The sequence below is a fragment of the Furipterus horrens genome, unplaced genomic scaffold (assembly GCF_987537825.1).
Source record: "Furipterus horrens unplaced genomic scaffold, mFurHor1.1.pri manual_scaffold_3, whole genome shotgun sequence".
Classification (NCBI taxonomy): Eukaryota; Metazoa; Chordata; class Mammalia; order Chiroptera; family Furipteridae; genus Furipterus; species Furipterus horrens.
This window is the reverse complement of record NW_028327173.1, coordinates 67,795,953-67,868,041: the sequence shown is the minus strand read 5'-3', so window position 1 is coordinate 67,868,041 and position 72,089 is coordinate 67,795,953. Positions and strand designations below refer to the sequence as shown.

The 72,089-nt window shown below is 38.1% G+C and overlaps 1 protein-coding gene across 1 annotated transcript; it reads left to right on the top strand.

The window, feature by feature from the left end:
- The first annotated feature begins 26,827 nt into the window (after positions 1 to 26,827).
- Positions 26,828 to 58,523, top strand: LOC150015238 (guanylate-binding protein 6-like). Its single transcript, XM_090269705.1, has 11 exons — positions 26,828 to 27,070; positions 35,548 to 35,751; positions 36,513 to 36,640; positions 38,359 to 38,468; positions 38,662 to 38,858; positions 41,937 to 42,182; positions 44,034 to 44,314; positions 45,012 to 45,224; positions 54,050 to 54,152; positions 54,434 to 54,627; positions 57,578 to 58,523. Exons 6-11 carry the CDS (start codon positions 42,167 to 42,169, stop codon positions 57,803 to 57,805), a joined length of 1,035 nt encoding a protein of 344 aa, XP_090125831.1. The 5' UTR covers positions 26,828 to 27,070; positions 35,548 to 35,751; positions 36,513 to 36,640; positions 38,359 to 38,468; positions 38,662 to 38,858; positions 41,937 to 42,166; the 3' UTR covers positions 57,806 to 58,523.
- Positions 58,524 to 72,089: the final 13,566 nt, after the last annotated feature.

The following is a 72,089-nucleotide window of genomic DNA, read 5'->3' as shown; positions in this document are numbered from 1 at the left end:
CCTTCAAATGATTCCCATACCTATGATTCTGTTCCTATTCTGGTTTGCTTAGTTGGATTTTGTTTTTACATTTTAGATTCAGTTGTTGATAGTTGTGAGTTTGTTGTCATTTTAGTGTTTATAGTTTTGATCTTCTTTTTTTTAAGTAAGTCCCTTTAACATTTCTTATAATAATGACTTGATGACAATGAACTCCTTTAGCTTTACCGTGTCTGTGAAGCACTTTATATGCCCTTCCATTCTAAATGATAACTTTGCTGAATAGAGTAATCTTGGTTGTAGGTCCTTGCTTTTCATCACTTTGAATACTTCTTGCAAGCCCCTTACTGCCTGCAAAGTTTCTTTGAGAAATCAGTGGGCAGTCTTATGGGAACTCCTTTGTAGGTAATTCTGTTCTTTTCTCTTGCTGCTTTTAAGATTCTGTCTTTATCTTGAACCTTTGGCATTTTAGTTATGATGCGTCTTGGTGAGGTCCTCTTTGGGTCTAACTTGTTTGGGACTCTGTGCTTCCTGGACTTGTATGTCTATTTTATTCACCAAATTTGGGAAGTTTGCCTTCTTTATTTTTTGACATAAGTGTTCAATTTCTTGCTCTTCCTCTTCTCCTTCTGGCACCCTTATGAATTGGACATTGACACATTTAAAGTTGTCCCAGAGGTCCCTAAGCCTTTCCTCATTTTTAAAAATTCTTGTTTCCTCCTTTTGTATTGGTTGACAGTTTTTTAATTTCTTATGTTGAAATCATTGATTTGAACTCAGGTTTCCTTCTCTTCACCTTTGGTTTTGTGTGGATTTTCCTTTATTTCACTTAGCATAGCCTTCAATCCTTCCCTTATGCATCTGCCATACTTAAGCATATCTGTCAAGTCTGTGAGAATCTTTATCACCAGTGTTTTGAACTCTATGTCTGTGAGGTTGGCTATCTCCTTGTCTGTTAAGTTGGCTATCTCCTCTTCACTTAGTTCTTCCACTGGAACCTTGATCCGTTCCCTCTTTTCGCCATGCTACTCTGTTTCCTCATCTTGACAGGCTCCTGTGTTTGTTTGCCAATGTATCTTAGGTAGAGTCATCCCACCTATTACATCGTAAGGGGCAGAGCCTTAGGAATTCATCAGTATAGGTGCCCCGTTTCACCACGTTGTGGCGCTGTGTGTAGGGGAGGGGTCTGAGAGGGAACTATCCCACTTGCTCAGCACTTGCTCATTTTCCAGGCACTTCTCCCACTTCTGTATGGAACTGGTGCCTCTCTAGCTGTTGCTCTGGCCATTGTCCCCAGTTGAGTGGGTCTGTGGACATTCTCAGACCATGCAGGCCATTTAAACAAGCAGACTACTGAGAGACCAGTAGTTTCTTCATTTGTTCCAACCCCCACTGGTTTGCACAGTCATAAGCAATGAGGCTTTATTTTCTCTGTCACTGGAACCATGAGCTGTGTGGTCTAGTCTGGTGTTGGGATCATTCCCCAGGTGTCCCTCCCAACTTTTTAACACATGGGACTGTTCTTTCTGCCAGCCTGCTGCTGCTGCCACCACACTGCATCCTCTCCACCCCAGCTCTATTCCTCTTACCTTTCTGGATGAGTATTTCTTCTTTATATCTTTGTTTGTTGGACTTCCATGCTGCTCAATTTTCTGGAACTTCTGGTTGTCTCTAGTTTTGAGGTAGTTGTATTCCTTTTTAGTTGTGGAGGGAGACACAGCATGTCTGTCTAGGCCTCCATCTTGGCCGGAAGTTCCATGGAATTATTTAATACACCAGAAATACTTACATTTGTCTTGTCTAAAACCTGAAAAGACTCATGAAGAAATTTAATTACATTATGATCAGATTTAATAGAATTGGAAAGTGACTTTTCAAAGTTGGACAGGAATTTTTAAAAGCCTCCTCAGCTACTTCTTAGGCCCTCCTTGTGGATAATCAGAAATGTACATGCAGCCCACAATTGCCTGAGACTGAGAAAACCTAAGAAAAAAATAGTACAGGAAAGTTTTCAGAAACACAAACATCTGAAAAGTCTCCCTTGCCTAATAGTGGCCCCCACTATCCTCTTTAAAATGGTTTGTGAAAGACAAGTGAAAAATTTTAAGGGACTTCTTCACAAATATTAGTAGCTCTGTGTTTATACTCTCTAGTTGTGATCTTTATTATTATTATTTTTTGTATTTTAATGTATGATACAGTAGTTCCTCTCTATATCGCGGTTCACTTATCATGGCCTCACTGTATAGCAGGATTTTTAAAAATATTATATTTAATTATTTATCATGGGTTTTTCACTCTATTGTGGGATTTCGCGGTACTGTATATGTATGTTGTTAAAGTTACGTAGATTTAAGAGTGTAGAATATGTTTAAGAACATAAGTAGTGTTTATAAAAGTGTGGAAAAGATTAATAAGGGAGTGGGCAAAGTTAATAAGGGACTGGGAACAGTTTATAAGTGTGTGGGAAGGGTTTATAAAGCCTTAAAATATATACAAATACTAAAATAAATGTAAGGTTCCTACTTCACGGATTTTCACCTATCACAGTGGGGTCTAGAATATAATACCCGTGATAAGTGAGGGAATACTGTATCACATTTTCTACCTCTGAGTTGTACTACTAAAAAAAAAATTAGTTTTTGAAAAAGGTCTTGTTTAATTGGCTTAAAGGAATTAAGCACTTGTATAAATTAAAAATATATAACAGAACCTAATGCATATGTTGTTTAGGTTCCAAAAGAATTGATATTATGCTTATTTAAATCTGTTGGTTCAATTAAAACAGACACTTCTTAGAGTGATCAACATTAAATATAGTCCTTTTAGTCTATCCAGATGTACTAAAATTCAAGTAAGTTTATTTGTCAGTAGGAAAAAATAGTTTGAAATGATAATTTGCCTAATGGCTCATAAAGTTTTCATGGATAATATAAACAATTGTTAAAAGCAATACATTAAACAGATATAAATAAAAGAAAAGGTTTTAAGTAAAACATTTTAGCAACAATTATGAGGTCTGATATATGTACTTTTAAAAAGTTTACCAAATCTTTCTGGCAACTTGTAATCTTAGAAATTTACTAAGTTAAATAAATCATTAAATATCTAGAGCATTGACAGATAAGGTAAAATGATAAAATATTAGTTACAAAACAGGTTTACTTACTTGTTTTCTTTTTTTTTTTATCCTCACTCAAGGACATGCTTATTGATTTTAGACAGAGGGGAAAAGACAGGGAAAGGGGAAGAAGGAGTCAGAGAAGGGAAGAGAAACATCGATGTGAGAGAAAAATATCAATCAGTTGCCACTTGCACACTCCCCTACAGGGGACTGAACGCACAATTCAGGCATTTTCCCTGCCTCAGAATCAAACCACAATCTCTCTGTTTACAGAACGATGTTCCAGCCAACTTAGCCACACCAGCCAGGCACTTACTTTATTTTCTTATTGCAGAGAAACTAAAAGAAAAGTTTAGACCTATTCATAAAAATGTTATATGTTATTTTTTTGGAAGCATATGTTTCTAAAAAGTATGAAATATATTTTCCAGGAAAAGAGGCTATGTTTTTAGAGATTATAAAATGGTTTATAAATTTGTGCTTAAAAGAAAGTTCATAATCATTTACTCTTAGTTTCATTAGAAATTAGTTTCTAAGGGTTAAGAATTCTCATTAATATGGAAGTAATTAATATGTTTTTGATAATAGTGGTTTTAAGATATAGTCATTCATTTTAAAAGAATTTAAAAGAAAGTGCTTTGTCTTCAAATAAGTTGGTTATTTCTGAATGGTTGAGATAACAAGAAAGAAACTGAATTGGACAAGGTAAGTTGTAGAAGGCTTATGTAAAGAAATTTTGAGAAAATAAATTTTAAGTGTGGTCAAGATAAATAAGATTGAAATAAATTTAAGTAAAGTTTTAATATTAAAAGTAAGCTGGTGCATAATTAGAGTTTGATTCTCTCTATTAAGTTTTCCTGTACTGCTGATCTGTTCCTGGCACTATGTATTAAAATTTTTTTCTGCTAGAAATCAAAGATTCTGTTTTATTAAAATAACTGTGTTTTATGTAGTCTTAATCAAGTCCTTGATTTCTTAAGAAAACCGAATGTCCTCAGTAGTAAGAACTAGGTTTTGCTAACAATTATGGAAACTTTTGTGTTTCTCTTTCTTTTTTTTCTTTTCAAAGTTTGTTTATTTTTAGAGAGGAGGAAGGGAAGGAGAAAGAAAGGGAGAGAAACACTGATATGAAGGAGAAACATCGATTGGTTGCCTCTTGCTATCACCATGATTGGGTATTGAAGCCACAACCCAGGCATGTGTCCTGACAGGGAATTGAATGGCAATCTTCTGCTTTGCTGGATGACACCCAACCAAATGAGCCTCACCATTCAAAGATTTTGTGTTTACCTGTAAAATCCTGTTACTGTTACTTTCTCTGAATATATATTATGTATGGTTTCATAATGATCTGTGATCAGTTTTCGTTAAATTTTGACAAATTTCCCCAAATTCAAATTTTAAAGTTTTTTTCTTGACCTAAAAAAACAGAAGTTTTCCAGAGTGTATCTGAACTATCTCAAAAATTTTTTGCTTCTTCTTATAAAGAGATATTCAATTAACTAAGCTTATTTGATACATTAAACTATATGTGAAACTTGGCCCTGGCTGCTGCGACTCAGTGGATTGAACTCGGCCTGCGAGCCAAGCGTCACTGGTTCGATTCCCAGTCAGGGCACATTACTAGGTTGCACGTCAGGCCCCCAGTTGGGGGCGCGAGTGAGAGGCAACCACACAGTGATGTTTCTCTCCCTCTCTTTCTCCTTTCCCCTTTCTTTAAAAACAAACAAACAAACAAATAAATAAATTTAAAAAACTATATGTGAAACTTGTTAAGTAAGATATAATTTTCTTTACACCAGATTTCCTTGTCAGTTGCCTTGCAATCAGATCTTTAATTATGACATTTTAAGTCTGTTGTGATTTACAAATTACTGTTTTGTTCTGATGCTTTTCATAAAAGTGTTTCATCTTCCATAAAACTCATGAAAAGACTCTGAATACAGTTTCTGATAACTTTAAGATCATAAAACTGAACTGGATAAGAAAAAACTGGATTCATAAAATTGCTACTGTCTATACAGGTTCTAAATATGCTTTTGGAGTCTGTCATGCTGTTGGAACAATTTGGAAATCCCTTGGATTCCTAACTTCTGCAGGTACTTTTATTGTCAATGGGCATATAAATGCTACAGTATTACAAGCTTTTCATCTTTCTTCTAAAATTACTGCTGTTTACTCTTTTGCTCATACTAAGGAGAATGATTCTATATCTTTAGGAAAAAACAGGGCTCACAAAACTGCTAAGTATGCAGCTCAAAAGGGACCACCTTGTCATTTCTCTACCTCATTTAAAAATCTGCCTTTATTCCTAACTAATATTATTAACTAAGAGGCAAATGCTCCACAATCTGAAAGAGAAAAATAGCTACTAATAGGTGCCAAACAGTAATCAGATGAATGATATATTGGGCCAAATAGATTTCCTGTGGCTCCTTTCCTTTTGACTTTATGGCTTGTTATTCCCTCAAATGGGACCTATATGTAGACAGGGGATGATTAAGAAACGAAAAGAGAATTGGTTTCCTCTGGCATTCACAGAATTTCTGGTCAAATTATTTCCTAGTGAACAACTTATAAATCTCACCAAACTTTTGCAAAAACATCAAGAAGTATTCCTAGGTTCACACTGCCCTTCGTGGCACTTCAAATAAAACTTAAATGCCCCAGCTGTGAGCTAGTCTCACTGTTTGGTCATTATCTACATGTTCAGTGTGTGGAGTAAATGCTGTAGGACTAGATGTGCTAATACCACAACAGTGGTAAAAATTAATAACTGTGGTAATCCATATTTTGCATTTTCTTTTATGGATTGAAACTGAACAGGAAATTTATTTTACAGAGAGATAAACCACCTGCTTGCACAAACTCTGGGTTTTGAAGATGTCATATCTCATATCGTCCTCAATCATCAGGGCAAATAAAACATAAAAATATGAAGAAAAAGAAAGGACTTCAGAAAAATCTACCAAGAAATCAAACTTACCTGCTCAAAAGCTTTGACCTTGGCCTTTATGAAGATCAGGAATACTCAAAATAAGAGAAATGGATTGAACCCTTTAAAAATAATATTTGAACACCCAATGCCTTCTGGCTCTCTAACTCTTCTGTTTTTGGGTGAAGTCAATATTATGGGAATTTAAGTGAACAAATTGATGCTATGACTAGTTATAAATTAGTATATTCAAGCATGTAGCCAGCATGTAGAGGAGGCATAGTCTTAGGCACTTGACAAATCTTACCATCCTATTTGACTAGGAGACTGAATGTACATCAATTTCTTTAGAAGAAAACACACACTATCACTTCCATAGAAAGGACCACCTACACTGCCATCAAAATAAAAGTCCTTCTAAATCCATGCAAGCCACACCAAAATAGACTCATCATTCTCAAGACAATTGGGAGACAGTCCCTACAATTGACCTTCCACAGAAGATTTCCAAGGCCAGTCCCCAGGCTCAGAAGCAAATGGTACTATGACATAGACAGCTTTTCCCAAGATCACGATCAAGAAACTTTGCTTTCACCTATTACCCTCCCTTTAACACCCACTTCCATACTCACACAATTATTAAACACATTTTTGTACATTTATTAACCATTTATTAGAAGGCTGACTAAAGAATGCTTATTTCTCACCTGTTTTCTCTCTCTGCAGCTGCAATCCCAGCCTTTAATATGTGAAACTTTCAGGGCCATTGTAGAGGAGGGAACTGGCAGGGTCCAGGATGGGCTGCCCCAAAATATTCCACAATGTTATATTGATAACTGTGAGTGAAAATTAACTTGACAAGCAGCTGGTGCCAGAAGGATATCTTGACTCTTCCTTGTCTCCTTAGATGTAGGAAATAAATCTCCCACTTAAAATGTGTCCTCCCTACACCTAGAAGACACCTCTTATTGCTAATGTAAATAAATCAGAGCTGAAAAATTTATATAATCAAATCTTAGTGTCTCTTTTCATTTATTACTTGTTAAGATTTCTCACTAATAAATACCCAAACCTTGCTTAGATTCCTTTCTCATGAGCACTTTCATTGTCCTGTCAACTTATCACAAATTTATTGTCTCTTTGTTTGAAAAAGTATAAAAGGTGCCAGATTCAATTATTTGTTGAGCTTCATTTTATGATGTGAGCATTATAATTTTTCTGTTTACCTGCATTACATTGGTTTTTCTCCTGTTAATCTAGTCTTGTGTCAATTATATTGTTTTGTTATTAGTCCAGCCATAGGAACTAAAGAAGGGGGTGGGGGGTTCTGCCCCTCCCCCACAGCATCGACAGACAAATGCAGTACCTGGCATTTAATAGATGCCCTTTTGGATTCATTTATAGCATCTATGTCCCTAAGGTAACCCAGGACTCATAAAAATTTGCCAAAGAAATACTTGTCCATTTACTGTGCACCTACTATGTTCTAAGTATTCATTAAATATTTTACACACATTGACAGCATCATTCACCTTTTAAATTCCCATCCCCCACCTTCTCCTCTTTGCCAACCATCAGCTTCTCTCTATGCAAGAGTTTGTTTTTGTTTTTCTTTATTTATTTATTTGTTGTTATTTTTACATTCCACAAATAAGTGAAATTGTATGACATTTCTCTTTTCCTGTTTTACTCAGCATAATAAATCTAGGTCCAACCATGTTGTTGCAAATTGCAAGATTTCACTTGATTTTATTGCTGAATAAAAATCATTTACTTCTTTTAGTAGTTAAAGTTATGGAGGCCCTGAGAAGGGTTAATGTAATACCAAAGCTGAGGATTGAACATAAGATTGTCTTCAAAACTTATGTTTTTGCCCTACTATTTTACTATGTATTTTACAGTTGAAATAGTGAATGAATAAATGAATGAATGAAGAGTGAACTCCTAAATCCCTCTCTGCAATATGCTTTCTAGGTTGACTGTGAGAATGTGTCATGGATCTTTGTGCTGACTATACTTCTGAGCAGTGCTGGTGCCCACTATAGCAAGAGCAAAATCAGCCACTAGGCTCAAAAGTAGCTACCTTGTTGTTAGGGAAAGTCATCAGAAGACATGACTGCAGGGTTACCTGGGACCTGGACCCAGGCAATTGGAAGATCCCCACTTCATCCCCTGTGCTTGAAATATGCCCTCTGCTTGAGTTTGTCCAAGGTCACAGCCTTGACATAGTAATGTGGTGATGAGAGTGTTGGGACTGAGCATGTGACCAAACCCTGTTAAGGCCTCTTGTGTATGTGACTGAGCCCAATTAAAACCTTTATATAAACGTTAAAAATCTGATGGGTGGGCGCAGAAATCTACTTGTACTGCAGCTGCCAAGACAAGCCTATTAAATCAACCCCCTTGTTTGTTAAACTTGTCACCCAACAATATGGTGTGGGCTGCTTTTCTCTTTGGTTATTATTATGAACATTTCCAAGTCCATGTGCATGTAATAAATAATTTTAGCTTATCTGGAAAGGGGTTTAGAGCATTGGCAAGAATTTCAGTTCACAAAGTTCACAAAAACATTCAGCTGTACCTGGAACTCCTTTTACTTCCTTGACATAAACAAAGACCTCATTGGCCAGAAGAACAAGCAGCTGATTTCTTAACATTAGTCCCTTTTCAAAGTAGCCCTGCTCTACTTTCATTCTCACTTTTATTAATAGAAAGTATCAAATTTTGTCCTGAAATTGACACCAGAATTTTACATGCACAGGAAGTGAGGATGGACTTTAGATCTTATCCTCTGAAAAATATTAATCAGACAGAAAGGGAAGAGGAGAGACAGGCAGAATTGGTGAGTTGTTTTCCAATATCTCTCAGATGAGAGCTGTATATAGCCCTCTGAAGTATTGACATAGTGGTCATTTTTGCATCTGAGCCTGTATTACTAATAACTTGAGTAAGAATCTGAATTTTAAATCAGGTTTTAAATTTTCCAGATCTCTTGAAAAGCATCCAAAGTCTATTTTCTATTTGTGACATAATGGAAACAACAGTTTGTCTTTCTGTTTTTTGTTTGTTTGTTTGGTTGTTGGTGTGTGTGTGTGTGTGTGTGTGTGGTTTTGTTTTTTGTTTTTTTTTTTTTTTGCTGCTATTTTTTTTTAAGATTTTTTAATTCATTTTTATAGAGAGAGGAAGGGGAAAGAGAAAGAGAGAGAGAGAAACCTCAATGCGTGGTTGTCTCTTGTGTGCCCCCAACTGGGGACTTGGCCTGCAACACAGGCATGTGCCCTGACTGGGAATCAAACCGGCGACACTTTAGTTCGCAGGATGGTGCTCAATTCAGTGAGCCACACCAGCCAGGGCTCTTTTGTTGCTATTTTTGAGTTATAATAATGTTTGCCTTAGTTTTTAACTTATAAAAGTAAAATATAACATAAACTGAAAAGTGCTCAGTTCAAAAGTATACAGTACGTGAAACACACACAATGAATCCATTACAGTAATTATTATCTTGGTTTAAAAAAAAAAGAGCACTTCCATATTCCATAAATTTTCTGTACCTCTTCCACTCAATAACCCCTCATTCCAACTCAAAGATAGCCACTGTCATTACTTTTGTAGGTTTCCCTATTTGTGACTTTAAGTAGATGGAACTGATTAACATGTATTCTAGTGTGCAGCTTATTTTACCAATCATTATGTCTGTCAGATTAATACATGTTTTGAGCTATTATATGTATCTCTACCAAGATTGTTTCTGCATAGTTTTTATGCTCATATCTCCATGTTTATGCTAGACATATACTTAGGAGTGAAATGGCTAAGTCATAGAGAACTTAAGTTCAACTTAAGTATATGTTTCTAAATAGTTTTCCTGAGACTACTTTAAATCATCTTGACACTTATAATGGTTTCTAAAAGAGAAATAGCTTTTCTAGAGTCTTACTAGTTTGAAATAATTTGCTTATGTTATCTTTTGTGTACTTTTTGTGTTTTGCTTCTTTTGTTGAATAAAAAGTTGATTTGGGACGTCTGGCCAAGATGGAGGCCTAGACAGACATGCTGCATCTCCCTCCACAACTAAGAAGGACTACAACTACCTCAAAACTAGAAATAATCAGAAGTTCCAGAAAATCAAAGGGCATGCAAGTCCAGCAAACAAGGGTATAAAGAAGAAATACTCATCTAGACAGGTAGGAGGGGCGGAGCTGGGGCAGAGAGGACACGATGTGGTGGTGGCAGCAGTGGCAACAGCAGCAGGCTGGCAGAAAGTGCAGTTACATATTTTAAAAAGTCAGGAGGGACACCTGGGGAGCATTCCCAGCTCCTCAACAGACTGAGAAGCTCACTGTCCCAGCACCAGGGAAAATCAAGCCTCATTGCTTTTGACTGTGCAAACCAGTGGGGGTTGGGACTGAGGCAGAAACTGCTGGTCTCTCAGCAGAGTCTGCTTGTTTAAAGGGCCCCCAGGGAACTAGAACATCCACAGACCCACCCACTCTGGGAACAACGGCCAGAGCAGCAGCTAGAGGGGTGCCAGTCCGGTGTGGAAGTGGGAGCAGTGCCTGGAAAAGGGGACGTGCTGGGCAAGCGACATTGTTCCTTCTCAGACCCCTCCCCCGCATACAGCACCACAACCTGGTGAAACAGGTTGCCTATTACTGACGAATCCCTAAGGATCTGTCCCTTACAACGTAGGAGCGACAGCTCTCCCTGGGACACGGAAGCAAACAAACACAGGAGACATCTGGCCAAGATGGAGGTGTAGACTGACACTCTCTGTCTCCCTCCACAACTAAGAAGGAATATAACTACTGCAAAACCAGCAATAACCAGAAGTTCCAGAAAATAAATGGAAGTTCAATGTATGAAGTTATAAAGAAGTGGTGCTCGTCTGGACAGGTAGAAGGGGTGAAGCAAGGGAGGAGAGTTCAGGCTGTGCTGTCTGCAGCAGCAGCGATGAAGGCAGGAGGCAGGACAGCGGTGAGCACAGACACCTGTATTTAAGGGGAGGAAAGAAGCGCCTGGGGGGCACCCCCAGCTGCAGACCAGACCTGTCAACTTGCGATTCCAAAGCCGGGGAAGGCAGACTTTCATTGCCTTGGACTGTGAAACTCAGAGGGGGTGGGGACGGAGGAGGAGGCTCCTGGTCTCTCGGTGGAGAGCGAATGGCAGGAAACCATCTTGGATTCCCACTCCCCACAGGAAACGCCACAGCATGGTGAGACAGGTCGCCCAATTGTGATGAGTGCACGGGGCTCTGCCCCCTATAGCATAGGAGGTGTGATAGCCCTGTCCAGGAAGCAAAGGTAAACACAAAACAGTCAGGATGGCACAGATCATGATAGAAATCCCAGTGACGCAGCAGACCAGACAGGAAATATCTAATCTAACGAAGCAGCAGATAGGAAATTTTTCTGGGGCTCAGTTCAGAGCTTTGGTTATAAAAATGCTTACAGACCTATCAGCAGATCTTAAACAAGACAGGGAAGGCATGAAGGCTAGTCCTGCTGAAATGAACAAAAACACACACAAAACTAGTGGTGAGGGCAAGAAAACCAGGGATCGAATCAACAAATTGGAACATAGGGAAGGAATAAACAGTCAACCAGTGCAGAAAGAGAAAACGAGAGGTGAGGAAAATGAGGAGAGTCTCAGAAACCTGTGGGACAGCTATAAACGGGCCAATATCTGAATCATAGGGCCGCCAGAAGGTGAAGAAGAAGAACTAGAAATTGAAAATTTATATGAAAAAATATTGAAGCAGAACTTCCCTAACTTGGGGAAGGAAATAGACTTACAAGTCCAGGAAGCACAGAGAGTTCCCAAAAAACTGGACCCAGGGAGAACCACACCAAGACACATTATAATCAAAATCTTAAAAATTAAGGATAAAGAGAGAATCTTCAAAGCAGCAAGAGAGAAGAAGAGAATTACATACAAATGGGTCCCAATAAGACTATCAGCTGATTTCTCAAAAGAAACTCTGTAGGCAAGTGGGACTGGCAAGAAATATTCAAAGTAATGAAAAGCAAAAACCTACAACCATGATTACTCTATCCAGTGAAGCTGTCATTCAGAATAGAAGGTCAGAGAAAGTGCGTCCAGGACAAAGTAAAACTGAAGGAATTCATCAGATCCAAACCACTGTTTTATGAAATGTTAAAGGGACTTGTTTAGGAGAAGAAGGATCAAAACTATGGACATTAAAATGAAAACTGTATCACAAAAACCAACAACAGAAGCTAGGGAATTGAAACAAAGGCAGACTAAGTAGGAAAAGAATTATAGGTATGGGGAACATATTGAGGGGAGGTCAGCGGGGAAGGGGAAGGGGGAAAAGGAAGGAAGATGGTACAGGAATTAAGAAGCATAGTAGAAGGGAGTGGAGTAGATAGGAAGATGTTGGAAAGAACTATATGCACAACCAATGAGCATGGACTAACGTGGAGAACAACTGGAGGGAGGGGGGTCACTGGGTGGAGGGGAACAAAGGGAAAAGATATTGGGACATCTGTAATAGCATAAACAATAAAGCACATTTTAACAAAAAGTTGATTTGATTCATCCATTTTGTCTGCAGTTGTAAGATTATTTGTTCTTTTGTATGAAGATATCACACCATTCTACTATTGAGACATGTCTGGGTCTCAGTTTTACTGTTACAAAAAATATTTTCAAAAAAATTTTAACAAATATACTTGTACACATGTACATAAGATTCTTCTGTGGAGTGTTCCAAGAGTGGAATTCCTGAGTCATAGAATATGTACATCTTCAGTCTTTCTAGATAAGGTTAAACAGCATTTTAAAGTAGCTGTAATAGTTCATACATTAACCATATCTCAATTTTTAACTTTTTAAAGTCAGCTGGCTGTGTGGTGATAGTTCATTGGGACAATAAGTTGCACTTTCTTTAATACAAATGCAATTGAGCACCTTTTCATCTTTGTTTGCTATTTATTTTTCCTATGAAATTTCTGTATTATGTTTTTTGTATTGAGTTATCTCCTTTATACATCTTGAGTTCTAGTTTTCTTATATGTATTTTTTATTATTGTTTTTCAATTACAGTTGTCCCATTTTTCCCCCATTGCCCACCCCTTCTCTCACAGTCATATCCCACCCCGTTGTCCATATCCATGGGTCATTTATACATGTTCCTTGACTAGATCCTTCCCCTACTTATCCCCCTTCTTTCCCTCCTCCCTCCCCCCTGATAACTGTTATTCTGTTTCTTGTTCAATTTTTTCATTTGTTTGTGTTGTTTCTTAGTCTCCTGTATTAGGTGATACCATATGGTATTTTTTCTTCATTGCCTGGCTTATTTCACCAAGCATAATTCTCTCTAGTTCCATCCATGTTGTCGCAAATGGCAGGAGTTCCTTCTTTCTTTCTGCTGCATAGTATTCCATTGTGTAAATGTACCACAGTTTTTTAATCACCTCATCTACAGATGGGCACTTAGGCTGTTTCCAGCACTTGGCTATTGTAAACAGTGCTGCTATGAACATAGGGGTGCATAAGTTCTTTTGAATTGGGGTTTCAGGATTCTTCGGGTATAATCGTAGCAGTGGAGTCGCTGGTTCAAAAGGCAGTTCCATTTTTAGTTTTTTTGAGGTAATTCCATGCTGTTTTCCATAGTGGCTGCACCAGTCTGCATTCCCACCAACAGTGCACTAGGGTTCCCATTTCTCCACATCCTTGCCGGCACTTGTTTGTTGATTTGTTAATGATGCTCATTCTGACAGGTGTGAATTGGTATCTCATTGTGGTTTTTATTTGCATCTCTCTGATGGCTAGTGATGTTGAACATTCTTTCATGTGTCTATGGACCCTCTGTGTATACTCCTGGAAGAAGTGTTTGTTCAGGTCCTTTGTTCATTTTTTTTAAAGTATATTTTATTGATTATATTGCTACAATAGTTCCAATATTTTCTCCTTTCCTCCCCTCTTCCCAGCACCACCCCTCCTCCAACAATCCCTGCCACCCCAAGTCCATGCCCATGGGTCGTACATACAGTTCTCTGGGTTCACCCTTTCATATATTCTTCTTCTTTCTTTTTAATAATTAATTAATTAATTAATTATTTTAACAATAAAAAATAACAGTCTCTCCCTCTCAGACTTAAGACCTTTTATAATCTTATAAAGGACAATGGGCAAAGGTCTCGAGCTCCTCTAGCTGCTTCAAGCTGGACATGGTCATTGTCCTACCTATGCTTGGGTCCAGAAATCCCTAATAAGAGTGGGGTGTGGAGGGGAGGGTGGCCTTCCCACATGGGGAAGGATTGTGCAGACTCCAGGTCACTTGGCTGTCCCCGGACAACGGCGTGCTTGATTTAACAGGCTGGCATCCTTGTTGTATTCTGGGGGCAACAGATTTGGCAACAAGGATAAAAGACATCATTCAATTCATAACCACTAGATGACAAAAGGCAGGTATTAATTTTTCATTGTCCCACATTAGGGAAAAAAAGGGCTTCTTTGGAGGAAGGTGTGCCAGGCACATCTCACCTGTCCAAAACTCTTTTGCCCATTATACTTAGTTTGGGCTGAGGGAAATATTTTAGGTTTCTCCCCTCTCAGACCTCTGGGCCCTTTCTGTCCAAGCCATTAGGATAGAAAAGAGAAACCAGTTTTAAAGTGAAGCCCACAGACCACCCCATACTTCACCAACCCAGCCACTTCATTCAGCCAAACCGTTGAGTCTGAGGAGGCAGCGCTGCAGACAGGATTAAGTAAGGCCTATACGTATAGATAATCACTCAGGTAATGAGATCATAGGCTTATGCCCTTTGAAAACAGAACCTTTGTCCATTTTTTAATTGGGCTGTCTGTCTTCTTGGTGTTGAGATGTGTAAGTTCTTTATATATTTTGGAGATCAATCCCTTGTCTGAGGTATCATTGACAAATATGTTTTCCCATGTGGTTGGCTTCCTTTTCATCTTGCTAATGTTTTCTTTTGCTGAGCAGAAACTCTTTAGTTTGATGTAGTCTCATTTGTTTATTCTTTCCTTTATTTCCCTTGCCCTAAAAGATGTATCAGTGAAAATATTGCTATGTGGGATATCTGAAATTTTCCTGCCTATGTTTTCTTCTAGGACTTCTATGGTGTCATGACTTACATTTAAATCTTTGATCCAACTTGAGTTTACTCTGGTGTGTGGTGTAAGTGGGTGGTCTAGTTTCGTTGTTTTGTATGTCTCTGTCCAGTTCTCCCAGCACCATTTTTTTTCCTCCGAGCACCATTTGTTGAAGAGGCTCTTCTCATTTAATCTTATGTTCCTTCCCCCTTTGTAAAATATTAGTTGACCATAGAGAGCTGGGTTTATTTCTGGGCTCTCTATTCTGTTCCATTGATCTATATGTCTGTTCTTAAGCCAGAACCAGACAGTTTTGATCACAGTGGCTTTGTAGTATAGTTTGATGTCTGGTATTTTGATTTCTCCTGCTGTGTTCTTCTGTCTCAAGATTGCCTTGGCTGTTCAGGGTATTTTTTGTTCCATATAAATTTTTGAAGTATTTGTTCTAGGTCTGTGAAATATGTCATTGGTCTTTTAATAGGGATTGCATTGAATCTGTAAATTGCTTTGGATAGTATGGACATTTTAATGATGTTGATTCTTCCCATCCATGAACATGATATTTGCTTCCATTTATTTGTATCTTCCTTGATTTCTTTCTTCAGTGTTATGTAGTTTTATGAGTACAGGTCTTTCATCTCCTTGGTTAAGTTTATTTCTAGGTACTTTATTTTTCTTGTTGCTATAGTAAATGGGATTTTTTTTAGTTTGTATCTCTGATATTTTATTGTTGGTGTACAGAAATGCCTTCGGTTTCTGTATATTTACTTTGTACCCTGCTATTTTGCTAAATTTGCTTATTATGTCGAGTAGTTTTTTAGTGGAGTCTATAAAGTTTTCTATGTATACTATCATATCATCTGCAAATAATGACAGTTTTACTTTCTCTTTCTCAATTTGGATGCCTTTTTATTTCTTTTTCTTATTGATTGCTGTGGCTAGGACTTCCAAGACTATGTTGAATAGGAGTGGAAAGAGTAGACATCCTTGTCTTGCTCCTGCTCTCAGGGGCAATGCTTTCAGTTTTTGTCCATTGAGTATGATGTTGGTTTCAGGTTTCTTGTATATAGCCTTAATTATGTTGAGGTATGATTCCTGTATTCCTATTTTGCTGAGTGTTTTCATCATAAATGGGTGTTGTACTTTGTCAAATGCTTTTTCTGCATCTACTGATATGTTCACGTGATTTTTGTCTTTCATTTTGTTTAAATGGTGTATTATATTTATTGATTTGTGAATATTAGACCATCCTTGCATTCCTGGGATGAATCTCACTTGATCATGGTGTATGATCTTTTTAATGAGTTGCTGGATCCTGTTTTCCAATATTCTTTTGAGGATTTTAGCATCTATGTTCATCAGCCATATTGGCCTGTAGTTTTCTTTCTTTGTTGTGTTTTGACTTGGTTTTGCAATTAGGTAATACTGGCTTCATAGAAAGAGTTTGGGACTTTTCCCTCTTTTTGGATTTTTTGGAATAGTCTGTGGAGAGTAGAAGTTAGTTCTTCCCTAAATGTTTTATAAAACTTGCCTGTTAAGCCATCCAGTCCAGGGCTTTTGTGTGCCAGCAGTTTTTTTTATTACTGTTTCAATTTCACTCTTTGTTATAGGTCTGTTCAGACTTTATACTTCTTCTTGATTCAGTTTCAGAAGATTATATGTTCCTAGAAATTTGTCCATTTCATCTAGGTTGTCAGCTTTATTGCCATACAGTTGTTTGTAGTAATTTCTTACAATCTTTTGTATTTCTGTGAAATCAGTCGTTATTTCTCCTCTTTCATTTCTGATTTTGTTTTTTTGGGTGCTCTCTCTTTTTTTTCTTGATGAGCCTGGCTAAAGGCTTGTCGATTTTGTTTATTTTTTCAAAGAACCAGCTCCTACTTTTGTTGATCTTTGAATTGTTTGTTTAGTCTCTATGTCATTTAATTTTGCTCTGATCTTGATGATTTCCTTCCTTCTATTCGCTCTGGGGTTTGTTTGTTATTGTTGTTCTAGTTATTGTAGCTGTAGGGTTAGATTTTTTATTTAAGATTCTTCTGTCTTTTTCAAGTAGGCCTGTGTTGCTATGAACTTTCCTCTCAGGATAGCTTTTGCTGTGTCCCATAGGTTTTGGGCTGTTGTTGTTCATTATTATTAGTTTCCAGAAACTTCTTGATTTCTTTCTTGATGTCATTGTTAACCCACTCATTATTTTATATTATATTATTCATTCTCCATTAGTTTGGATGTCTTTGATTTTTTTTCCTTGAGGTTGATTTCTAGTTTCAAGACATTGTGGTCTGAGAAGCTGCTTGATATAATTTTAATTTTCTTGAATTTGTTGAGGCTTGTTTTGTGTCCTATTATGTGGTCTATCTTTGAAAATGTCATATGTGTATTTGAAAAGAATGTACATTTTGTTTCTTTGCGGTGAAAAGTTTTATATATGTCAGTTAAGTCCATTTGAGCTAGTGTGTTGTTCAATGCCTCAATATCCTTATTGTTTCTTTGCTTCAAAGATCTGTCTATTTTTGATAATGGGGTGTTAAAGCCCCCTACTATGAGTGTGTTGCTGTTGATACCCTTCTTGTATTCTTCCAGTATTTACTTATATATTTGAGTTCTCCTATGTTGGGTGCATATATGTTTACCAGGGTTATATCTTCTTGATGGATTTTTCCCTTCAGTATTATGAAATGTCCTTCTTTGTCTCTTTTTATGGCCTTTGCTGTGAAATCCGTTTTGCCTGATATAAGTATTGCGACCCCAGCTTTCTTTTTATGTCTGTTTGCTTGGAATACTTTTTTCCATCCCTTCACTTTCAGTCTGTGTAAATATTTTGTTTTGAGGTGTGTCTCTTGTAGACAGCATATATGTGGGTCATGTTTTCATATCCATTCTGCTACCCTATGTCTTTTGATTGGAGCATTTAATCCATTTACATTTAAGGTTATTATTGACAGGTATTTATTCATTTCCCTTTGTACCTGTGTTCCTCTCCCTCTTTTTTTTTCTTCAAGCATTCCCTTTAGCATCTCTTGCAATGCTGGTTTGGTGGAGAAGTATTCTTTTAGTCTTCCTTTGCCTGGGAAACTCCTTATTTCACTTTCCATTTTGAAAGAGAATCTTGCTGGGTAGAGTCTTCTTGGTTGTAGGCCTTTGTTTTTCACTGCTTGAAATATTTTTTGCCATTCCCTTCTGTCTTGTGGTGTTTCTGTGGAGAAATCAGTTGATAGCCTTATTAGAGCTCCCTTTTATGTCATTTTCTGTTTTTCTCCTGCTGCTTTTAGGATTCTCTTGTTGTCTTTGAATGTTGCCATTTTAATTATGATGTGCCTTGGAGTGGGCCTTTTTGGGTTCATCTTTATTGGGACCCTCTGTGCTTCCTGGACTTGCATGACTTTTTCTCTCATTAAGTTAGGAAATTTTTCTGTCATTACTGTTTCAATCAGGTTTTCTAGCCCATGCCCCTCTTCTTCACCTTCTGATATCCATATGATTCAAATATTTTTTTCATTTCATGGTGTCCAGCAGTTCTCTTACCTTTCTTCATTCTTTTTTAGTCTTTTTTCATTTTGTTGTATTGCCTGGGAATTTTTTTCTACATTGTTCTCTAACTCACTGATCCGATCCTCTGCTTCATTTAGCTTGCTTTTTGTTGATTCTACTGTGTTCTTCAGTTCAGAATTTGTATTCTTCATTTCTTCCTGGTTCTTATTGATAGTTTCTATGTCCCTTTTTATGCTGGTGTAGTTCTCTGTAAGTTCCTTGTAGCTTCCCTGGAGTTTTTTGAAGTTTCCCTGGAGTTCTTTGTAATTCCCCTGGAGTTTGTTGTAGTTTTCTTTGAGTTTGTCAAGTTCATTGAGTTTCCTCATAACTATTCTTTTGAATTCCATGTTTGATAGTTGGTTTATATTTGTTCCATCTGATTCCAAAAAACCTCCGCTGCCTTGCGGCATACCTCTTCAGGGGAAAGGCTAAGGGAGTAAACCCCGACAGAAAATCCGGAGCCGGAGTCCCTAAGGCGGTTTGACGTTGTAGTCAACACCGGCAACTCCTGCGGCGCACCTGAAGCCAAGCTGTATTGACTCCGTCTTTCCCTTGGATCCTTCAGCTGCGAAGAGAGGGGGGGTCTGCTGCATGGGCAACAGCAGACCCTCCATATCACCCTGCCCAGGCTCTGTAGCTTCAGCTTCACTGGAGAGGACACTCCAGCGTCATTGCAAGATGTCGATTCAACACGGGAGGAGACAGTTACCGTGTCACTCCCGAGTCGGACTGCACAGCCATTCTCGGCGGTGCAGATAGACTCTTAAGAAGCTACACCATCGTCTCTTGAGGCTCTGTAGCTTCAGCTTCACTGGAGAGGACACTCCAGCGTCATCGTAAGATGTCGATTCAACACGAGAGGAGACAGATACTGTGTCACTCCCGAGTCGGACTGCACAACCATTCTCGGCGGTGCAGATAGACACTTAAGAAGCTACACCATCGTCTCTCGAGACGGACGGCTGCCGATTTGTTCCATTTTTCTCTCTTTCTGAGGATTCCTCTTTTCCTTTCATTGGGAGGTTGTTTCTGTGTCTCCCCATGTTGGATGCTTCTTGTTTGTTTTTGTTTCTTAGGTTTGTGTTCTTTGATTTCCCGCCTTCGTTGCATGAGATTCTGTATAGGAGACCCAAGGGATTCAGTGGTGCAGTCTCTTTGATCTCCTGAGCCTGATGCTCTTGAGATGCCCTTTATGCCTTTTGTTTAAGCTGTCTGGTTGTATTTCTGTTACTCTTTGGTGGATCCTTCCCACTGGCTAGTTGATTGAGAGTCATCTGCCCACCTTGTCTTGAGTTCTTTTGTGGAGATGCTGTTAAATAAAACATAAACACACAACCCAGGCAAGAAACCCATACCCTCCAAAATATCCCCCACCCACAATCACACTATCAGCAGCAAATGAGCCAGTATTAATATAAATATAAAGAGGTTAAGACTATTATACTATAGGAGAAACAGATAAGAGTTGTTTTAAATGAAATAAAGATGATTTTTGAGAGGGAAGATGATAGAATAATAATAGTAGGAAGTAGGGTCAAGGCTATGTGAGACAGTAAGTTATATTTACATTGTATGTTGAAACAGGGAGGGAAGAATTCAGAATGAAGTGAGAAAGTGGAAGTCTATAGTATTAGGTTTATATAGCAGAGATATGCTATATGTTTTGTGTGAGAGGGAGGATAAACAAAACAGACAAAAAAACAAACAAAAAAAATTAAGAAGAATAGGAGGGAGAGAATATAGGAAACAGATTAAAGAAAGAGTTTTTACCCAGTACAACCTTTGGGTGTTGTCTTATTTTTCTGGATCTGCCCCTGGTCAAAATTCTATGGGTTTCAAATCTTTTCTGGCTGGCTGGCTGTTAGGAGATCTAGCTCGATTCCGGGGTTGTTATTCTCTCACTCATGGGCCTGCTGCCGCTCTGCTGTGAGCCGCACTTAGTTGGGTCCCTTCCCCTCTGGTTCTGTGGCACACTCAACCCTCCTCAGGCTTGCCTAGCAATGCTGTTCTGCTGGTGGGTTAGTGCGCGTATGCCAATAGTCTCTGCCCAGGCTCAGGTTCTGTCTCCATTCCTTCAAAGAAGTGCCTGTGTTGCCTCCAAGCTGCATCACCAGCCTACATCCCTGCCTGTATGCCTGCGTGTCCCACTTGCCTGCCTGGGGACCCTTCTGAGTCTGCAGTTCCACCGCAGCTTTCCCCTATGGGCCCCTCTCCCCAGCTCATTTCTGCTTTTTTGTTTGGTGGAGCCTTGGTGAGAGTGCCCAGGGTGCCGAGCCGTCAGTCCAGGGTTGCCAGCCAAGGGAGTCCCCACCTAGACTCAGTTCATACAGTTTCTCACAGTCTGGGCTGTTCACTGTCTTCCCATGCCTCCAGCTGTTTCAACCAAACCTTCTCACTGACTCCGTCTCTGACTTTGCTGGTCACTGCGCCTTTGACAGGGGGAAGCTTCCAAGCAGATCCCAGCTAATGAGCTTGTTAGCAGTTGCCCCTTTTGGGTGCAGTGCAGCAGAGGCGCTCGGCTGGGAGGCCTTGCGACTTCGCTTGGAGAGCGCGGGTTGAATTTTCTGCCCTCTCTCATGCTGCTTCCACACTCCCTTTCCTGTTCATGCTGTCTGAAATCCGCACTCACTCACTCCTCTCTCTGCTTGTACTCCAAGTCCTTCCGTAATGGGAGTGAGCAGACAACGCTGCTACCTACTCTGCCGCCATCTTTTCTCTCCCTGTATTGTATTTTAGACATGAGTTTTGTTGTTGGTTAGATAGTTTGAAATAATCTATTCTGTGACTGCTTTTTAGCACATTTAATGGTGTTTTTCATGAAAGACGTACTTAGATTTGATGTAGTCAAATATCAAGTTTTTACTTTATGGAGGTAGTGGGAGGTATTTGTGTGTGTCTTGTGTGTTCTGTATGAATTTTTTTGATCCATGTCATGATATTATTTATATATGTTAGGTTATTCCCACCCTTATTTTTATGATTAAGTTGTATTGAGAAAATTGGCATCCAATTCCAAAATATACTTCAGACTCATAATTCATATCACATAAAAATCTATTTTTAGTTATAGATTTAAAAGGAAAGAAAAAATGATAAATATTCTAGAAAGTAGCATAGGCAAATAAGGTCATGACCTTGGAGGAGAAAAAATTCTTGGAGAACATACACACACTGCCACCATCACCACAATGATTTACAAATGATGACAGTTTTATTTTATTATTTCCAATTTTTGCACCTTTCCTGCTTATTTTACTTTCACACTACAATGGACAGACTATCCCAGAATGTGAAGAATAGAATAATAATGGATGGTCTCCCTGTCTTCTTCCTAGTTACAAAAGTATAAATTAACCTCTAAATATATTTGTTATAATTTTTGTAGGTATCTTTTTTATTAGATTATCTAATAGATTAATTCTATTTTATCCTGTTTGATAAAATTTTATAACATTATATAAATTGGATGTTAAGGTTTACCTCACTTTGATTTTATATCTGTTAAGATGATCATATAATTTACTTACCTTAAATCATATCATTTAATGTGAGTGATTATTTTAAAGTTTAATCAAAGTAGCTGAGGATAAGCCAAATTATGACGTCTTACCTTTGTTTTCACAGCCAAATTCTGTTTAATACTTGATTTAGAATTTTTGTCTTTGTATTTATAAGTGATATAAGCTTTTTTTTATATGTCTTATGGTTATATATGATATAAAGGATCTCTAATTATCAAGTAATGGATTAGATAACGTACTCTACATTTTTAATCTGCAAGTATTTGTGTAAAACTGATGTTATTTTTTACTTAAATATTTCTAGGAACTGCAATAGAAAGGTCTTGAGATATCTTTTTTATTAAATTTATTGGGGTGACCTTGGTTAACAGGGTCATATAAGTTTCATGTGTACATTTTTATGATATATGATTTGTGTATTTCATTTTGTGTCCAGTACCCAAAGTCAAGTCATCTTCCATTATCATCTAACAGGCCCCATTTACCTTTGACTTCCTCTCCACCCCCTTCTCTCTGGTAACCACAATGCTGTTGTGTGTCTATGAGTTTCTGTTTTATGTCCCACATATAAATGAAATCATATGGTTCTTAGATTTTTCTGACTGACTTATTTTGCTTAGGATAATATTCTGAAGGCCCATCCATGTTACTGCAAATGGCAGTATTTTATCTTTTATTTTTAAAGTCCCAAGTTTAGTTTATCCCTTTTTTCATTTTTTATTGTTATTCTATTACTGCTGTCACAAAATTTTCCCCTTTGCCCATCCCACCCCTGTTCCCACTGCGACAGCATGGATAGAACTGAAGAGTATTATGCTAAGTGTGAAATAAGGCAGTAGGTGACAGACAAATACCATATGATCTCACCTATAAGAGGAATCTAATGAACAAAGCATTTCATCTTTTCTTATGGCTGAATAGTATTTTATAGTATATATATACCATATCTTCTTTATTCAGTCCTCTATTGAGGGACACTTTGGTTCTCTCCATGTCTTAGTGACCATGAATAATGTTGCAATGAACACAGGATGCATATATCTTTGTGAATAAATGTTTTCAAGTTTTTTTTGTAGATACCCTGAGGAGGTACTGGTAGGTCATGTGGTAACTATATTCTTAATTCTTTGAGGAATGGCCATACTGTTTTTCACAGTAGCTATACCAGTTTACATTCCCACCAGCAATGAATGAGTGTTCCTTTTTCTCCACAACTGTTCCAACAGTTCTTATTACTGTCTTGTTGATAATAGTTGAGATATCTTTATAGAAAAAGTTCACATTGATTTCATTTTGATAATATTTATTAGAAGTTTCCAGGTGTTTATTTGTCCATTGAGTCAGTTGTGGTCATTTACATTTCCCAAGATTCATTTATTTTTCTCAACTTTTGAATTATTTACATTAAATTGTCCATATGTTTTTATATTTTTCTATTTGCATTGTTTGAAATAAGAAAGAGTTTCCTTTTAATTCATAATATAGATTTACTTATGCATTTTATTTTACTTATATTTATTGACACTTACCACTTTAGGCATTTTCATTCCTTTGTGCAAACAACCTTCTTTATCAATCTTTAATAAAAAATATCTTTACAATAAATTCAATCAGCTTTATTTTGAAAAAAGTTTATTTTACATTCTTTTTGAAGGATTTTTACTGAGGAGAGAATTCTGGTTTGCCATTCTTTTTTAGTCAATACTTCAGACATGTTATTCCGTTTTGTTTTAACGTACATAACTTCTAGGAAAACTTCTGTATATAATTTATTTTTCCTCTTCAAAATTTTGTCTTAATATGTGGATTCATAATTAGCTATGGTATTCTTAGGCGTTCTTTTGTCTGTTATCTGTTCTACATGAAGCTCTGTAAACTTCTGAATATGTCGTTTCTTTTCTCTCATTAATTTTGGAAAAATATATCTCTTTTATTTCCCTCTTCTGCTTTTGTATATTTGCTCATTCTTTCTTTTTTGTTCAAAAGTAAGTCATTCTTTTCTTTTTTAAAGTGTTTTATTTGTTTCTTAGAGAAAGGGGAAGGGAGGAAGAGAGTGAAAGAATCATGAATGTGCACCCCCATACTGAGACCTGGCCCTCAACCCAGGCATGTACCCTGACCAGGAATCGAACCGGTCACCTTTTGGTTTTTGTGATGATGCCCAATGTATAAAGGGGTACAGAGGAAAAGTCCCCTGTAAATAGGAAAACAACCCCACAACCCTTGATTAGGGGGAAGGGGGAGTGGAAGGTATAAAGTTTAAGAAACATTGCATAACAATGGCAAATTAATAGCCGTGCCTTCCTGAAGGAAAGAGGGCTGCCACCCAGGGAGTATTGTGTAGATGACTGTGAGAGCATTCAGAGACAGGAGACTCCTGCACCTGCACAAGAGACAAAGGGTGGATGCCCACCCCAGATGTCCATGTGTCACTGGGAATTTTTGCCCTGACTAAAGATGGCAGCCAAAAGAAGGTAAAAGATGTTGAGGAGCTGGCAAACATGGCGGACACTAATACACCATAGGAAGGGCTGGATATGAGATCATGCAGGAAGTTCCAGGCCAAGCATTTAAATGACAGCAATCTCAGAGGAGGCCCACCACGAGGTCTGGAGTGAGAGGAAGTCTGACTGGAGAAAATGGCAGCAGAGCTGATGGAGCGGGGACCTGCCTAACTGCCGGATTTGTGAGGGATGCTTGGAGTTGAACTCTGACAAAGGATGCTGAGCTGCAGGCTTCTGCTTTTCTGAAAGACAGTACCTCTGAGTGGTGTATTCAGAAACTGGCCTGGTTTTGGCAAAGGAAGGTAGCATTATGCATTTTTGAGTTTTTTAAAGGGAGTAGGACTTAATAGTAGAAATCTGTCATTATTCTAAATCTGTATAACCTTTAAATAAACAACCCCTATCCTTTTCCACCACACTCTTGCATTGGGAGTCACACTTCTTGGTGATGGCAGTCGAACTCCATAACTGTTCCAGAACAGCACTGGCAGGGTTCTGCAACAAACCCACTGACACACACCAGTCAGGGCAAAAAGTGAGTCATTCTTTAAGATCCAATAGAGAAGAGACCTTTTCTATGAAGCCATCTTTAACCCTTCCTAATACTTAACTGTTGCTTTTGTAGAGACAAGCACTTTTTTTGAAACATCATTTTTAACACTTATCATTTCTTGCTTTATCTTATATTTGCTTCCTTCAAGGTACAGATTATCCAAAGGTGAGAACCTTATTTTGTTCATCTTTAAATGAGCAAAGGCAATGGTTCTTACAATTATATTACATATACCAGTGAAACATACCTCTATGTTTTGCAGGACAACAATACCATTCATTGCCCAAATTAAAAATATCAAATAAAGACAAGTTATAAAGACTGACCAACTAATATCACACAATAAGAATATGTTACAACTCTGAAAATAAGAAGTTCAGGATGTAAACTCATATTAAAAGACAAACATTTCTGCCCTGGCTGCTGTGGCTCAGTGGATTGAGCGTCGGCCTGTGAGCCAAGTGTCGCTGATTCAATTCCCTGTCAGGGCACATGACTAGGTTGCGTGTCAGGTCCCCAGTTGGGGGTGCAAGTGAGAGACAACCATGCAGTGATGTTTCTCTCCCTTTCTCTTTTCCCCTCTCTCTAAAAGTAAAATAAATAAACAAATAAATAATTTCAAAAAAAAGACAAACGCTTCCATAAAAATATTAGTAGTATTACATTACATGTTAAAGAAAATAAATAGACTTCAGTTTTTCAATTTTTAATGTATTTAATAGCTTTCTTAGAACAAGTTTTTCATTTTAGTAATTAATTTTGATAATGCTATAAAAATGAATCTAACATCTAGCTGTTGCTTCTTTATTGTCAAAGAGCCAATTTCAACCAAACATTTTGTTGAAAGTGGAAATAACACTTTAACATCTTTGAAACCAACTCAGAATATTCTAGGCAGAGAAGAGTAAGCCGGCAATGAAAGGAACCCCAAATTGTTCCAATACATATCTACCACCTATATCCATTCAGAAGGCAACAGGTGTAACAAAAGACTAATTTGATTATATAATTTTGTTCAGTAGTTTAATACAGTGGAATCCCTTAGAATGACATATATTTTGTTTCTGAGTTATTATTCATACTAAAATTCAAATATGTGGGAGTGAAACTTACTAGAAGACAAAACCAGTTATTCTTTGCTTCTATTGAATATTCGCTTGTGAGTTTGCATTTTTATATTATTTTACTTAAAGCAAATACTCAAAATACAAACTCAGGATCCTTATAACCAACCCCCACCCCCACAGAGCCACCACAAAAAAAAATTAAGTGGAAGAATATACTGCAAAATAATAGTGATAATCTCTTGACTGGAAATAAAGGAGTTTTACACACACAAATATCGTTACTAACATGAGTTAAAAAAAGCCAGAAATGAAAAGGGAGTCTAAGCATAAAATTAAAAAACAACAACGACAAAAACCTTACTGCCTTACAAAAAGTACCCATGAGAGAGAGGCTCTTGACCTCTGTCAGCCTGCTGTTACAGGCTCACTTTCAGCCTTGCTGTTCTGTGTTCATCGTAGGGTTAAGGAACACAAGCCAGGTGAGGAGGAGGGACCAGCCTGGGATTCCGAAACTAGGTGTGGAAGAAACAGGACTTCATGCCTTCGGGTGGAGGGGGAGAGGGGATGAAAACCCAACCGTTAACTTCACGAAAAAGGATGTACCCTTTCGGTTTCTGTTCTTCTCATCCTGACTCATAATTGCTTGCCTGCAATATCTGGCTCGATATTCAGCTTCTAAAGAGAGCAGTCAGAACCCGGAAGAATCAGACGCGGGAGAAGCGCGCGAGGGGAGGGCGAGGACAGCTGAGACTTTGTCCCTTGTTTGAAGCGTCGCAGACACGTAAGTTGGCTCCTAGTCTCGGTCTTCCGTGCCCTTGTTCGGTAACTAACATCATCATCATTAACAACAACAATAACAGCCACAACAATGCGCGCTCCTGACAGGTGGTGGGGGCCGGAGGAGGTGTGGCCCGCGGACTCTGCTCTGGGTAGCTCAGGGTCTCTGTTCCGATTCCAGGCTGCTGCAAGGCTACAGCGGCACACTTTGTCCCTTGGACGTGCTACTCGTTATTCGGTATCTACCCAGGGCTGCACAAAGAGCCGTGCTTGGGAGAAGGAGGGGTGCATGCCAGAGGCGGATTAAGGTCTGTTGAAGCCCCAGGCGCAGAAGAAAATATTGGGCCCCTTAAAAAAAGAGAGAGACAGGGAAAATAAAAATACACGTTAACTATATTTTATGAAACCAAACTTGTCATTAGAAAAAAGTGTGAAGTCAGGGTTTTGGGCAGCCCTTCAGAAGTCGGGGCCCAGTGCACGCGCCCAGTGCGCCCTCCGTTAAATCCGCCTCTGGGTGCATCCCACATTACCTGCTTGAAGGGCCTGAAGTCCTTTCTGTGACTGAAGAACCAAACTTGGCCTCCTTGGCGAAGCGCTTCTTGGAGTCTCTTCCCCATCTTCCTACTCCTCACCCAGACGGTTCCCTTTTGGACACTGGAAAAACAGAAAAAAGTGATCCTCAACATACAATTAAATATTGAAACATTCTTTATTTCGTTAACCTGATTTAGTATTCCAAAGACTCTGTAAAGTGGTATTTGGATGAAATTAACTCATTCTCAAGCACAGGTAACCCCCGTATAAGAGGGTTCTAGTTAGGTTCTTAACAAATGCCGTGTTATGTGAATCCGTGTTATACGAAACAAAGAACTAGAACAAAAAGGGGGGTTAGATTCCAAAAATTAAAAAATATATACTATTGTATTTTTATAATTAAGAGAAATAGCTTTGTTAAAGCCATTTTCCTCAAAAGTATTACATATTAATATGAATTAAGTAATGTTTTCTTTGTCATCACTAGTAAGCTCCATTAACCAAATGTGTTTTCTTTTTGACAAGATATCCTCATCCTCTGAACTTCCTTCAGCATTATCTTGATTTCTATGCTCTACTTTTTGCAAAAAAATCTGTTATTTTATATTGCTTGCTTTTAGCTGAGAGATCTTTATAAATTTTGTTATACGGTATTAAGCACGTTTGAAGTTCCCTCTTAAACTTTGTGCTCCTTTCAGTGCAAGGACCTTCATTTAAGAAATATGACTCTAACTGTTCAGCTAAGTCTAGGCCTTTCTTTATGCTTTTTAGAGTAAACTGTTCAACCTCTTCATTTTTATTGGTGATATCGTCCCCTAAGTTATCTTGGTGCATCTCAGATGTCATTTGCATCAAAATTGCTTCATTAATTTCTTCTTCTACCAGCAATTCTTGGATATCTTCTACAGTCACATCATGTTAGAGTGAAACTGTGTTATAGAAGTACCGTGTTGCATGGGAGATACCTGTATTTTAATCAACTGCAAAAAACAACTATAAGGTCTAAGCCTTTTTTTACCTTGCAGTTTTCAAATGTGTGGTACCTACCAAACAAACTACATCAATTACTTTTGTTTTCAGGTTCTGTTGTTTTGCTCTGTTTACGTTGTAATAGTAAAAATATTCCTTAGTTCGTCTTTAACTTCTATAAGCTAGCAACAGGGAAGTGAGATGAGAAGAGGGAACAAGGAGGAGTGAGAAACAACTGAGGAGCTGTGGGGCAGCAATGTTAATTCATCAACTTTTTTTTTGCATGCAACTTGGTCTTGAGTTTAAACCTCTCAATTTCAGATTCAAAATGGTCTCAGGACTGGAGAAGTAAGGGTGCCTGTATAGTCTGATAGTCCGGACTGCAGGGTTCAGTTGTGGCTTTAGTTCTGGGAAAGCTCAGCTTCTCCATTTGGAGCAGAGGGAGCTGTGAGGTGACAGTGTCGCAGCATGTCATGTAGCCAGGACAGCAGCAAGTGGAGTGGAAAAGGTGGTGCATGGAGAGATGAGAGATCAGGGTCTTCTGGCTCTTTAAGGGGGTAGGTTGGAAGCAATTTCATCATCCATGAGCTCAATACTCCTAATCATAATTTGCATTAGGATAGATTTATCACTGGTTCTCAACCCTGGCTCTACATTAGATTAGATTTGCCTCCTATATTATTATTATTGAATCGAGAGTAGGCTTGGCTAAGAGAGCTCTGCCTGCCTTTTATTTCTTGGATGGAGAGGGAAAATAAGAGAGCCAGAGTGAAATGGGCTGCCTAAAGATTGTTGCCTCATCACTCCCGTCTCCAGTCTCATCCTCCTAAGTTGGGAAGTAAGCATGTTATTTCTCAGCATTGTCTGCGAGTCACTGCAGGCTCAAGCTTGCTCCTGGGGCAGCTTTTTTCATAATATGTTCTGAAAATTGGGAAGAACCAACTCTTCATCACTTCTTGGAAAATAAGTAGTTCTTTCTTCTCCTTAATGAAATCCTATGGCTGTTGTGTTCAGGAGTTTACAGACCCACTGCAGTGTAGAGCTTGCTCTTCTGGGTCTTCACATGGATATTTTTTAAAATGTATTTTTACATGGTAGTTCACATATAATATTATATTATTTTCAGTTGGTGTACCTCTCTGGCACCATACAGAGTTATTACAATATTATTGACTATATTCCCTATGCTGTACTTTACACCCTAGTGATTATTTTCATAATTGGGACTTTATACTTCTTAATCCCCTTCACCTTATTTGTCCATACCTCCCCCCCCGCCCCCGAATCTGACAATCAACAGTTTGTTTCTCCATCTATGTTTGTTTTGTTTGTTTATTTACTTTGGCTTTTAGATTCCATTAAATACCATAATGATTTCATATAGTATGTATTTGTCTTTTCTGACTTACTTAGCAAAATACCTTCTAGGTACAATCATGTTGCCAAAGGCAAGATTTCGTCTCTTTATGGCTATGAAATATGGTAATATTCTATTGTGTATATGTCACATTTGCTTCCATATCTTGGCTATTGTAATTAATGCTGCAATAAACATAGGAGTGCATTTATCTTTTTGTGTTTTTAATTTTTCTGTTAAAATTTACATTTAATATTATTCTGTATTAGTTACAGATGTACAGCATAGTGGTTAGTGCATATATCTTTTTGAATTTGTGTGTTTGACTTCAGATGAATACCCAGCAGTAGGACTGCTGAGTGCTATGGTAGTTCTATTTTTTAATATTGTGAGGGTTCTCCATACTGTGCGCCACAGTGGCTGCACCTGTTTACAATCACACCAACAGTGCACAAGGGTTTCTTTTTCTCCACATCCTTGCCAAGACTTAGTTTCTGTTGCCTGTTTGATAATAGCCATTCTGACAGGTGAGGTGATAGCTCATTGTAGTTTTTATTTGCATTTCCCTGATGACTAGTGATGTTGAGCAAGTTTTTCATATGTCTGTTGGCCATATGAATATCTTCTCTGGAGAAATGTTTACTCAGGCCCTCTGACTGTCTTTTAATTGGTTGTTTGATTTTTGATCTCGAGTTTCATGAGTTATTTATATATTTTGGATATTAACCCCTTACCAGATATATTATTTGCAATATCTTCTCCCATTTATTAGGTTGCCTTTTTGTTCTGTTGATGGTTTCCTTTGTGGTATAAAAGCATTTTAGTTTGATTTAGTCCCATTTGTTTATTCTTGCTTTTGTTGGCTTTACCTTAGGAGAAATATTCCCCAAATATTGTTAAAATCAATTTCAAAGAGTTTATTGCCTATGTTTTCTTCTAGTAGTTTTATAGTTTCAGGACTTACATTAAAAAATTTAATCTATTTTTAGTTTATCTTTGGCTGTAATGTAAGAAAGTGGTCTAGTTTCTTTTTTTTTTAAGTATATTTTATTGATTATATTGTTACAATAGTTCCAATTTTTTCCCCTTTGTTCCCCTCCGCCCAGCAGCCCCCTTCCCCGACTATCCCCTCCCCAAGTCCATGCCCATGGCTCACCCTTTCATATATTCTTCTTTTTTAAAAAAAATAATTAATTAATTAGTTAAATATTTTAACAATTAAAAAAACAATCCCTCCCTCTCAGACTTGAGACCCTTTACAATCTTATAAAGGACAATGGACGAAGGTTTCGAGCTCCTCTAGCTGCTTCAAGCTGAACATGGTCGTCGTCCTACCTACTCTTGGGTCAAGAAATCCCTAATAAGAGTGGGGGTGTGGAGGGGAGGGTGGCCTTCCCACAAGGGGAAGGATCGTGCAGACTCCAGGTTGGTTGGCTGTCTCTGGACAACGGCATGCTTGGTTTAACAGGCTGGCATCCTTGTTGTATTCTGGGGGCAGCAGGGTTAAAGGACATCATTCAATCCGTAACCAAGACAATCACTCAGGTAATGAGATCGTAGGCTTATGCCCTTTGAAAACAGAAAACACATGTTAATTTATGTAACATAACCCCCACACAAGTTTATAGATCTGTAGGATTGTCTTATCGGAAAGACATCCAGTTGCAAGGCATTTGACATTCTTCTTGCCTGTAAATTAAACATCTTTGATAATGCCACAGACATAGTTTAACTTTCAAATGAAAACAAATTTTAAATGAAAAGAAACTTTAAAGACGGTTAGCTGCACTACTTTATAGTCTACCACTGGACATTGTGATCTTCCTTGAATCTTGATTTTTCTCACTAAGATTACCCTCCTTGTCATTAAAGGGACTGCATTAAGTTCATTTTTAATTTATCCTGTTCATTTGCATAAACACAACAAGAGCAGCAAATGATCACTTATGATCTTTAGTTCTGCTTTGCTGGAACTTACGCAAGGAACATTTAGGGTGACTTTCAGTCTGCCCTTCAGGGCACAGAAGCTGAGCCACATACCTGGCATTCAGCCTTGCTTGTAAACACCTGTCTTTTCCAGGTCCTTCTGGTTTTCCATTGTGCCTTAAAGGTCCCTTCTAGCCATCTTTCAGGAAAACAACCTTCGTTCCTTCCCTGGAAAGATTGCTATGGACCGCTCATCCATCCAAGGTACCAGGCCTTTATCTCATGGACTTTTATTACCTTTGAAGGTCAGTCCCAGTTGCTCAGGGCTTTTTGGTAACAACCAAAGCCCAAGCATGTCTCCTTTAGGCATGACATTCCAGTCAAAGTCTTAGTCAAAAAAAATCGTTATTAACAACTGGTCTTATTAGTATTATGCAAAGAAACTTAGGTCATTACTTACTTCTTTAGAATGCCAAATTCTGGAGGGATCAGATAGGGAGAAAATATATACAGTGTGAAGGAAAATCCTTGTCCTTCTAATATTCACTGAACTTGCATTTCTATTCTTTATATTTTTATTTTTTCCCCCCACTAAAAATTTTTCTGTTTGTTTGTTTTTCCATTACAGTTGTCTCACTTTTTTCCCCCTCTTGCTTCTCTGCACCCTGTCCCTCCCTTCTCCCACATTCAGTCCCCACCCAGTTGTCCATGTCGATGGGTCATTTATACATGTTCTTTGACTAGACCCTTCCCCTTCTTACCACTTCTCTCCCTCCCATCTCCCCTTTTGTTACTGTTAGTTTATTCCTCGCTTACATACCTCTGGTTCTATTTTGCTCATTTATTTGTGTTGTTCATTAGTTTCCTTTAACAGGTGATATCATAAGGTAATTTTCTTTTGTTGCCTGGCTTATTTCGCTAAGCGTAATTCTCTCTAGTTCCAATCATGTTGTTGCAAATGGTAGAAGTTCCTTCTTTCTTTCAGTACTTATTCATTGTCATTTTCCCCTTTGTACTCATGTTCCTCTCTGTCTCTCTCTGTTTCTTCATCTTCTTAAAGCAGACCCTTTAGCATCTCTTGCAATACTGGTTTGCTGGAGATGTATTCTTTTAACCTTCTTTTGTCTTGGAAACTCCTTATTTCACCTTCCATTTTGAATGAGAGTCTTGCTGGGTAGAGTATTCTTGGTTGTAGGCCTTTGTTTTTCATTACTTGGAATATATTTTGCCATTCCCTTCTGGCTTGTAGTGTTTCTGCTGAGAAATCTGATGATAGCCTTATTGGAGCTCCCTTGTATGTTGTTAGTTGTTTCTCTCTTGCTGCTTTTAGGATTCTCTCTTTGTCTTTGAATGTTGGCATTTTAATTGTGATGTGTCTTGAAGTGGGCCTGTTGGGGTTCATCTTCATTGGGACCCTCTGTGCTTCCTGGACTTGCATGATTCTTTCTCTCTTCATGTTAGGGAAGTTTTCTGTCATTAGTTTTTCAAAGAGGTTTTCTATTCCTTGCTCTTCTTCTTCTCCTTCTGGAATTCCTATGATACGGATATTATTACGTTTCATGTTGTCCTGCAGCTGTCTTAGAGCCTCTTCAGTCTTGTTCAGCCTTTTTTCATTTTGTTGCACTGTCTGTGAGTTTTTGTCTACATTGTCCTCCAGCTCGCCGATCCGATCTTCTGCTTCCTCTAGCCTGCTTTTAATTCCTTCTACTGTGTTCTTCAATTCAGAGATCGTATTCTTCATTTCCTCCTGGCTCTTATTGATAGCTTCCATGTCCTTTTTGATGCTGGTATAATTCTCAGTAAGTTCCTTATAGTTCTTCTGGAGTTCACTGTAGTTTTTCTGGAGTTCTTTGTAGTTTCCGCTGAGCTCATTGAGCTTCTCCATAATACATGCTTTCAATTCCATATCTGATAGTTGGCTCCCCTCTATTTCATTTAGCATTCTTTCTGGGGACTCTACCTTTCCTTTCGATGGGGGGTTGTTTCTCTGTCTCCCCATTTTTGTGACTCCTATTGTTTGTTGGTACTTCTTAGAATGATCTGAAAGTGGTCTAGTTTCATGTTTTGTGTATATCTGTCCCCTTTCCAAACATCACTATTGAAAAACTTTACTCCATTGTATATTCTTGTCTACTTTGCCATAGATTAATCAATCATATAAGTGTGGAGTTATTTCTGGGTCCTCTATTTGACCTATGTATCTGTTTTTGTGCTGGTTCCATACTGTTTGATTACTACTTCCTTGTGGTATAGTTTAAAATTAAATAACATGAGACCCCCAACTTTGTTTTTGCTTCTCAAGATAGCTTTGCCAATTCAGATCTTCTGTGGTTCCATATAAATTTTAGGAATATTTCATCTAGTTAGGTGGGAAAATGCCATTGGTATTTTGATAAGGACTGCATCAAATTAATAGGTTGCTTTGTTCATAGGGTAATTTTAGCTATATTAATTCTCTCATTCTATGAGCACTGTATATCCTTCCAATTTATTTGTATTCTTTTCAATTTCTGTCATCAATATCTTGTAGTTTTTAGACTACAGGTCTTTTACTTCTTTGGTTAAGTTTACTCCTGGGTATTTTATTCCTTTTAATGCAATTGTAAATGCAATTGTTTTCTTAATGATTTTTTCTGATAGTTTGTTATTGGTATATAAAAATGCAGTTGATTTCAGAATATTGATTTTGTATCCTGCTACTTGCTGAATTCATTTATTAGTGTTAATAGTTTTGTGTGGAATCTTTAGGTTTTTCTGTATATTGTATCAAGTCATCTGCATATAGTACAACACGGGTATTTTTGAACACTTTCATGAAGGATGCAGGAATTCAGAGATCCTCTAGTTATTCTTCATTGAATTTCATTAATATATACTTTTTATTGTCTTAAAATGTACACCATTTTTTATTTTGATGCACATTTCTATTTTGAAAAACAAAATTGATCTCTGAGGGACTCAATTTTCCTTTAAAGGGGGTGATTTTTTTACTTCATAGCCAAAAGGATTTTGATGACTTCTCAAAAAGGACAAAAATCAAAAGCTGTTTCCCTCCTGGAACCAAAAATTCCTTTAGTCCTTTGAATATTATAAATGGTTCTATAATGTTATATTTCATTGATCTGTCATATGTCAAACTGGAATTGTCAATCTAAAAATTCAGATTTTGATGAATCCTTGCCATACTTATTACTAGTTTTATAGCTGTTCTCAATAACTAGGACCATGAGACAGAAAAGATGCATGAAATCTATAGCTTAAAAATTCACAGTTTATGTCCCCCAGGGTGTCCTAGTGCCAGTTCCTCCCACAGCAGCAGCCTCATTGCCCTCTTAGCAGATGATTAAATCTTAGGTTTGGTGAGAGGATATTCGCATGCAGTGATGGCTTTTCTTCTCAGTAATGATGACCATTGGGTAGAGACACCCAGTGCATTATAAGAATCAGCTTCCCAGTGCCAGCAATAACATTCAACCTGAGATCCTCATGGCATTGGGAGCGCTTTGACCCTTGCAGAGAGTCACTGTAAGAACGGAACCAAAACTAATGAACTTTTTGTTATAGGGCTTAGCCTATGTTTACTCTGCCAGAAACAAAGCAGAAAACTCACACTGTCCTAAGATGATGGGTGCTTTGCATAACTGTGCATCAGAGAATAGCATTATAATCTTTTCTCAACTGACATGTTCTTGCAGGTTGGCAGGTTGCTATGGCATCTAGAGTCAGCATGACGGCCCCCATTTGTCTGGTGGAAAACAACAATGAGCACCTGTCAGTGAATCAGGAAGCTCTACGGATTCTTGACCAGATTTCTCAGCCAGTGGTGGTCGTGGCCATTGTAGGACTGTATCGCACAGGCAAATCCTACTTGATGAACCGTCTTGCAGGGCGGAACCATGGTGAGTGTTGTCCTCAGGCAGGGGACATTTTTTGACTCTATCACATCTTATTAGTTTTCTTCCTTGGTTACATGAAGAGAGAACAAAACTCCTCTCAATAAACTAATCTTCTAATTCTAATTCTCACCACTAAATTATTACCTTACTGTATTCTGTTACCATATTCTTTATTTTATTCTGTCAAGGAAAATCTCTCCTACTAATGCAGATTCTTACCTTATTTTACCTGTGCAAGAACTGTAATCTTTCAATTGTGTCTCCTCTCTCTCATGACATATTTTGCTTTCTCTGTTGAATAGTTCTATCAACATACAAAAATGTTTGAATATCTATCATAATGTTAAAAATTTTTTTGTGAGTGCATTCCATTGTAGCTACTAACCTCCACCAACTCACCACCGCTTTGGAAGAAATATTATCTCATTTTTTTTTCCTGCTGTCTCTTTTGTTCACTTCTACCTGGCTCAGACTTGACCATCCTTTTCAAATACTCTTATTATGGTTATCAGGTACCTCCATTATGTCTGGTTCATGGATGCCTCTTGCCTCCTTCTTGAGCCCTTGCCAGATATCATTCACAGAGTTAACATTTGTTTCCTCTTTGAAGTATATGACAAACAAAGTAGGGCATTCTTACATAATAGGGAAAGCACCATCCTGTATTTTTAAGCACTCACATTTTAACAAGTCTGACTTTGTAGTCCTTTGGCTGCTTAGATTATCTGTTGTCACTGTATGTTGGGTTTTCCCTTCCATTATAGGTTTCCCTCTGGGCTCTACAGTGCAGTCTGAAACCAAGGGCATCTGGATGTGGTGTGTGCCTCACCCCAATAAGCCTAACCACACTCTGGTCCTTCTAGATACTGAGGGCCTGGGTGATGTAGAGAAGGTAAGGCAGAGAGTCACAGATAAGTCCTTTTTAATTATTAATTAAATTATTTTAAATTTAATTAATTTAATTTAATTGCTTGATCTATTTATGAAATTTCAAAATCCAAATACATATCAGGCAAACTTTTGTTTCTTTGAATGTTATTTCTTGGTAAGGTGTCATGGTACATTGAGTAAAATTTTATTTCTTGGCAATGGGTGAATAATTTGATTCAATTTAATAAATAATTACTGAGTACCATATTTTCTGGTCTCTTGAATAGTATTGTAGATACTAGTAACCAAAGTAAAAGTTCTTCCCTCAAAAAATCTGCAGTCCTATGGTGAAGTTCATCAAATATTCACAGAGCATTCTGGAAGACTTAGAGACACTTCTTAATGTATTGATTCTATAAAAGCATGTATTTGTCCTACAACACCATTTTAAGATGGGTTTTTGATATTATAATTTTATACTAATTGGTAAAATGAATTATTTCTCCTTTTCTGCTTTAGTTTGCAACTTATTTGAAAATAGTACCTAAATTTCTACCCAAAGAAGAGTTAGAAATTTTGTGGTTATTTTTATATATCAAACAGTGCTATAGTCTTGCTGTCTAAATAAACTATTGTTTGTCATAAGTGCTACTTCTTATGTAATTAGTTATTATTTTTAGTTAAAGTTTGGGAAGATAAACTAACAAATTGGCATTTCCCTCCAAAAATTTCTTATTGAGTCTTCTAGACATTTTTTACTTTGTTCCAAGGAACAACTTTAGACCCTGATTATAACAGAAAAAAATTTTTATTATGTCACTATTTAGACACTGTTGTATTTTATACAAATTAGCCCATCCTTTAAAATCCTTCATCTGGTTGCAATAGACTCACTATCCAGCCTTAGCTTGCCCTGCCCTCTGTTCCAGTCAAATCAAGCAACTCTATTAAAAAGACCCATGTATTCTGTCATGTCTACTTTTGCTTCTGTGGGCCTTTCTTTATGCAGGTTTACCTTAATTTCTTCAAGTTCACATTCTACCACATCTTTAATTTTCAGTCAAGATGCTGGGGAAGATCAGGTTATGTACAAGTTTCCAACTTTCAGAACGCTCTTCTTCCGTGATGAACTTGTAAATTTTAATTTAATATTATAGCTATAGGTTCTAATGCTTATATACATCATTAAGATGTAAGCTTCTTATAGGTATTGTTTGTTGCATTTGTTGTTATAGATGTTTGTCACAGCTTTGAAACAGTCATCTGGAAAATAACATTTTTCATTTTAAACTGCTTTTTAAATTTAACAACTGGAAATATTCCATAGTTTCCCATAAACATTTGTTGAATATGTCCCCAGTTATTTTACTTATGGTATATTTTATATAGCCTATAACCAACAAACAGGTGTAAAGTGAATATGTGCTAACACTATTCATTAAACCTAATTGTACAACAGGGAGTGCACTAAGTTTTTCTATACGTTATTGTATTTCATCCAATTGGATAAAAAGAAAGCCCTGTAATGATAGAATCTTCTTATTTATAAAAAAATCACAGTCACAAAAAATCCCTTTGTAATTGTCAAAGCTCATATCTGTATTTATGTCTGTCTTCAAACTTGCTTATTTGCATGGTGAGTATGTTAGCTGGAATAAAAATGAAAGACTGATAGGCTTAGTGTCTGAATGAATTTCTACATGTAAATTCCTAAATGTCTTGCCCTAATGTGCTCTGTAGGGCGACCCTAAGAATGACTCGTGGATCTTTGCCCTGGCTGTGCTTCTGTGCAGCAGCTTTGTCTACAACAGCATGAGCACCATCAATCACCAGGCCCTGGAGCAGCTGCAGTATCCTTCCAGGAACCACACCACCATGTGTCATGAAGCCTATGGGAATGGAGTTTCTCCTTCCCTCTCACTTAGTTGCCATGGGTGGACCAGAAGGTACCAGAGAAAAAGAGAGTTTTACAATATATTTTTTTTTATTAGGGAAATGTGGGAATTGTTGGTAGGAAGTTTCTTTTCCTTAGCCAAGTACTAGTTATGTGACAGAGCTGACAGAACTCATCAGGGCAAAGTCCTCCCCTTTACCAGATGGAGTAGAAGATTCCATGGAGTTTGTCAGTTTCTTTCCAGACTTTATCTGGACTGTTCGGGATTTCACCCTGGAGCTGAAGTTAAATGGTCACCCTATCACAGAAGATGAGTACTTGGAGAACACCTTGAAGCTGATTCCAGGTAACAGAGCCTGACTGTGCAGTGGATGGTCCAATATAGGGTGGAAGGTGCTAAACACTGTCTATCATCTCTGGAGTTGTATTTGTATTTTAGACTAGATGGAATCTGTAAAAATGGTGACTGAGAGATAGGTTGAAAAGCTTTAGGGCCTGGGTTTAAGTTCACTTAAGAAAAGTAGAATCTAAAGTGTAGTAAAATTATTCATAACCACTTTGTTCTTTACACAGTTTTTAATTTAGCATCCAATTGTAACTTTGAATACAGTGGTGCTAAAACCTTTTAAAGACCAGAAACTTACATTAATTATTTTACCTCCTTTTTTTTCATGTTGAGGAAAACAACTGATCAGATACTGATTAGGCATAAAATCACAAGGAAAAGTCTATCAAATGAAAAAAAGTCTTTCACATAATTAGACATTGCTCTTCTAAAACAGGCATATAACTTTCTAATGTCTTTATATATATTTTCTATAAAAATGTCTTTATGTTCTAATAAACCTGAAGAAGTATATTTTGTCTTTTCAGTCTATGCATTTGTGATATTTTTATAATTATCAGAATATTCATTTTAATTTCTATATCTTAGCTTTTATCTTTTTAAAATAAAATTTATTTTTCAATTAAACTTTACCTTTAATATTATTTCGTATTATTTTCAAGTGTATAGTATAGTGGTTAGGTGTCATTTACTTTACAAAGTAATCCTCCTGATATTTTAAGTACCCACCTGGCATCATATATAGTTATTACAATATAATTAACTTTATTCTTTGTGCTGTACTTCATATCCTCATGACTGTTTTGTGACTAACAATTTGTATTTGTTAATCTCTTTACCTTTTTTTCACCCAGCCCTCCAAACCTCCTCCCCTTTGGCAGCCATCAGTTTATTCTCTATATCTATGTATCTGTTTCTACTTTGTTTATTTTGTTCTTTAGATTCCACATATAAATTAAATCATATAAGACTTGTCTTTCTCTAATATATTTCACTGAGCATAATACCCTCTGTCACATATTGTAAGAGTTCATTCATTTTTTTTGGTCAAGTAATATTCCATTGTCTATATGTAGCATCTTGTCTTTGTCTACGTGTCTTTTTTTAAGCATTTGGGTTAGTTTCATGTCTTGGCTATTTATTATAAATAATGATGCAATGAACATAGAGGTACATAAATTCTTTCAAATTAGTATTTTAGATATCTTTGGATATATACCAGAAGTGAAATCGCAGCATCATAAGGTAGTTTTATTTTCAATTTTTGGAGGAAGCTCCTTGATGTTTTCCATAGTGGTTGCACAAATCTGTATTGCCACTAACAGTGTAGTATGGTTCCCTTTTCTCAACATCTTCATCAACACTTGTTTGTTGATTTATTGATGTGAGGTGATATTGTGGCTTTAATTTGCATATCCCTGATGATTAGTGATGTGGAACCTCTTCGTATATGTCTTTTGGCCATCTTTATGTCCTCTTTGGAGAAGTGTCTATTCAGTCCTCTGCTCACTTTTTAACTGTTTTGTTTTTATGTTGAGTTGTGTAAGTTCTTTATATATTTTTGACACTAATCCCTTATTGGATTTATTTTGGTCAATAGCCTCATCCATTCAATAGGTGTCTTTTTGCTTTGTTGATCGTTTTCTTTGCTGTGCAAAAAAATTTTTAGTTTGATGTTGTCCCATTTGTTTATTTTATGTTTTTGTTTCCCTTTCTGGAGGAGGTAGATCAGAAAAAATTTTGCTAAAAGGAATGCCTGAGATTTTACTGCCTGTGTATTCTCCTAGGAGTTTTATGGTTTCAAGTCTAACATTTAAGTCTTTTATCCATTTTGAGTTTATTGTATATGAAGTAAGAAGGTGGTGTAGTTTTATTTTCACATGTATTTGTCCTAGTTTTCCAGCACTATTTATTGAATAGACTGTCTTTACCTCATTGTATGTTATTTTTCCTCCTTTGTCATATATTAGTTGATCACACAGGCACGGGTTTATTTCTGAGCTCTCTATTCTATTCCATTGATCTATGTGTTTCTTTTTATTCCAGCACCATGCTGTTTTGATTATTACAGGATAGTAGTATTTTTGATATCAGGTAGCATGATACCTCCAACTTTGTTCTTATTTTTCAGGATTTTTGTGGCTATTTGGGGTCTTTTATGCTTCCATATAGGTTTTTGGATTATTTTTTCTAGAGCTGTGACAAACACCATTGATATTTTGATAGAGATTGCATTGAATCTATAGATTGCTTTGGGAAATATAAATGTTTTTACAAAGCTTTCTTTTTCTATTTATATCATAGCTTTTTTCAATTCCCACATATTTCTCCATGCTATAATTTCAAAGATAATAAATTGTTTTAATGAGTTACATTTACTTGGGTGTGTATGTATTTGATGAAACCTTGAAAAAAATATCAATTTTTATTTAATCATTCTTGTCTTCATGTTTCTGTTTATGCTTTCTCAAAAAATGATAAATTGGCCAGGAAGAAGAGCAACTCTGTCAAATCAATATAGTTTTTTATCTTAAAGACTTTAGAGATTAGTGGTGACTTCTTAAAATTATACTTTAGTACATTTACTCTTGAAAAGATTTGTTTAAAAAAAAAAACCTAATTCTTTACACATTGTTTTTAGCACCTAAACAGTTTTCCTTAAATAATCTGGGTTTGTTGCTAATATTTATTCATTAGGTCTTGTTTGTGGCTCTTCATTTTGGTCCCACAGCTCCATTTGCACATGGAATCAAGTGGATTCACATTTGACCTATTTTTCTGTTAGCTGTTCATTTAGTAACCAATATAGACAATATAGACAATGCTCTACCACTTTAGGTCTGATAATAGCAATAGACTTTTTTAACCATGTTTTATATCTTTCCAAATTTCTCCCCAGAGTTGTATCATTGGTAAGTTTGATGTATAAAGAAACATTGGATATCTATGCTAACGGAGTTATAAACCAGAGTTATACACATAGAATATGGCAAAGATACAAAAATCTGCCATAATAATTTTTTAGGTCCCTTGTTCTCAGACTGTTCCTACTGTAATCTCAGGGTTTTTTTCTTTCAGGCAGGAATCCCAAAGCCCAAATATCCAATCTCCCCAGAGAGTGCATCCGGCATTTCTTTCCAAAATGAAAGTGTTTTGTCTTTGACCGGCCAACAAATGACAAAGAACTCTTAGCCAATATTGAGAAAGTTGCAGAAAATGAACTAGATCCTAAATTCCAGGAACAAACAAAGAATTTCTGTTCTTACATCTTCACCCAGGCAAGAACCAAGACCCTCAGAGAGGGAATCATGGTCACTGGGAAGCGTGAGTCTCCTTTTCACATTCTCTAGGGTCAAATATTTGTTGAATGTATTATATGATGTGTTCTCCAGGATTTCTGTTTTATTCTATATAGAATTATGGGTCTACAGATATTCATACTCCATGAAAACAAGTGTATATTTATCACACTTTTGGGAGTTTATAAATTCCTCTTTAAAATTATAAACTATCAGTAGTAACTGCAACATCCATATCCCTTTGAATGCCAACATCGCTGTGAGCAAGGCTGACAAATTTTCCCAAAAGTGTTAGTGTTGCTCCCAGCAACTCTTTTTTTGATGGCTATAAATGTAAATAACAATGGAATATTTCAAATTTTATGTATTGTTCTCTCTTTTTGTACCTCCGGTTATATATTGATATAATTTTTTCTCATGTTGATCCAAATTTCGAAATGCAGGGCACTCAGAGGGTTATATATAAAAAAATCCTCTACTGTTAATAAATCACTAACTGGGTATTAAACAGAATATATTATTTCCTCAAATGAAGTTCTTTATAATGAGTATGATTTGCAAGGAGAATACAAAAGATATTTGGGGAGTTTAGAGCTGTCCAATAATGAATATTAGCTCATAAATCTCTGAAAATTTACTGAGAAGTTTAGAATTAGAAATAAATATAATCACATTTACCCTGCTTCCCATGTCTACCTTTGTAAGCAATTTGCTTCTAATATTGCTAATGACATATTATGGTTTCCAGATACCCTTTATTATGTTCGATGAAAGTAAACATAGAATGATTTTAACCCTCATACAGGGATATGTTTATTGATTTTAGAGTGGAAGTGAGAGTGAGAGAGAGAGTGAGAAAGAGAGAAACATTGATCAGTTGCCTCTGATATGTGCCCTGACTGGGGGTCGAACCCACAACTTAGGTATGTACCCAACCCAGGAATCAAATCTGCAATATTTTGGTGCATAGGATCATGTTCTAACCAACTGAACCACCTGGCAGACTGACATTGAATTTTTTTAGCCCTATGGCATGAAGAACCATAAAAATCAAGAGCCAGTGGGACAATAGTGTTACTGGAGGAAACAGGCTTTTCTGCGGTGTCATGGGAAAAGAATTTCAGGGACCTTCAGGTAGGAGAAGTTTTAAGCGATGGTGGCAAGATTTATTAAAGTGAAAGTGTAAGTAAACTCTCAGAGATACAGAGAGTGGGAAGGCTAGAGGGCCGCTACTTGCCTGGAGTCTTTGTTAAGCCTTCATATATTTTCTTGGGTATGGAAAAAGGCAGGCTTTCTTTCAAACTATGTGCTCTCTTTCTTGAATTTTCCTGGACTTGTGCTTGTGCCCTCCCTTACCTAATCTCTTTCCTGGCCTTTTCAAGGCTTCTGCCCGTATGCCTTTATGCTCACCATTTTGGCTCCTACTGCAGATGCCTCATAGTTCTGCTAGGTTATTTGGCATCTACTGTGCATGCACTTAGAAAAAGGAATCCCTCTGCACCATTTGCTCCCTGCCCTGTAAGTCAGGAAGACTCCTCTGGGTGACTGAAAAACTGTTTCCTGCCTACGTGGATGTTTTCATTTTGTTTGGCAAAATGATGTTGGTTACTCCCTTGGGTGGCTGTAAAGCTGTTTTTTCCTATGTAATCAGGCTTAATTAGATGTCTGGTTCCCTTTGTTCCCTCCTCCCTTGATAAAGCAGTGTAGAAGGAGGCAGTGTGTGTATGTTTGTGTGTGTGTGTGTTTGTGTGTCCATGACATAGGTAAATAGATAAATAGATATAGAGAAAGACAGATTGAGAGAGACTTTTAGAAATGTAGTCTCAGAAACTTGAATCTTGTTGAGTGATAACTTGACAAATTTCTGGCTTATTAGGGCTGCAGACTCTGGTGGTGACATACGTGGATGCCATCAACAGTGGAGCAGTGCCTTGTTTGGAGAACGCGGTGACAACTCTGGCCCAGCTTGAGAACTCAGCAGCTGTGCAGAAGGCAGCCGACCACTACAGCCAGCAGATGGCCCAGCGAGTGAGGTTCCCCACTGACACGCTCCAGGAGCTGCTGGACCTGCACGCGGCCTGTGAGAGGGAAGCCATTGCGATCTTCATGGAGAACTCCTTCAAGGATGAAAACCAGGTGTTCCAGAAGAATCTTGTGGTACTTTGTCTTAGCACTTATTTACCCTTTGTGACCCTCCCCTTGAAGAATGATGCCTAGAAGTGGTTCTTTTCTCCCTCATGGATCAAGTAGTCTGGATCCTCATGAGGGATACACTTTCAAAGGGCTACATTTTCTTCTCCTACTACCCCTACCCCCAAACCTCATGTACTTTACCAAAACTCTCTGATCTCTGAGGCATAATCAGGATAGATATCTTTCTGAAAGAACTACTGCTATTGATTTCAAGCCTGCACAGAACACCCAAAAGCCATTCCTAGGCTAGTTGCTTTTTTGAGAACACTCCCATTCCCAGGAATCAAATTTCTCTTAACAGTTCCTCTTTCCAGGCTATTTTCAACTTTTGTTGCTCCTTGTTGTATCTTTGTGTCAATGAAGATAGAATCACTGAATGTTACAGCTGCAAGGAACCATAGAGATAAAGTAATGCAACTCCCACAGTTCTGATGAAGAAGTTGAAATCCAGGGAGGTCAGGATGCGTTTTCCTGGCTCACATGCAATTTGCAGGATTGCGAGTAAACCAAGTCTCATAATTCCTGTTTTATTCCATGTCCTTCTCCAACAGAATGCTTTTCTCATGAGGACCAGAACTAGACTTCCTTCTACCAGATTCTTTGGAATTTTATCTCCTCTGTTCTTTTCTTCTGGTGACATCCCTCTGTGCTTCCCTTTCAGGAAATCATCAAGGATAAGAAGGATGATTTCTTGCTACAGAATGAAGAAGCATCTGAAAAACACTGCCAAGCTAAACTTGATGAGCTTTCAATGGCCTTAATGGAAAGTATTTCAGCAGGAACTTTCTCTGTTTCTGGTGGTCACAAGCTCTACTTGAAAACAAAAGAAGGAATTGAACAGGAATATTGTAAAGTACCCAGGAAAGGAGTGAAGGTGAGGAATAAGGGGTTATGGGGAATCATACAAGTTAAAGTCAAGAGAGTCCCCTGAAAGTCTGACAGCATAGCACTGGTTGTGGGTAATATGAGAGCATGGGGATATCATGATAGCTTTAGCTTTTGAAGTCCATTATTTGATCTTCCTTCTTGAGAAGAGTAGAAAACTCAACTCTAAAACATGAATGTGGATTTCTGAAATCCATAAGAGACAGAAGAGAAATAATCATTTCTTCATCCAACATGATATTCAGGGTGTCAAAGACAGACAATTTACAAGTTAAAGTCAGAGTCTTTGTATTCAAGGTTGATCAAAAGAGAAAGAGAGATATCAGGAAGATGGCGGCAGGGTAGTGAGAAGCCTGCTGAGTGTGCTCCTATTGTGGAGGAGACTTGGAGGACAGGCAGAGAGCAGAGAGTTGGTGAGAGTGGCTTTCAGATAGAGAAAACAGGGACAGGAGTGTGGTAACAGCACAGGAGAGAGAAGGAACCCTGTCCATCCTGCACTTTCTAAGCAGGAGTTGCCGGTGGCCCCCACCCCAGCCCAGCACCTTGGGCTGCACTGGGTAAGGGTGCTGATGGTCCAAACTCTGTAGCAGGGATCCGAGGGGGTGAAGAGTGAAAGCTGGGGAAGTACAGAGGCCTTGAGGCTGCACTCCCACCATGGGCGCCCTGTCCAGCAATATCTGGGAGGGACTCAATGAAAAGCTGGGCTGGCCTCCTCCGAGGTCTCTATCTTTGGCTTAATTATTGAGAAATCATATGTATGATCAGCTGGACACTGGCAGGAGTTGAGCCTTGTGGCTGCGGAAAGATGCAGGAGGCTGCTTCCTAGCAACCTGTTGGATGCAGATCGTGGAAGAGACACTGGTGGGAATCCTGTGAGTGCCAGCTTGGCACCCACTGACAGCTGCTTGGTGTGAGGAGAGATTTTACAGTGCCTGGAAGATCTTCCCTGAGAGTTTGAGGGCTGAAACTCAGGCTGGGCCCACAGGCAGAGCTGAGAGTAAGCCAGATGAGGTTTGGCTCTAAGAGGTATAAAGCAACATTTCTTTTGTTTGTTTGTTTTTGCCAACTGGGGAGAAACTTCTGGAGGCACCATGAGATTCTTAAGGGGAGTGTGCTCATGCACTTGCCCCAGGCTCTGGTGGAAGTGGTGCAAGGTTAACTGTAGATTGGAGATGCTTGAATGCTTTGGAAGAAATCATTTGGGTGGACTGCTCCCCTCTGGATGGCAACAGTTGGAGGGGAAGCAATAGCCCCGCCTGAAGAAAGTGCTCGGCCCTGCCTCATGGTGCTTAAGCCTGACTGAAGATTTCAGAGTGACAGAGCACTGATAGTCATGATCAGGCTGCCTAGATCCAGACTTGGACACAAGCTGAAGTCAACAGGGGTGGATACAGAAAGAGAAGAAAGTGGAAAAATACAGATACTACAGAGACAAATTCCACTGTGATCTATAGGGGTTGTCTCCTACATGTCCTTTCAATAGTCATTGTTTGTCCTCCAAGTCTATGCATTATAAGTAAATAGTCTTTACATTATAGTTTATTTTAAATCTCATATTTTGCTCCTCCCTTTTCTCAATCAATTTTACCATATGATGTCCTCCTATTTTTGTTTTAAATTCTATCTTTTCTCTTACTACCACTTGTTTCCAATCTGCACTTATTTTTTCTCACCTCTCCAGCCTCTCCATACCAATTTTCTTGACACTAGTCATCTCACATTCTTTTCCCCATAATAAAATACACTTATCCTTTCTCCACCTTGATTAATCTGTGACATTCCTGCAATTTTATTCATAGATATTAACTATTCTGGTAATTCAAATCTCAAATCTTATTGTTCCCTTCTCCTAATACATTTGTACCTTCCTCCTGCCCCTTCCTTATTTCACTTTAAATTTGAATTTTTCCCTGTCTTAGTCTGGTTTTCATTCCTCACTCTATTACTTCTCCCTCTATTATTTCAAAACCACTTCCCTTTTCTCCAGGCATCTCTAAAGCTTTTCTTTCTTTCTTTCTTTCTTTCTTTCTTTCTTTCTTTCTTTCTTTCTTTCTTTCTTTCTTCTTTCTTTTTACCTATTACTCCCATCCCACCTATATTAATCTTAGCTCATAGGTTACTGTTAGTGCTGTAGTGAAACTTTTTCTCTAATGTGGTGCCTATTTTTTCTTTTCTTATTCATCTTCCTTATTTTTTGTATGTGTGTGTGTTTGTTCTCTCTCTCACACACACACACTATACATATATATAAACAACTTCTGTTTAAACCTAAAACTACACATTTCTCCTTTCTTAATTCATTTTTCCTCATTCCCTCCATTTTTAAATATATGATATAAATTTTACTTTCTTTCTCTCATTGCTGTATCCCAACTTGCTACTATTAATCATCCTCCCTCTCTCTTCTCAAAAATAATTTTTCTTTCAGTTATTCAACTCTTATTGGTTTTTCCATTCTTATAATAGTCTCAATCCCTTTACATCCTTATTAATATGGGCTCATTTGCAGTTGATATGGTGATTAAGAGTGGGGGATATCTTTGTGGGTGTGGGATTATTGCCTGAGCATATGACTTTCTTTTAGCAGCAGCTCAATAACTGTTTACAAAAAGAGGTGGGTGGAGTGACTCTCAGTCAGCTAGCTGGAGGGAAGGACCCACCAAAGAGCAACACAACAATAAGCAAAACCAAAACAGTACCAGAAAGCCTAAGTAAAAGGCATATAGGGAATCTCAAGATCATCAAGTTCAGAAGATCAAGGAGTCTGCACCTCAGAATCCCAGAGAACTCCTACCACAGAAAGTCACAACACAAAAGCAGGAAGTCAAAGCAGATCAATCTAAGAAGCAGAAACAAACAAGAGACACATGAAATGGGGAGACAAAGAAACAACACCCCATCAAAAGGAAAGTAGGAATTCCCAGAAGGAAGGATAGATGATTAGAAGCAAGCAAACTGTCAAACATGGAATTCAAAACAATGGTAATAAGGAAGATCAACGAACTCAACAAACGCAAAGAAAACTACAATGAACTCCAGGGGAACTACAAAAAACTCCAGGGAAACTACAAAGAACTCCAGGGAAGCTGCAAGGAACTTACTGAGAACTATACCAGCATTGAAAAGGACATAGAAACTATCAATAAAAGCCAGGAAGAAATTAATAATACAATGTCTGAACTGAAGAACACAGTAGAAGGAATAAAAATCAGGATAAATTAAGCAGAGGGTCAGATCAGTGAGCCAGAGGACATCATAGAAAAAAATTCCCAGACAGTGCAACAAAATGAAAAAAGACTGAAAAAGAATGAAGAGGGTTTAAGAGAGCTTCAGGACAACATGAAACATAATAATATTCATATCATAGAGATACCAGAAGGAGAAGAAGAGGAGTAAGGGATAGAAAAGCCGATTAAAAAAGTAACGACAGAAAACTTCCCGAACGTGATGAAAGAGTCTCACAAGTACAAGAAGCACGGAGGGTCCCATGCAGATGAACCCAAGGAGGCCCACTCCAAGACACATCATAATTAAAATGGCAACATTAAAAGACAACAAGAGAATCCTAAAGGCAGCAAGAGAAAAACTGCAAATGACATACAAGGGAGCTCCGATGAGGCTATCATCAGATTTCTCAACAGAAACAGTACAACCCAGAAGGAAATGGCAAAGATATTCCAAGCAATGAAAAACAAAGGCCTACAATGAAGACTACTCTACCCAGCAAGGCTCTCTTTCAAAATGGAAGGTGAAATAAGGAGTTTCCCAGTCAAAGGAAGACTAAAAGAATACATCTCCACCAAACCAGCATTGCAAGAGATACTAAAGAAAATGCTTTAAGAAAATGAAAAAAAGAGAGAGAGAAGAACATGGGTACAAAGTTAAAAATCACAATGAATAAGTACCTATTAATAATAACCTTAAATGTAAATAAATTAAATGCTCCAATAAAAAGGCAAAGGGTAGCTGAATGGATAAGAAAGCATGACCCACATGTATGCTGTCTACAAGACACCACATCAGAAGGAAAGATTTACACAGTCTGAAAGTGAAGGGATGGAAAAAAGTATTTCAAGCAAATGGATATAAAAATAAAAAAGCTGGAGTAGCGATACTTATATCACATAAAATAGATTTCACAGCAAAGGCCATTAAAAAAGAGACAGAAAAGGACATTTCATAATACTTAAGGGAACAATCCATTAAGAAGATATAAGCCTGGTAAACATATATGCACCCAACCTAGGAGCACCCAAATATATAAGGAAAATTTTGGAAGACTACAAGAAGGATATCGACAGCAACACACTCATAGTGGGGGACTTTAACACTTCATTGTCAACAATGGGTAGATCTTCAAAGTATAAAAACACCAAAGATATTGAGGCACTGACAACAATTTAGATCAAACAGCCTTAGTTGATATATATATATAGGACTTTTACCCCAAAGAAGCAAAATATACATTCTTTTCAAGTGCACATGGAACATTTTCAAAGAAGGAACACATGGTAGGACACAAAACAAGCCTCAACAAATTCAAGAAAATTGAAATTATATCAAGCATCTTCTCAGATTACAATGGCTTGAAACTGGAAACCCACTTCAAGGAAAAAACTCAAAAATGTTCAACTTCATGGAGAATAAATAACAGCTATTAAATAATGAATGAGTTAACAATGACATCAGGGAAGAAATCAAGAAGTTTCTGGAAACAAATGATAATGAACACACAACAACCCCAAACCTATGGCACACAGGGAAGGCAGTCCTGAGAGGGAAGTTCATAGCAATACAAGCCTACCTAGAAAAGATGGAAGAATCTCAAAGAAAAAAATCTAACCTGACAGCTACAAGAATTAGAGGAACAACAACAAACAAAGCCCAGGGTGAGTAGAAGGAAGGAAATCATCAAGATCAGAGCAGAATTAAATGACATAGAGATTAAACAAGTAATTCAAAAGATCGATATAACCAGGAGCTTGTTTTTTTAAAAGATAAACAAAAGCAACAAACCTTTAACTATGCTCATCAAGAAAAGACGAGAACTGACTGCTGTGGCTCAGTGGATTGAGCATCGGCCTGCGAGTCAAGTGTCACTGGTTTGATTCCCAGTCAGGGCACATGACTAGGTTGCACGTCAGGTACCCAGTTGGGGGCGCGAGAGAGAGGCAACCACACAGTGATGTTTCCCTCCTTCTCTTTCTCCTTTCCCCTCTCTCTAAAAATAAATAAACAAACAAACAAATAAATAAATTCTTAAAAAAAAAAGAAAAGAAGAGAGAGGACCCAAATAAACAAAATCAGAAGTGAAAGAGGAAAAATCACAACCAATATCACAGAAATACAAAAGATTATAAGAAATTACTATGAACAACTATATGACGAGAAATTTGACAACCTGGAAGAAAAGAACAAATTTCTGGAAACATATAATCTTCCAAAGTGAATCAAGAAGAAGCAGAAAGCCTGAAAAGATTGGTAGCAACTAGTGAAATTGAAGCAGTAATAAAAAAAACTCCTGGCACACAAAAGCCCTGCACCAGATGGCTTCATAGGTGAATTTACAAAACATTTAGGGAAGAACTAACTCCTATCCATCTCAAACTATTCCAAAAAATCCATGAAAAGGGAATACTCCCAAACTCTTTCTATGAGGGTAGTATTACTCTAATTCTAAAAGCAGATCAATACACAACAAAGAAGGAAAAGTACATGTCAATATGACTGATGAACATAGATGATAAAATTCTCAACAAAATATTGGCAAACTGCATCCAGCAATACATTAAAAAGGTCATATACCACAATCAAGTGGCATTCATCCCAGGGATGCGAAGATGGTTTAATATTCACAAATCAATAAACATAAAACATGACATAAACAAAATGGAAGACAAAAATTACATGATCATACCAATGGATGTCAAAAAACCATTTGATAAAAAACAATACCCATTTGTGATGAAAACACTCAGCAAACTGGGAATAGAGGTAGCATACCTCAACATAATAAAGGCCATATATGAGAAACCTACCTCCAACATCATACTCAATGGGGAAAAAATGAAAGAGTTTCCCCTAAGACAAGGATATCCACTCTCTCCACTCCTATTAAATATAGCTTTGGAAGTTGTAGCCACAGCAATCAGGCAGGAAAAATAAATAAAAGACATTAAAATTGGAAAAGAGATAGTAAAACTGTCATTATTTGCAGATGACATGATAGTGTACATAGAAAATCCTATGGACTCCACTAAAAAACTACTTGACCTAATAAGTGAATTTGGCAAAATATCAGGGTACAAAGTCAATATTCAGAAAGCGAAGTCATTCCTGTACACCAACAATAAAATATCAGAGATAGAAACTAGAAAAAAAATCAAATCCCATTTAGTATAGCAACAATAAAAATAAAGTACTTAGGAATAAACTTAACCAAGGAGGTAAAAGGCCTGTATTTAGAAAACTACATAGCACTGAAGAAAGAAATTAAGGAAGATATCAATAAATGGAAGCATATACCATGTTCCTGGATGGGAAGAATCAACATCATTAAAATGTTCATACTACCCAGAGCAATTTATAGATTCAGCACACTCCCTGTTAAAGTACCAATGACATATTTCACAGACATAGAACAAATACTTCAAAAATTTATGTTGAACCAAAAAAGACCCCAAACAGCCACAGCAATCTGAGGAAGAAGAACACAGTAGGAGGAATCACAATATACTATACTATACTACAAGACCACTCTAACCAAACAGTCTGGTACTGGCATAGGAACAGACATATAGATCAATGGAACAGAATAAAGAGCCCAGGAATAAACCCATGTCTATATGGACAACTAATATTTGACAAAGGGGGAAGGAACATAAAATAGAGTGAAAAAAGCCTCTTCAACAAATGGTGTTGGGAGAACTGGACAGGGACATGCAAAACAATGAAACTAGACCACCCACTTACACCATACACCAGAATAAATTCAAGATGGATCAAAGACTTAAATGTAAGCTGTGACACCATAGAAGTCCTAGAGGAAAACATAGGCAGGAAAATATCAGATATCCACATAGCAATATTTTTGCCGATGTATCTCCTAGGACAGGGGAAATAAAGGAACGAATAAACACATGGGACTACATCAAACTGAAGAGTTTCTGTTCAGCAAAAGAAAACATCAGCAAGAACGAAAGGGAACCAACTGTACGAAAAAACATACTTGCCAATGACACCTCAGACAAGGGTTTGATCTCCAAAGTATATAAAGAACTTATGTGACTGAACACCAAGAAGAATGACAACCCAATTAAAAAATGGGCAAAGGACATGAACAAACATTTCTCCAAAGAGGGCATACAGGGGGTCCATATGCATATGAAAGAATGCTCAACATCATTAGCCATCAGAGAGATGCAAATAAAAACCACAGTGAGATACCACCTCACACCAGTCAGAATGGCCATCATCAACAAATCAGCAAACAAGCGCCGACGAGGATGTGGAGAAAAAGGAACCCCAGTGCACTGTTGGTAGGAATGAAGACTGGTGCAGCCACTATGGAAAACAGTATGGAATTTCCTCAAAAAACTAAAAATGGAACTGCCTTTTGATCCAGCTATTATATTACTAGGATTATACCCAAAGAATCCTTAAACCCCAATTCAAAAGAACCTATGCACCCCTATGTTTATAGCAGCAGTATTTACAATAGCCAAATGCTGGAAACAGCCTAAGTGCCTATTTGTAGGTGAGCAGATAAAAAAAAAAAAAAAACTGTGGTACATTTACACAATGGAATACTATGCAGCTGACAGAAAGAAGGAACTCCTACCATTTGTGACAACATGGATGGAACTGGAGAGAATTATACTTAGTCAAATAAGCCAGGCAGTGAAAAACAAATACCATATGATATCACCTAACATAGAAAACTAATGAACACCACAAAAATGAGCAAAATAGAACCAGAGGCATGTAAACACGGAGTAAACAGATGGTGACCAAGGGACAGGAGTAAGGGAGAAAGGGGGGAAAAAAGGGGAAGCATCTAGTCAAAGGACTGTTATGAATGACCTAAGGGTATGGACAATGGGGTGGGGATTGACTGTGGGAGAAGGGGTAGGCAGGATGGGGAGGAGCAATAGGGGTAAAAGTGGGAAACAGAAAAACAATAAATAAATTAGAGAAAGAAAAAAGAAGAGAAAGAAATCAAACACATAGACAATAGTATAAATATCAATGATCCTGAGAAAATTAGCTATATAGTTGATGGTAACACATAATAATACTTTAAAAAATGACACTAATGCAACTAATATATATTTGAATCATTATTGACATAGGCATAACTTTAAGTTCTTTTTTTAGGAGCATTAAGAAGCATCTACATTTTTTGTTAACATTTTACATATCTGAACTGAGAGGCAGAGAAAAGTTAAAATGACTTGCCTAAAGTTACAGCCAGCAGTGGCAGAGGAGAGGAGCAACATTAAGCTACAGACATTTCACCCTGGGAAAACAAGTATAAGTGAAAAAGCACCAGAGACAGTGGGTCTGTAGAACTGACCATGGTTCTCACTCACTGGAACCTGGAGTGTGGGAATGAAGGAGCACTGCGTGAGAGACTGGATAGAGGGAGACAGGAGGCAGGGGTATGTAGAACTTCTGGTCACTCTAAGGAACTTGAACACTGTGCGGAGCCATGATTGAGTTTTAATCATGAAAGAAAAAGTACATGGACTTGTTTTTGTAGCAGTACTCTTCCCAGTGGAAATTGAAGTTCTTGGCTCCTTCTTGATTCTTTAGGCAAACGATGTCCTCCAGAGATTCCTGCAGTCACAGGCAGCAATAGAGAAATCTATCCTGCAGGCAGACAAAGCACTCACGGATGGGGAGAAGGCCATGGCAGGTATGGGCCAGGGCTGGGCTCACAATGGGTGGGCAGGTATGAAAACAAAGCCTTCCTGAAACAAGAAGCTCTTTTTCTTCTGTGAAACAGATTTTCCAAAACCTGAAAACAACCAGTGTACATCAGCCAGTCAGGCCCTTTCTCATCACAGTCTGAAATGTGCTGTTGATGTTGTGGACAAGGGAGGATATCAAAGATTTCCTACCTGCACTTTGGTTTGGTTTAGTTTCTGAGCTCAGAAGGGTACAGCTCAGTCCCTCTCTCACACCTCCCTGGGGCAGTGGAGCGGGCCAGGAAGGAGGCTGCTGAGAAGGAGCAGGAGCTGATGAGGCAGAGACTACAGGAGCAGCAGCAGCAGATGGAGGCTCAGAAGAGGAGTCTCGAGGAAAACATAGCCCAACTGAAGGACAAGATGGAGAGAGACAGAGAGAACATGATAAGAGAGCAGAATATGATGTTGGAGCATAAACTGAAGGTAAGTCCTGCCGTGGCCTCAGTGGTACTTGATGGTCGTTGTTTTCAGGTGGGATGCAGAAGGTTATAGCAAGACTATGGAAGGTAGCTCATTTACTGTTTGTGATTTATTAAAACCTTTAAACTTACCCTTTTTCTCCTTCATCGTAAAAATGTCCTCGAAATCTACTCTGTATGTACATTCTGGTGTGTCAGGACAATCTTCTCACCTCTGAATCATTGGAGAATATAAATAGGATTTTCTATGTTATTTGGGGATACTTTTATTATTTTCTTTATAAATGTGGTTCTTTTTATTTTTTCAATTATATTTTATTGTTTATGCTATTGCAGTTTTCTCAGTATTTCTCCCTTTGTCTTCCTCCACTAAGACCTCCCCCGCCCTGCATACTCCCTCAGGCAGTCCCTATACCATTGTCCGCATCCATGGGTCATGCGTATATATTCTTCGGCTACTCTATTCTTTATTCTGTGCTCTTCACCTTTTGCACTCATCCATCCCACCAACTGGCAACTATCAAAATCTTCTCTGTATCTATGAGTCTGTTTCTGTTCTGCTTGTTTATTTTGTTTTTTTTAGATTCAATTGTTGATAGATATGTATTTATTGCCATTTTGTTGTTCATATTTTTGACCTTCTTATTCTTATTCAAGAAGGTCCTTTCATATTTTACATAATGCTGATTGGGTGGTGATGAGCTCCCTTAGCTTTTTCTTGTCTGGGAAGCTCTTTATCTGTCCTTCAATTCTAAATGCTAGCTTTGTTGGGTAGAGTAATCTTGGTTGTAGGTTCTTGCTTTTCATCATTTTGAATATTTCTTGTCAATTTCTTCTAGCCTGCAAAGTTTCTTTGGAAAATCAGCTGACAGTTTTATAGGAACTGATTTGATTTTTGGCTTCATCCACTCAACTGTTGATTCCCTGTAAATTGTCCTTTATTTCAATTAGTGTATCCTTCATTACTGACTGGATATTTTTTATGCTATTGAGGTCCTTACTAAGTTCCTGTGCATCCTTATAACCAGTGTTTTGAATTCTGCATCGGACAAATTACTTTTCTCCATTTTGTTTAGTTCTTTGTCTGGAATTTTATTCCTTTTTTTTTTTTTTTTTTTCATTTGGGCCATGTTTCTTTGTCTCCTCATTTTGGCAGCTTCCCTGTGTTTGTTTCTATATATTGGGTAGAGCTGCTCTGTCTCTTAGGCTTGATAGAGTGGCTTGATATAGTAGGTATCCTGTAGGTTCCAGTGGCACAGCCTCCCCTATCACCCAGACTGAGTACTCAAGGTGCACTCATGTTATGGGCTGTATACCCCCTCCTCTTATAGTTGAGCCTTGATTGCTCTTGGCATGTCCAAAGTCAGCCACTACCTGTGTTCTGTCTGGGGTCACACAGCATAAGCTGTAAAGTGATCTGCAGATGTCTGCTGCTTATGCTGAACTTGAAGGTGATGAGGAGAAGCCAAGCTGTGAACCAAGGCTGGCTCCTACTAGAGCCAGGTTTGAAACAATTTAATGAAAATTAGGTGGCTTGCTGAAGCCAGATGCTGCCTTTTGGAGAGAATTTAGAAAAATATGAAGCATGGGGCAAGACAAGCCATTCATACGGAAAAGCCACTGAAAAGAGCTTGGGTGTGCCCGAAAGCTTGGTGGGGTAGAACCTCAGGGAATCACTAGGGTATGGCAAACAGTATGAACCAGGATGATGGAGTCTCAGATATGGCACCAGTCTTCTGGCTTTGTGGCTTTGTTGGGGGAGGGCCTAAAAAGGAATAATGGCCTCTGCCAGCACCTCTGTCTGGGAGAAACTACTTCCACCCAGTTCCTCCCTATATATCTCTGATGCCTTTCAATGTGCTGCCCCTGCACTGCAGCTAGAGGGAGTGAGTTCGAGTAAGTCTGTGTGCGGACCCTATAAGAGGAACTGCCTGGTATTCCAGTAGTTTCTGTCTTCCACAGCCTCAATCTTTGCTGGTTTTATAGTCAGAAGTTATGGACAGTTATCTTCCTGGCATCAGAACCCTGGGCTGGGGGGCCTAGTGTGTGGCTGGGACCCCTCGCTCCTGAGATATCCCTCCCGATTTTTATCTGCCACACATGGGTGTGGAGCCAGACCATTTAACATCTCTGTGCCTTCTACCAGTGTTCATGTGGGTTCTTTTTTTTTTTTTTTTTTTTTTTTTAAATTCTGTATTTGTAGGACTTCCATTCAGCTCACTTTATGACTGTTCTGAATGATGGTTATTCTATAGTTTAGTTGTAATTTTGATTTGGTTGTGCAAGGAGGTGAGCCTTGTTTATCTGTGCTGCCATCTCAACCAGAAGACCTTGGGGCATTTTAAAATGATTTTACATAGCCTGATTAAACAGCTCTTTCAAACACATGTATTTATTATAACCAGCAACTGGTTTGCTTTACCAAGGTTATTGCCAGTTGTCAGTAACCTTACTACCACCCAAAACCCTAAGGTAGATCTATGCTGATAATAAACTATCAGAAATGACCACATTTCAAAAGCCAGGGAAATGACAGCTTTTGAACTTGCTGCATTGTACCAAGTATGGATAGTTTACCCAAGTTATCCTGTTGCAAAGGAAGCATTCCTGATTTCCATCTGGACATGTTTATAGTAGAGTTCTAGAACAATGCATAAGTTCCCATTATTTTTGCATTTTAGTTGACCATGTTATTCCAGGTGGGACTGAGGATTAGTGCCAGCACATCAAGGCTACCTCTCAACAAGTATTTGTCTGGAACATATTGTCCTCAGGCCGGGCTTAGCAGCCTAGAAAAACCCTATTGGTGTGTGAATATTTGTAAGGCTGTAAACTATGCTTTTTTTTTTTTTTTTTTTTTTTTTTTTAGAGAACAAGTTCTTAAATACTAAATGAAATTCTTAAAAAAATTGAGAACTTAAAAAGGTTTACTTCTCTCTAATTTTTTGTTTTAGGTTCAAGAAGAACTGCTTATAGATGGATTTAAAAAGAAATCTGAAGAGATGAATGCAGAGATAAATCATTTGAAAAATGTGATTGATAGTGCTAAAAATGATAATACTCCCTGGATTGAAAAAGTCTTAGATAGAATTGGCACTGAGCTCACTTCAGTATTGTTTGCTCCTGCTAAACTTATTGGTACTGTTGTAAGAGGCATAGGCTCACTACTTAAGAAGAAATAGTTCTCCTTTTAGAGAAATTATAGAATGTGGATATATTTTCTGGCTTTTAAAATATATTTTTGGGTGTGCGTTTTATTTGATTTCATTCATTCAAGTTTTAAATATAAAAAATGTCTACTAGAGGATATGAATGCCTAGCCCACATTAGTTAGAATAAATGCGCATACACTTTGATATAGCATGCTTACTTTATGAAATATGTATGTTTAAAATCAAATAAATATATTTATAAATAATCTATTGCATCATTACTTTAAATGACAAAAGGTTGGAAACTACTTATGTGTTCATCTGTGGAAATTGGTAATTTGAATTTAGCATGTGCATATACTGGAATATTATGCAACCAGTAAGTAAATTGAGAATGCAACTCTATATTTATAATTAGACAACAATCTTGAAAATGCATTGTAAAGTACAAAAATGAGGTACACAAGGTGTGCATAATGTGTTTACTGGAAAAAAAGTATAATTATTGTGAGCAATTATTCAAATGTACACATTGACTATGTCTGGAAACTCTCATTAGAAGCTAGTAATATCAGTTCCTACCTGGAGAACTGGGTGGAATCAGGGATGATCAAGTCACATGCCTTTTGTTACATACTCTTTCTTCTGAATATTGTAAAGATAGCTTGTAATACCATTTCATAAATAAATACCAAAGAAAATATAAAGTGTAATACTAATGATGATAGTAATAATAAAAATAATGATAAAAATGGCTATTAGATAATGAAAAGGCTTATTGCTTCTAGAAACATCATCAGCCTGTACAATGAGGGGTCTAAGATTAAGATTAAATTTGCATCCCAATATTGTTTTTATTTAGGCCTGTTCTCAATCCCTTATATTTGCTTCAGAACTAAGATAGATACTTTCCATTTTTCTATAAAATCTCAGCTAGAGTAGCCTCTACTTCCTATCTTTGAATTATACTTCTAAGGTATTAGAAGCAAATTACCAAACATAAGAATATGTCCTGGGGAGGAGGATCCTTTCATCCTTAAAAGTGCAGTGGTGGCCTCTCTGCTATAGGCAAGAGCCAAAAGGATATGTGCCATTGTAGAATTGGATGTTGTTACACATGGAGTCCAGGTGTTGCTACATAAATATCAGAAGCCAAGATCATACAATGATAGTAATAAGCATCATGGTTTTTCTTAGCTCAAGCTACTCTTAAAGGTTACCATAGATTGTGTGGCTTAAAAAGCAAATATTTATTTCTTCTAGTTCTGGAGGCTTTTATTTTGAGATCAGTGTGCCAGCATTGGTGGGTCTTTGGTAAGGGCTCTCTTCTTGATTTACAGAGGGCTGATTTCTTCCTGTGTTTTCACATGGTGGAAGGTGTTGGAAGAACTCTCATTTTTCTTTATTATAAAAGCAGTAATCAGATCCATGAGAGCCCCATTTTCATTACCTAATTATCTCCCAAAGATCCACATATAAATACCATCACATTGGCACATTGAAGGTCAGGGTTTTGTCAAATAAATTTTTTGGGAACACACACATTCATTTGATAACATGATTGGAGTCACCGCTAGCTGAGCCTGATCAGAAAGAATTCTGAAGATGGTGAATACAACAGGACATCTGTAGGGTCAGAAGGGATGGGGAGAAAATAACCAGATAGAATCTAGGATGTTATGAGGAAGCTGAGAGGAAGTCAAGATAAATTGTCACAATGCCTAGCCTAGATCTGAACCAATTTGGGAGCCTGAGCCTATCTCCTGGAAGGGAGAACAGGATCCTAAAATTAAAGGCCCAGCAACTCTGGGACAAGGAATAATGATAAAAATATTCCCAGTTCTCCTAGGGGGGCCTCTGCCCATTTACTTGGTACTTGTGTCCTAGGAAATGAGAATGCCCAAACAATTTGAGAACTTTTGAAATCAGGATCCAAATTGGTAGTGATACCAGATATGGGAAAGACATCATAGTCTCTCTGGTAAAGTAGGGGCATGCAAGATTCAGGTAGTAAATGCCATCCTGGCCCAGGTGCAACTGTTAGCATAGGTGGCTAGATATTAATAAAGGAAAGGAGCTAAGGAAATCAGACATTAAGAAGCCTAATCTACTAGAAAGCTACAGCTTCACACACTCCTCAGGGGATCACAGTATTGCCCTGCCAAGGGGAGTAACACCACTCTTCCCCATGTAGGAAGAAAGGACCAGCTTTCCAGTCTCTCTGGGGAACTGCTGGCCCAGGACTGGATTATTGGGTAAAGGAGTAGGGAAAATTATTCTGCTGGGTACATGCCTGTAGAAGCCAGGATGGCGCAGGGGGAGGTGTTTCTACTAAGAGGGAGGCACAGTAGGAACTAAGCATAAAGTTCCAGTTAGTCTTTATCATTCCCTGGTTTTGACTGGGATATTTCTCTGAAAGGATTGTTGATCAACAGTCAGGAATTCCAACTTCAGCAGCCGTTTTGTCCTTCAGTGTCAGGCAGGTCATCTCCTGGGTGTCATTTCTCATGTAAAAAAGGAAGTGTTTGAGTAGGGAACAGCTCATGTCCAGGGTTAACAGCCAACAGGTGCAGAACTTAGTAACAAAAAGAATTCAAACAGAATTAGAACAACATAGCCTATTCTACATCATGAATTTAAACTAGGAGCTCATAACTACAGATAATGAAACAAAGACCATTATTATCTAGGATAGATCAAAATTCTTGATGACAGATAAAATAACCAAAAATGTCCGTCGCCCCTCCTCCCCCATTTCACAATAGCTTAGGAAATATAAACAAGGACATTTCTTTCAAGGAAAAGGGGGGGGGGTTTACTAGTAAGGGAAGCATTCTATAGGCCTGATTCAGTCATTTTGGCAATTCATTTCCTTCAGAGGTCATCTGCGTTAGTTTCTGACAGCTTTACTTTCAGGTCAGTAGACTGTGTGCAGTTCCAGTCAGGGTTTGGTATGCTCTTTGGGGGTGACATGTGAATTCAGGAGTGTATTTCTTCGAGTTTAGCAGCACAAGGGTTAGCCAACAATACCTGCTAAGGGCCCTTCCAGGGAGGCTAGAGGGAATTTTTTTGAGGTATCTTTTCCAGTAAATAATATCTCCAAGTTGTAGAGTGTGGATTTTGATTTTTTTTATTTCCTTGGAGTGCACTGTAAAAAGATTGTTCAACCAGAGCATGATTATTTTCAATAGAAGCAATTAAGCTTTTATAATACTGGAATATGTTTCCTTTTACTGACTATGGGTTGAAACAAGCAAGAGCCCAATGCACAGGGTGTCCTGTAATTATCTTGAAAGGTGAAAGCGTATGGGTTCCAAAAGGAGTAGACATGAGCTCTAAAGGGACCAATGACAATGCTTTTGGCCAAGGTATTTGAAGAGTTTCTACAAATTTTGCCAATGAAACTTAAAAAAAAAATTTATTATTTATTCATTTGTTGTTTTGTTTATTTATTTATTTTTAGAGAGGGGGAAAGGAGAAAGAGAGGGAGAGAAGCATCATTGTGTGGCTGCCTCTCACTCGCGCTCCCAACTGGGGACCTGGTGTGCAACCTAGTCATGTGCCCTGACATGCAACCTAGTTATGTGCCCTGACTGGGAATCGAACCAGAGACATTTGGCTTGCAGGCCGACCAATGAATCTTAATAATGCCATTAGTACATTCAACTAAACCTGAAGATTGAGGATAGTAAGCACAGTGAAAATATTGTAGGACAGGCCAGACAGCACAGACTTGTGGCACTGGACCAGAAAAATAGGTTACTTGATCCCTGTGGAGTTTGAGAAAAGTTCCTCAAGTAGCAATAATATTCTCTAACAGGACTTTCTTCAAAGGAAAGCTCCAGTCCAGTGAGAAAATATACATATCATAACTAAGACATTTATATCCATGAGATGAGGGAAGCTTTATAAAATCTATTTGCCAAACCTCAAATGGTCCCTTAGGTGATTTAAAATGTCCAGGGGGAGTGTGAACAGACTTCCCTGGGTTGTCATTTGGACAAATGGGACACTTAAGGTAAGCACTTTCTTCCAGCCTTGTTAATATTTCCTCATCAATATTGATCCATGAATGCTATTATTTTGTCCGTGGACCAGTGGTTTAATGAATGTACAGTGATCAGGATTGGAAATTTTAGAGTTCCTGGTATGAGGCAGATGTGCCTCACACACCCTAGGCGCAGTTGGAAACTACTCTGTCCAGCAGAGGCTTCATGAATGACCATGGCAGAACGAATTCACCCAGGACATTTTATTATGTCTGGAGGGAGGAAGGTGGCTGCTCTCTCTAGGGGTGAACAGCAATTAGACCTCCTTTCCTCATGCCTTTTATTGAGGAGGATATACATGGGAGATACAAGGTCAAAACTCATAAATCATCAATAGCGTTTAGGCATTTGGATTACAGTTGACAATAACAGATTACATGTACCAGTACAGAGGGCACAGTGACCAGTCTGTGTCAGGCTCTATCAAATATCTTGATGCCATACTGGCATTAGGAGCAAGGTTTCATACATTTCTTGCTAGAGCTTGTTTATGTTACATTAAAGATAAGGAAAGCAGAGCAAGTTCTAAAGCATAATAAGCATTCTTTAAATCTAATTCCCATGGAAATCCCCTGAGTGATTTTCAGTTATGTTCCATGTGCAGCCTTATGTTGAGACTTAAGACAAGCACAGCTGGAATGCTGGCAGCAGGTCATGCTCGGCCAGGGCTACAATTCCCTGAACCACAAGGAGCGGTTCCCTACATTGGTAGGACTGGGTTGTTAATTGGTCCAAACCAGAGCTTTCTCTTCATATTAAACCAGCAATTGCTGGATTTCCAACTTAGCTTCCCCCCCCCCCCCCCCCCGAGGCCAATTGTTGGGCTTCTCTGGCCAGTTTTTCTGAGTTATTAACTGGGGAAATATCTCTTCGGACCATGACAGAGGTTTGACTGCTGCTGATGCCTTTAAATTCAGCATTTCTAGCAGAAATGTCAAATAGGTAATTTCCCTTAGCTTCCAGGGAGTCAAATTTAGAATGTTCTGAAATTTTAATAATAGCATCAGATAAAACTCTAGCATCCAAAAATTCCTGAACATATGGACCATTTTAAATTTCATCTCCATTGGAGGTAAGAAAATCACATTTCTTCCATAACATTCCAAAGTCATGGACTACTCCAAAGGCATATCTACTATTAGTATAAATGTTGACAGTTTTACTCTCTGCTAAAATGCAAACTCAACTGAGGGCATATAATTCAGCCTGCTGTGCTGAAGTAGCCAAAGGCAAAGAATGCTGCCTTGATGAATTCAAAAGGGGGTACAATTGCATAGCCTGCAGAGTACCTACCATTTTTGTTTTCAAAGTATAAACCATCTGTATGTAAACCATGGGATATCAGCTTTATTTAGAAGAGTCTTTCTTAAATTGTCACAAAGAGTCAGGGAGTGATTCATTAGTGTCAAGCAGTCATGAGGAGCTTCATCAGTTTCAGAAGGGAGAGGGGTAGCTGGATTAAAGTTATTACAATGTGAGTTATATAGGAAGCAGTTAACAAAAGAATTTCATAGAAAGTAAAGTGACTAACTGAAAGATGCTAGGTGTGATGAAAGTTCAGGAGAGCTCTAATGCCTGAGGTACAAAGATGGTTAGAGGGGATCCCATAATAATGTTCTTTGTGGCCTTAACCAAGAGGGTAGTAGCAGCAATGGCTCTAAGACAGAGGGGTATCCCTCTGTTGCTGACTATAGTATCCCAGGGGTCTATGAAATGACCCCAAGGCCATTTTCTTTCTTTTCATGCACAAAAAGGAAAATGGGATTCTGATAGTTAAGATGCCCAAGAGCAGCTGAGTTTGTTAAACTTTCAGTTATGTTATCTTGTTCTTCCATTAAAATTGGGTCAGGAATTTAGTAAGGCATACAGAGGTTTTTGTCACCAGAGAGAGATTTGAGATTTGAGATTCAACTTTGGCAATAGCTTACTAGCCCAAGAAAACCTCACAGCTGATGCTTAGTTTTGGACCTTGGGAAATTCAGGACACTATGAAGTCTATCTGGATCCAATGTAGCCCTTATTCCGATACCAGATAGATTAAATCTCAAACCTGAGTTTGGAAACATTGTAATTTTTCTTGAGAGACATTATGTCCCTTTAAGGCCAAAAGTCCTAACAGACGGCTGCTGTCTTCCTGTTAGGAGACCTGAGAAGAGGATCAAAGAAGTAAATCATCCACATATTACAATAAGGTAGAACCTTTAAGGAAAATGATATCATTCAAATCAGTCTTCAAAATTTGTGAAAAATAAGAAGGGTTTTCAGAATAACCCTGAAGAATCCCTGTCCTGGAAAATTGTTTCTTTTGCCAAGTGAAGGCAAAAAGGTATTGGCTGGCTTCATCGACTGGGATACTAAAGAATGCACTACATAAGTCAATTCCTGTATAGAATTTACTTCCAGTTGGGATAGATGGTAGCAGCATGTGAGGGTTAGGAACAACAGGGTGTTGAGGGATGGCAATGTGGTTTACTGATTGGAGGTGTTGACAAACCTCCAGTCTCACACCTTGGCTTTATCACAGGTACCATGGGAATGTTACAGGAACTAGTGCAAGTAATAGCTTTTGAGAAAGTTCTCTAGTTTCTTTCCCAAAATTGGAAGTTTGTCCTAAGTCCCTTTTGGGATGCTGTCAGCTAGCAATTCCATCCAATGCTGAGGCTGGCCTTCACCAACTAAGATATGAAACAGCTGATATAAATTTTAAAAAGCCAGGCAGACAGGCCTGCATAATAATATTAAAATTCTCAGCAAATTTGCGAGGATCCTCAGGTACCGCAGGGAATTCCTTTACAATGTAATCAAATTAATTCAAAACAGATTAATAGAAGAAAATGTACAAAATTATAGATTGCATGTGGGGGTGGCATAAGAATATGAGACTGGAACATGCTTTGGGGACTTGGGGTTTATATGCCATTTCGAACAAAGGGAAAGGAGGGCAGTGGGATTTTAAAGGGAAAGTAGGCAACACATACATAGAGGAGAAAGAGTAAATATACTGTAAACAAATTATTGGCTGGGTCATCCAGAAAGGATAGAATCCAGTGGTAATTCCAACAAACAGGTTTTGCTAAATTTCTCCTTGTCAGTCACCTTCATTTAGTTTATGTTATGATGCTAAGGCAATGATTTTCAACCGGTATGCGGCAGCAGGCACACTGGTATGCCACAACATTTTTAAAAACATGCAATACCTGACTATTTGTCATGGGAACGGACTTCTTTTTCCTTAGATTGTCAAGCAGAAAAATGACAACAGCCAACACAACAATAGTCATCCAGTGTGAATGAATCAAAATTATACCTATTTTTTGTCAGATCAGCAAAATATATAATTTTAAGTATCCTGCAGAATTTTAGTAGTTAATCTGTGCCGTAAGATGGAAAAGGTTGAAAATCTCTGTGCTAACTAAGTAGGTTTCTCTATCTGAATTTCTTTAGGGAAGTAAGAAAGAGAGTCAAAGTTTTTCCCCCCAGTCTTTTGATTGTTAACAACAAGCTTAAATCAATATCATGAAGACATATTTTGGAGGGGAAAAATCTTTAGTCCTTTTCATTTCTTTTTGTATTTTTCTCAGTTGAAAACTGCACCCAAAAGAATTTTGAACTAAAACCTCTTCAAGTTTGTTCTTCTCTGTATGGGCTGCTATATCTGCAGCTTTGTGGTCTTCTTCCAAGCTCTTTTATAGGATGTTAAAACAAGGCTCCTATTTGAGAATTTCTAGCAGGCCCCAAATCTTGGTGCCAAATAAACACACTTTCTAACAAGATACTAGGCCATCTGTCCTGGAGTTAATTTAATAAACATGAAAAAACTTCATTTTAGTTAAATCAAAACTTATCAACTTCCATAAGTTTAAAAAATCCTTTAAAAAATTTTTCACCTGAGGATATATTTATTGATTTTAGAGAGAGAGGTAGCGAGGGAGAGAAAGAGAGAGAGAGAGACATCAATGTGAGAGAGAAACATCAATCTGTTGCCTCTTGTGCATGCCCCGACCATGCCCCGTGTGCTCCGACCAATTATCAAACCTGAAACCTAGGTATGTGCCATGACTGGGGATCAAACCTGTCACCTTTTGATGTATGGGGTGATGCTCCAACCAACTGAGCCCCCTGACCAATAGGATATTGTTTTAATAATTCTTTCTAAATCAATATTATACTTTTGTGATTTAGACTTGAATATATTTTTAGAAGAATTCTTTTCTTGCCACCATTTCTCATCATGGAAACTGGGAGAAAGACTCCAAGTGTACTTTTCTTTGATAATGATAATGATAATAATAAATTTAAACATAAAATAATAATAAAATATGTCAATAATTACAGTAAAATAAGAGAAGTAGTAATAACATATTGATTTAAGGCTGAAAGAACTGAATAGCCTTATATTCTTCATCTGTAGAACCACATTTTTATATTAAAACCTCATGAACCAAAATACAAAAGAATAATGAGAGAGGGAGAGAGAGAGAGAGAGAGAGAATGAATCAGGCTACTGTGATCCACTTGGTGAGGGAGAATGCTCTTCCTTAGGGCTTGGATTGATGTCCAGCCATTATCCTGCATCAATCAATCACTATATTTCACTATACTTAAACCAGCTTACATTCAGCTCTAGAAATTGCCAAGTTAGAATAAATGTCTTTTAAAAAAGCTGTCTCTGATATCATTGCATATACTTTTAGAGCTATGACAGAATTTTCAGCCAGAAGTATTATGTGATTGTATTTTAAAAGATGATCTTATGAAACCCAGATAGACATTACATCTTTCTGGTTGCTCTGGCTTCTAAGTGTTGCCATGTGCACATGGAATATGAGCAGAATTCTGTGTATGTTACTTGTGGGTCTGAGTCAGAAAAATTTGAGCCTGTTCTCCATCAGTCACTCTTCTCCATTTACTGTCTGGATATCGGATGTGGCTAGCTCACTAAACGTTGACCTTACAGATGTATACAATACCTTAATGTTATAGAACAGCAGAATGGACTGTACCTGAATCCCTGAATGACTCTGTGGAATGTAGAGTGGTGGGACTGTAATATGACTTCTAAGCTATAACACCAGTCTCCTAAATGATCTGCTCTCTAATGTCCTCAATTTATTCACTCTCTACTCTTGTCTTCAGAGAAATGGATTTCAAAAATGGCTCTGATAATGCCTAATAACTTTTAAAGTATCTACTTGCCTGTGCAACATAGTTCATGATCCAGATCTTAATTGATCTTTCTACAGTATTCTTAGTGAGCCTATTATACTGGCTGCATTGAACCTAGCTGATTCCTCCCATCTAGTCCCTACTTCTGTACATTTGTTCATTTCCTTCCTTTGTTTTACAATACTTTTCTTCCAATCACTCTTTGTTCAAAAGTGAGTCAGTAAGTTCCAAAAGAAACAGCTCCTCCTCTCTGAAGCCATCTATAACTCCTCCTAATATAATTAACTGTGTTTTTTTAGAGAATAAGCACTTTATTTGTAACATTATTTTAACACCCATCACTTTTTTGTTTTTTAAGTTCCTTCAAGAAGCAGATCACATTACAGAATTAGATAGTCAAGAGATTTAATGGGTAAGGTGCCTGTGAATGATAAAAGGGGAGAGGGAGCAAGATGCAACTCTATGAAGTCCACAAGTAGCACACTTTATCATGATACAGAAAAATTGTAAATAGGCAGAAAAAGATACATTTTACAAATGCTAATAATAATATAGCCAAAGTGTATGTATTAATGTTAGATAAAGTAGACTTACTGACTAAAATTTTCTCCAAAAATAGGATATTTCATACTGAAAATGAGTCATCAGTAATACATAACAATCATGATTGTGTGTTTATGTAGCTAATAGGGTTTCAATATTATGACATATTTACTGGTGGGACTAAAATAAGTGAAATAAAATCGCTATATTTGTGTACAAGTCTACCACTACAGTTGGAGGTTTAAACATCTGTCTCTCAGTATTTGATAGAATAACTAGACAAAACATTCCTAAGGGCAAAAACTACCTTAACAACCCCATTATTAATCAAATCAGTCTCGCTGGTATTTAAACACCCAATGCATTTCTTTTCAAGGTACATAGTACATTCATCAACACAGGCCACATCCAAAGCCATAAAACAAGTCACAATAAATTTTGAAATATTGACAAATTACAGAGTAGGACTCAGTAATAGCAAGAGATCTGTAGAGCCTCCAATATTTGAAACTATATAGTGAGCATCTATAAAAAAACATGAGTCAAAGAAGTTATTACATGGGAAATTAAAAATATTTTGAACTAAATGATAATAAAAATACAATATAAGGAGTAAGATGACGGAGGAGTGAGGAGAGGCTGTGGTTTCAGGCTCCCGAGACCCATCTGCAGTTTGGGCTAATTGCAGACAGAACATCTCAGTGAGCAGCTGGACACTGGCAGGAGTCGAGCCTTGGCACTTCTGGATTAGAGAAAACCATGTGGGAACACCCTGTTTAGTGAGTATAGTGGAGGAAAAGGGGATGAAACAGGATTCCTGACTGCGGCGGCTGCCCGAGCTGCGGCTGGAAGTACACAAAGGCTTTTTGGCGACCACAGGCTGCCCCGGAGAGGAGTTGGGAGGAGAGTGGATCTCTGCCCACTGGCAGAGACGGGACTCGACCAAGTGGCATTGGTGCTGAAGGACAGGAGAAAGCTGGCTCCCGGGCAACTGAGAACATAACTCTCCTTTATATTTTTCTCTAGTGGACGGTGGAGAGGGGAGGAAAGTTTGGGGGTGGTAGGCCATTCTTGAGGAGCGCAGGTGCAGAGGCACGCTCATCCACTCCCCAGCCCTACCCTTGGGTCGCGGGGGAGCACATAGGGAGGTGCTCTCACTCACTGGCCCAGGTGCGCGGGGCCGTGAGCCCAGGCGTCCCTCGGACACTCCCCAATGGACATAAGATCAGTGCCCCATGGGCACAGGGTGGGCCCACTGAACACGCAGAGGACCGTGCACAGACACCCCTAGACAGCTCCCGTGGGCGCCGGGCCCCAGGCCGGAAAGCAGACCGCTAGCGCAGGCTCTGTTTGTGCCCGCCCAGATGGGTGAGGGAAGGCTGGCGGCTGCAGCACGGGAACAGCATGTGGCAGCGACTCACAGACAATCACTTCCACTGAGCACAAGTGTCCGGGGCCCCGCCCTAAGAGGCGAGAGACCAACTCCCGGAGCTCGGCTCAGTGGGACTAAGGGCATGGGCGGCACGCGAGCGCGAAAACACCTCAGCCCGGGGACAATAGGGGTTAATTGCGGGGCAAGTTCTCCAGCAGCTCGCACACACGTGCCGGGACGCGCGCAGGGACACCTTGGCGCTAACGCGGAACCACCTCAGCCGGGCAACAATAGGTGCCAACCGCGGGGCAAACTCTCGGCCGCCCCGCCCGTGCAGGGGCTCGCGCGCAAGGACACCTCAACTGGCTCCAGCGGGCAGCAAGGGAGCACGCCGTGCCGGCAACCGAGGGAGCGCACCATTGCGGCAACCGTGGGCGCACACCAGTGCTGCAAGAAACAAGAACCTCTGAACTGCCACACTAGACCAGCTGCGAACGCAGAAAAAGAAGGCAACACACCAAGGCTAAAACAGAATAAAAACATCGCTTTTTTTCCCCCATCTCTTTCTTCTTTCTTCTTTCTTTTCTTTCTTCTCTTTTCTTGGGTTTTTTTGGGGAGAGTTTTAAATATTTTTTCTCTCTTTCTTCTTTCTTCTTTATTCTTTCTTTTCTTTCTTCTTTTCTTGGTTTTTTGGGGTTTATTTGTGGTTTTTTTTTTTTCAATTTTTTTCTCTCTTCTTTCTTTCTTTCTTCTATATTCTTTCTTTTCTTTCTTTCTTCTTTTATTTCTTCTCTTTTCTTGGGTTTATTTTGGGGGGTTTTTTTTTCTTCCCTTCCAAAAAGAATAACAAACTTTATCTCTAACGTGTTGCATATAACCTCTCCTTCTCATCCTTTCTCTTTAATCGTTGTTTATTCATTTGTATGTCTAGTTTAGCCCCCCTATCACTCTAAATAATAGAATATAATTACTATATAAACCCAATACAATACAATCCCACTTTCTTACTATATTATGCATTTTTCCATTCTTTTATTTTTATTAACATACAATGTAAATATTACCTACTGGCTTGCACAGTCTCAACTATTATTAATCTATCACCCCCTCTATCAAAAATTATATTTTTCCTCCCCCCAAACAACTCTTATCTATTCTTCTTATAGTATAAAAGCTCTAATCTCTTTACATTTATATTAATACGGGCTCGTTGGCTGACGATAGCAGGATAGAGTGGGGGATACTTTTTGAGGGTGTGGGTCTCCTGCCTGGGCTGTGCGTTTATGTTTTTAACAGCATATCCACAAAAGAACTCAATACAAAGCGGATACAGTGACTCTCAACCAACTAGCCAGAAGGAAGATCCTACCAAAGAACATCTGAAATATAACCAAACAGCATAAACAAATGACATAAAGGGTAACTCAAGAATATCAGGCTCAGGATATCAAAGAGACTGCACTACTGAAACCCCCAGATCTCCGATAAAGAATCTCACACCACAAAGGAGGGAAGTCAAAGCAGACTAACCCCCCCAAAAAATAAATAAATAAAAACAAACAAAAAGAATCCAACATGGTAAGACGCAAAAATAACCCCTCAATGAAGAGAAAAGAGGAATCCTCAGAAAGAGAGATAGATGAAATAGACGTAGCCCAAATGTCAGACATGGAATTCAAAACAATGGTGGTAAAGAAGCTCAATATACTCGACATCCTTAAAAAGAACTATGACAACCTCCAAGGAAGTTACCAGCAGCTCCAAGAAAATTACAGGGAACTTGCAGAGAACTACACCAGCATAAAAAAAGACATAGAAACTGTTAACAAGAACCAGGAAGAACTTAAGAATGCAATCTCTGAACTGAAAAACACAGTAGAATCAGTCAAAAGCAGACTAAACAAAGCAGAGGATCAGATTAGTGAGTTAGAAGATAATGTAGAGAAAAACTCCCAGACAATACAGCAAAATTAAAAAAGATTGAAAAAATATGAACAAGATGTAAGGGAATTACAGGATAGCAAGAGAAGAAATAATATCAGGATCATAGGAATTAGAGAGGGAGAAGAAAAGAACCATGGAATTGAAAAACTGATAGGAGAAATAGTGACAGAAAATTTTCCGAACCTGATGAGAAAAAGTTATACAAGTTCAGGAAGCACAGAGAGTTCCAATGAAGAGGAACCCCCAAAAACCCACTCCAAGGCACATCATAATTAAAATGGCAACATTCCAAGACAGAGAGAGAATCCTAAAAGCAGCAAGAGAAAAACAGGGAATAACATACAAGGGAGCTCCGATAAGGCTATCAACTGATTTCTCAACAGAAACATTACAAGCCAGAAGGGAATGGTCAAAAATATTTCAAGCAATGAAAAACAAAGGCCTACAACCAAGAATACTCTACCCAGCAAGGCTCTCATTCAAAATAGAAGGTGAAATAAGGAGTTTCTCAGACAAAGGAAGACTGAAAGAATACATCTCCACCAAACCAGCATTGCAAGAGATGCTAAATGGAGTGTTCTAAGAAAAAAGAAGAAAAGAACAAGATAGGAGAGGAACAGAGGTACAAAGGGCAATGAATAAATACACGTCAATAATAACCTTAAATGTAAATGGATTAAATGCTCCAATTAAAAGACATAGGGTAACGGAATGGATAAGAAAACAGGACCCGCACATTTGCTGTCTACAAGAAACACACCTCAAAACAAAAGATTTACACAGACTGAAAGTAAAGGGATATAAAAAAATCGGACCGGGAAAAAAAGCCGGGGTAGCAGTCCTCATATCAGACAAAACGGATTTCAAAGCAAGGGCAATAAAAAGAGACAAAGAAGGACATTTCATAATACTTAAAGGAACAATTCATCAAGAAGATATGACTTTGATAAACATATATGCACCCAACATAGGAGCACCCAAATATATAAAGCAAATACTAGAAGACCACAAAAAGGATATCAACAACAACCACTCATAGTAGGGGACTTCAACACTCCATTATCAACAATAGATCATCAAAGCAAAGAAACACCAAGGATATACAGGCATTGAACAACACACTAAACAACATGGATCTAACTGATATATATATATAGAACTTTTCACCCCAAAGAAGCAAAATATACATTCTTTTCAAGTGCACATGGGACATTTTCAAAGATAGACCACATGATAGGAC

Bases quoted from the DNA above. Each gene is read 5' to 3' on its own strand.
- LOC150015238 (XM_090269705.1), top strand. The intron at 44,315-45,011 runs GTACTTTGTCTT...CTTCCCTTTCAG, and splicing joins TGTTCCAGAAGAATCTTGTG to GAAATCATCAAGGATAAGAA. The intron at 45,225-54,049 runs GTGAGGAATAAG...TTGATTCTTTAG, and splicing joins TACCCAGGAAAGGAGTGAAG to GCAAACGATGTCCTCCAGAG.